Source organism: Callorhinchus milii, unplaced genomic scaffold (genome assembly GCF_018977255.1).
Source record: "Callorhinchus milii isolate IMCB2004 unplaced genomic scaffold, IMCB_Cmil_1.0 Scaffold2, whole genome shotgun sequence".
In the NCBI taxonomy this organism is placed as follows: Eukaryota; Metazoa; Chordata; class Chondrichthyes; order Chimaeriformes; family Callorhinchidae; genus Callorhinchus; species Callorhinchus milii.
Genome location: NW_024704743.1, coordinates 18,658,889 through 18,712,615, shown reverse-complemented (window position 1 = coordinate 18,712,615; position 53,727 = coordinate 18,658,889). Strand labels below are relative to the sequence as shown.

General features: G+C 41.3%; 2 protein-coding genes across 4 annotated transcripts; both read right to left on the bottom strand.

The window, feature by feature from the left end:
• Positions 1 to 530: 530 nt before the first annotated feature.
• LOC103176299 (transmembrane protein 236) lies at positions 531 to 7,315 on the bottom strand. Its single transcript, XM_007889759.2, has 4 exons — positions 6,917 to 7,315; positions 5,045 to 5,117; positions 4,579 to 4,705; positions 531 to 1,865 (listed from the first exon to the last, which is right to left on the bottom strand). Exons 1-4 carry the CDS (start codon positions 7,150 to 7,152, stop codon positions 1,243 to 1,245), a joined length of 1,059 nt encoding a protein of 352 aa, XP_007887950.1. The 5' UTR covers positions 7,153 to 7,315; the 3' UTR covers positions 531 to 1,242.
• Positions 7,316 to 16,397: 9,082 nt separating this feature from the next.
• Positions 16,398 to 52,654, bottom strand: stam (signal transducing adaptor molecule (SH3 domain and ITAM motif) 1). 3 transcript variants are annotated; one of them, XM_007889761.2, is made up of 15 exons: positions 52,547 to 52,614; positions 51,818 to 51,876; positions 33,460 to 33,544; positions 30,751 to 30,826; positions 29,496 to 29,591; positions 26,353 to 26,499; positions 25,352 to 25,442; positions 22,912 to 23,101; positions 22,556 to 22,650; positions 22,115 to 22,203; positions 21,428 to 21,515; positions 19,728 to 19,782; positions 19,455 to 19,608; positions 18,363 to 18,538; positions 16,398 to 16,666 (listed from the first exon to the last, which is right to left on the bottom strand). In XM_007889761.2, the coding sequence occupies exons 3-15, from the start codon at positions 33,525 to 33,527 to the stop codon at positions 16,468 to 16,470; spliced, it is 1,524 nt and encodes a 507-aa protein (XP_007887952.1). In that variant the 5' UTR covers positions 33,528 to 33,544; positions 51,818 to 51,876; positions 52,547 to 52,614; the 3' UTR covers positions 16,398 to 16,467. The 3 variants fall into 3 exon arrangements, with proteins under 3 accessions (XP_007887952.1, XP_007887951.1, XP_042187706.1); XM_007889760.1 differs by lacking the exon at positions 51,818 to 51,876 and adding an exon at positions 42,997 to 43,142 and having other exon boundaries at positions 52,547 to 52,607; XM_042331772.1 differs by lacking the exon at positions 51,818 to 51,876 and having other exon boundaries at positions 52,547 to 52,654.
• Between the last annotated feature and the right edge of the window lie 1,073 nt (positions 52,655 to 53,727).

Genomic DNA, 53,727 nt, shown 5'->3' with positions numbered 1-53,727 from the left:
TGGGGAGGGGGTTTCTCAAGGGTAAATTGAGAAATGGAAAGGTCACGCAGTTCTAGTATGACACTGAAATGTACAGGGAATGTGGGGCATGAGGTTTGGGGGCAGCTGATGATTTTGGTGGGAAAGTGTGGAAAGAATCCAAGATTTAAGAAAATTATCTATTTCCCATCACTAGGATGATATATTAAAATTATATATTTAGTGTTTAAATCCCTCCATTCCTTGGCAACCCCTATCTCTCTGACCTTCTCTCTCTCCACAGCAGAACTCACTGCCTCCGCTCTACTGGGTCCGGCCTCCTCGCGTGTCCCCCGAATCCTCCACTCCACCATTGGTAACCGTGCCCTCAGCCACTACACCCTGAAACTTTGGAACTCCCTCCCTCAACCCCTTCACCTCGCCCCCTCCTTATCCATCTTCAAGTTGCACCTGAAGACCTTACTCTTCGACCACGCCTATAGTCACCTTCCCCCTTCCCCGGCTCGGCCTCAGGCTCGCCATTGTTAAGCGCTCTGAGACGTCACCCGGCGTGGAGGGCGCTATATAAATGCAAGTTGTTGTTGATAATAGGAAGTCAGAAAAAGTGACTGTTGAGCTGCAAATAGTGGAGCAGGCTGGTAGCTAGAATTCGTCACATAAACCTGTGGGAACTCTACTCCAGAAGTAGACAGAAGTAGAATTCCTGTCCGTTGGTAAGCATGACAGGTTTCGATTTACTGGCATGAAAAATCTACATAACTTCCCACTTACATACAAATGCCATGTTTCGGACCCTCAATATTTTCATGTGGTTAAGTAGACATTGTACTTATATATTCGCTATCATCACCATTATGAAAATCTTTCTGTTCATCCCCAATCACTGTGATTTCCTTTGCTACCTGCTGCTGAGAAAGTGAACAGGCATCCATTCACTGACTGTTGTACTGAGTCAATCGGCATAGTCCAATTGGGCCAAGTGGCCTGTTTCTGTGCTGCGTATTTTAATGTATTCTAATCCATCTAGATGTGCGAGAAAGGCCTAGGGATTTTCATTCTTGCTGTGCGGAGGTGTGTGTTGCAAAGTAACTGTCCCACCGGAATGCAGCTTTTACTGGGAACTCAACCAAATATATCATTCACTCCATGGTTCTCCAACAGGCAGTCTCATCCCAATGCCAAAGAAATATATATATGTTTATATATTAAGTGCCTTCAATATGGGGAGGGGGAGTAAACAGTTCAAATAATTGGGCCCCACTATTAGAAGTCCTGCTGGCTGTGATCAAAAATTCTTAGCTTTCTCAAGAAGTTGAAGTAGAGATAAGTTGTGACGACAATAATATTTTTCAATAGATATAGAACAGGAGTCACAAATCCGTACACTGCAATTAAACTGATCCGAATAAAAATGAATGGAAAGTCCTGTGCGATTACCCCCAGAGTATCGCATAAGGGATTTTCTGAATTTATAATTATTCTTAAAAGTGATATGAAGCCGAAAATATAAATGGGGTAAATCCATCCTGTTTTGTTCACAGCTGGAACGTCTGCAACTCTTAGTAACTCTATGGTATCCATCCAGGTCATGAATGCGGTCACAAATATTTCAGCTCTGCAGTCCTTCACAGCTAGGATTTTAAGAGACTTGGGCAGTTTACATTCTGAGCTATCGTTCATGATGGCATTTGGATGTGAACTTGTTACAGATTCACGTTGAGGTCTTGAAGTTATTTCTTCAGCAGGTGGTACAGATCCATTCTCAACCACTCCTGCAGCTGTTGCAATTTGTTCCGGTGATCTGGCCATTTCCCCGGACACATTTGACACCCCTCCTATGTTTGTGAGCACAGGTCCATTGGCGAAAATCACATTCACATGATTAGCTGTGGAATATATCAATAGCATTAGTAAATCCGGAATACAATAATCGTTGCATTTGATGTTGCTCTGTGTCAACAAAACATTTCAAAGAGCTTCACAGGATTTTATTAGAGGGTAGAGATTAATTTGTAGGTGAACACAGCAGCCAAAATGCATGCAGCGATGTCCTGTAGCAAGTGCTGAAGTGAATGTTGGTGTTGGGAAGATCTTTCAAAGTGCTTCATAAGATTTATTCAAAAGTGATACTGCATCTATCCTGGTAAAAAGTCACAGATGATATTCTCTAATATGTGATCAGGGCTCTCTCAGCCTCCTTGTCCTTCTTGACCTAATTTCTGCCTTCGACATTGGCAACCATTGTATTCTTTGCCACATCCTTTCCTCACTTTCATTCTTACTTATCCCATTGTCTCCAATTCATATCTGCCAACGGCTTCTCCTCCCGTCCTCAAGCCATTCCTCGGGGATCTATCCTCGGTGCTCTCTTTAATATTTACATGTTCCCACATGGCAATGGTATCTGCATTAACTTTCATATGTATAAGGAAAACACCCAACTCTATCTCTTTGCCCCTCGATTCCAGGACCATTGCTGTCCTGCTCGACTTGGAGGCAAACCCTCAATTGTCCCTCTCATTGTTTCACTTATGGTTACTTAGCACTCCTCTCAGAGGCATTTATAGAAACTAATAGGAAGGAGGGATCAAAAGCAAACCCACAACCATATTATGCTCAACTGATAACACTTTGGTGAAAATCTCTTCTCCCTGCCCGTCTTGTGCTTTAAGTCGGCCATATATGCAGTGTAACACAAAATAAAATTAGTCATTGGGCTCTGCGCAAATTGGCTGCCGCGTTTGCCTACAAAACACACAGTTACTAAACTTTATGCTCCAAAACTCTGGAACACTCTCCCTCTATCTATGCCTACGTCTTGCCCCCCTCCTTCCCTATCTTCAGGTTGCGCCTGAAGAGCATCCTCTTCGATGTGCTTACAACAACAAAAACTTACACTTATATAGTGCCTCCACGCAGGGTAAGATCTCATAACGCTTAGCAGTGGCGGAGCCTGACTCCAAGCCAGGGGGGTGGGGGAAGGTGACCGTAAGCACAGTTGAAGAGGAAGTTTTTCAGGCAGGACTTGAAAAACAGGAGAGATGTGGCAAGGCGGAGGGATTGGAGAGTGAGGGAGCTTACAGACACCTACCCAGTGGCTCGGCATCATGCTCCGCCACTGTCGAATACTCTGGGACACTATCCTGCATGAGCAGTGTTTTATCAATGCAAGTTGTTGTTTACAGTATGCTCTGTGAAGCTGTTTCAGACGTTCAACTGAGATGAATGGTGCTATATCAAATGTAAGGATTATTAGTATTGTAACGTGACATCGAATCAAAGCAACAAGATTAATATCCATTTCCATAACAAATATGACAGTGAATTAAACAGCAAATTCTAATGTGTAAAATCATAAAGGAAATGCACTATATTCTAGTAAATGATATGCAGCATCATGAAGGTTACACTTCATGAAGACTGATTCAGCTCAATTACGTCAGTTGCATAAGAGATGTTCAAAGATGCCATATACAGAAAAGCAAGGCAGCTAATAAAGATAATACATTAATATATTTATATTAGGAAAACATAATAAATTGTGCTGCACATTTGAAACAATTTAAGTAAAATTTTAAGCTGTAGTTTGGCCAAAGTTTTTTTCTTTTTATTTCACGTTACTTTAATATGTTGAAACACAATTTGTCTATTCTAACACTGAGGATCAGCCGGATAATCTCTTTATTTTTATGTACAGGTTGGCAAGAGCCAAGGATTGGGGACTCCAGAGTGTGCATTTGAGTACTGCTGGAATTAACCAGTTAAATCCACATAGCTTGCCATTGAAAATGCTGTCTGGCCAGTTTTCCCACTGCTTGTCCACCCTACCCTTAAGGGCTTTGGTTTGAAGAATTAACAGGGTCTGAATGGGAAGAAACCCAGCCCCTGCCCCTCGAAGTCCTGCGAATGAGTCAGGCCGTTCACCTGTCCTCAGCAGTGCCCTGGACTACTACAGACCCAACAGACGATCGAGTCCGTCACAGAGCATTGACTCAATTCTATCATTCCTTACCAAACATATCACATTCGAGGCAGTTTAGCTCCAAGGAGACCCAGCTTACTTTCCCTCCAAGGAGGATAGCCACTAGTTAATCATTTGACATCCAACAAGCACAGGTTTGTGCCTTTACTAGGTGGATGGCAAGTACCAGGAACTTTCTGTGAGCTTCCTGGGGGGCAACACAACTCAGGATAAAATGTGTGAGAGTTGACACCATCTTCCTGCCCACAGCTTGAACCCACGTCCCTTCCCTTTGAGTGATGGTTCCGCCAGATGGAGGTGAGAAGCTTGAACAGCAGCTCCTTGCCTCTCTGCAAACCAATCAAGGTAGATTTCAAGCCCTGAATAAATTAAGTGCATTTACAAAGCTGGACCTGGAGTTATTTTTAAATTCCATGGTGCATACTCAATTGAAGAGGTACAACGTTATACTGTGATTGATACTGCATTCTAACACATAGAGAAATATTTTGCTATTTTAATTAGTTGTATGTTCACAATAGTCATTAGCTATGTTGGTTAATTCATAATGCAGTGTTGTTAGCTGCTGTTTCAAACAAGATCAATCATGCATGTGAGACTTCAATTACTGTACCTACATATTAGTGTTCCAGTGAGTGGCCATTTGCAAAGCTTTTCAATGATGCTCACAAGAATCAGGCTTGTTATGACAACGGATATGGGGATATCAAAGTAGTTTTTGTGTGGTTCGGTGGTTCCTTGTACCTGTTGAGAAGACAAGAGACAAATCAGCAGAAAACACTAAGATAGTCAAATTTTAACAACTCATCTGACGGGTGGCACATCTGACATTGCAGGGTACAACCAGCATTGTACTGGAGCCAGGAGTGTTGGGACAGAGGAGGGGAATATTAAAACACACTTTAACAATGCTCCTTAATTAAAGAATAAACCGTGTTGAAGAAATTAATTTTGACCATCCCCTCTCGAACGATCTGAACACTGGTTGTCATTTACCAGTGAGAGTGAAGAACATTCTAGTTCCTAACGTTGTCTGATTTCTGGATACAGAGATGTAAACAACAAATAATTATGCAGCATTACCTGTGAACCTGCGATTATAAACCCAAAGCAAGGCAGTGTTGTGAGAACCAAATGCAGGAGTAAAACTGGCTGCCTAAAACACAAAGACAGAGAGTCATTGGACTACAGGAGTTCAGCATTTCCAGGATTATTGCCATTACTACTGTATCAAGTGCCTTACATATTAAACTATTTCAACGAGTAGAAGATCGTGGAATGGTAATTTTGCCAATAGTGCTCCCCATTCAACTTCCTTCAGTTGAATGTCACAAGACCGAGGCCCTCCTGATTTCCTCCCGTCAGCGCCTCCTCACCTCAGGCGCTGACAGTATCACCATCCATGGATGCACACTCCACCTTGCTAAGCCAGTCCAGAACCTTGGGGTCTTGTTCGACCCTCAACTATCCTTTCTACCCCACATTTGAGCCATGACGCGCTCTGCCTTCCCTCACCTCCTCACCGTCGCCCGGCTCCGACACTGTCTCACACCACAGGCCGCCAAAACCCTCAAACATGCTTTCATTACATGGAGGCTCGACTATGCAAACTCACTGCTTGTCGGCCTCCCCAACTCCTCCCTCCACAGACTGCAGATCATCCAGAACACTGCAGCCCGTGTCCTCTCCCGCACCAGGCTTCGTGAACCTATCACCCCTATCCTCGCCCAACTCCACCGGTTTCCCATCACTCAGAGGATACAGTTCAAGATCCTGGTCCTCACCTTCAAAGCCCTCCACGGTCTTGCTCCCCCCTACCTCTCCGACCTCCTAACTCCCTACCATCCTGTTTGCTCCCTCCGCTCAGCGGGCTCCGGCCTGCTTCACGTCCCCCGCCTCGCTCGCCTCACTATCGGCGTGCGGGCCTTCCACCACTCTGCACCCACCCTCTGGAACTCCATCCCACAGTCTCTCCGTCACGCCCCCTCCCTCGCCCACTTCAAGACCCACCTCAAGACTCTCCTCTTGCGATCTCCCTGCTTCCCCCCTCCACCCTCCACCCTCCCCCACCCCCAGCTCGGGTCCGAAACTCTGACTGTCCAGCGCCTTGGGATGTCCTCCTGACGTGAAAGGCGCCACACAAATGTAATTTTGTTGTTGTTGTATTCATTCTCAAGGTTTACATTATACCAAAGCCAATTTCAAACACATTTGAAAATTCAACAAATATTCAGTTTAAAGTTTTTGAGTAAGATCCTCAGCACCTTTTAATGTTATTAAAGAGCAGTTGTACTTAAAAAAAATGACAGGTATTCTGTATTAGTTAGTGAAACTTTGTACCACAAGTAGCTACACGTACATAGCTGCCTCCTTAGCAAAACACAAAATACTGCAGATGCTGGAAATCTGAAAACAAAAACAGAAGTTGCTGGCAACACTGTCGAAGAGAAGAGCAATACGTCTTTAGAAGTCTGCTGAGTGTTCCCAGCGACTTCTGTTTTTGCCTTCGTAGCACCCCGTCCTTCCTCTCTTGGACTGACCTAATACCCAAATCACATTAGGACCTGGGTTCATTTTTAGTTAGCATTCTGGCAAATGAAAGTATTAAATATATTTAATCTGAAAGTATATTAACCTGGATTCAACACAGGTATTTCTAACTCATTCAACTGTGTGGTACTTTGTAGACAAAAACATTTCCACTTATGAGACAAACATACCAAGCAATTTAAAAAGAAGAGCCATCACCACTTCTACAGGAAAACTAGGAATACATTCATTATCACCCATATCCTGAGAATCAGTCAATTAAATCTCATCCAGGATTTTTGTCTTATCCCCCGAGTTGTTCATTCAGTCTTATTTTTACAGGATTTCAATTGAATTTGTTGGAGCGGAGAATGCCCAGACATACTAAGCCTGTGAGTTATTACACATGTATTCGTAAACACCTACCATTCTTTCACATTGGATAGAATGCGCTTCTTGAACATCAGAAACTTCACTGGAACCCAGACGAACAAAGCTGCGCATGCAACATACGCAACTGAACAGGCCAAGACAACCTGGTATGGTCTCTGTTTATCCAAAATGGAGGCAAGTCGCTCTGCAATAACAATTGTGGGAATACACAAAGCAAGAAACTCCAGGACTTCAAACACTGCAAACTTGATTTTCTTCCCCCAACCCATTTTCTTTTTTGAAGGTGAACAGCACTTCTAAATAAATCCTTCAACTGTTAAAAAAAAATCTAATTGTCACTGTGCTTGTGCCTCTTTGTATCCCACCTTGGGTGTGGACACGATTCACACTTTACCTCAGCACTAGATTAAACGTCAGCCTTTATTGCCCTGTTGACGTAAGCGCATTGCGTTCAGAACCGTGGAATTTTTTTTTATTGATTTCCGAAAGCTGGCAACTATTCTTCCAAATTTCCAATGCCAAGATCATTTAAATTCAATTTGAATTTTTATTAAAAAAAGAGGGTTTAGCATGTTTTGCTGCAGAATCAAAGCAATTTATTGTCAGAAACAGGAATTTTTAATTGAAAAGACCACTGCACATTACTAGAGCTCTGGAGATTAAATATAAACACGTTGCCAATGGTGATGCTTTGTTTACCTAACTCTGTCTTATACAACTACCAATGTGATTGCAGTTTTGTGTGTACTTTGTTCTCTGATAAAAATAGAATACCTAAAATGGATGCTGTCAGATTGTACAATGTATATGTAAATAGCCCTGACAGCTCAACAAAGTATAAAGTTACAAACGTAATCCAAAAGGGTCAAAGTATACCGAGAAGCTTTCAAGCAACATAAAGAACATTTCATTTTGTTATTTCTTCATATCTGCTGATCTTTGATCCATTAATTAAGGAATAATGATTGAAACCTCCCAAAAATGTTTTTTTTAAATCAATCTATTAATTATCTATTCTATCTATTAAAATGGATTGAACCCTAAGAATATGTTTAACATGGCAAAAAGATCTTTAGTAACAAGCTCTCAAACTTCGAAGAGGGAAGATGAGCATTATTTAAAATACTTGGCAAAACTTTATCTACAGTGGTAAATATATGAAGTTGACTATCCAGAAAGTTGGTTGATGCTGTCACTAAATTGAAGAGGGAATTAAACAGCTGTTTAGTGAAGAAATTGAATTGTAGAATCTTAGAGTACAGAGCTGATTTGAGCCATTGTGCCTGTGCTGTCTCTCTTAAGATGCTATCCATTTACTCGCTTGACTTTTCCCCCATAGCCTTTTAACCAATCTTAATATCTTGATTCTGAACATTTATTTTAACTATGCTGGTCTACGTTTCGGTCACCTTCCACAACCCCATTTGGGCTCCCAGACAGCCGTGTGAAGCTCTTTGAAATGTCCTCTTCAAAGGCATGATATAAATGCAAATCGTTATTGCAATTTAAAATGAATGTTCATATTATTAATGCTATTTTGAAGCTTGCTACATTCAATTCAGATTATTGAGTTGTTATCATCATAGTTAGAAAATGACTAACCAAGGTTTCTGAGTCAACTTATAATAAAAATCATCCTTGGATGTGATATAGCACCTGATCACGTCTTTGAGACGTCTTAAAGCACTTCACAATATACTGAAAGTGAAAGTATATTTTGTGGATGAAACGCGGCAGCCAATTGGGCACAGCAGTGTCCCACATGGATTGAGTGACCAATTTACTTTATTTTGTTGAAGAAATTATTAACCAGGAAAAGCGATCCGCCAATCGACTACCAACTGGGATCCTACTTACTGCTAGGTAAAGAGAGGCGTGTGGAGTAAGGAAACATTCTGCCCTGCCTGGAATCGAACTCAGGACTCTCACTTGCGAGACAAGTCCTCTCACCATTGAGCTACAGGACTTAGTTAATTATTGAAGATAAATACCAGGAAGATTATAATCTTATTTGAATCATAGGCTATTTTTAGCAATGAATAAGGCTGTAAAACAACAGCACTAGCTCCCAACAGATCATCTTAAAACTTCTCACCCTCTTATAAATCAGTTCACACTCAAGAACCTCCTTTCTCCGTGATCTTCTCCTATCTCACTCTTTTATTAACCCCTTCTGCAAGGCTAACACAGCCTGCTACATGTCCCTACCCTCTGGATCACCAGTGGTGACTTAGCCTTTAGCAACTGAGGCAGGGCGAAACCTTGGGCAAGTTTCCTTACTCCACACGCCTAATAATAATCCCTCCAAAAAAACAGTAATAAAGTGGTCATTTTCAATCCACAACTGTTTGTGGGACACTGCTGCATTTTGCCCACAAATCTACGGTCAATTCACTTTACAGCATATTCTGTGAAGTGCTTTGATACATCTAGAAGATGTGAAAAACGCTATAACAAATGCAAGGATTACAACTATGCTTCTAACTTTTGCATTTCCCTCTATCTTCCCCTCCATCTCACACCTTCTCTCCATCTTTAAATGCTGCCAAAAAAACTCTGCCTCTTCAATAAAACTTGCTCCTTGCTCGGGATTCCGAACCCACCCTTGTCAAGCATTCCAAGTCAATATCCCCCATAAAGGATGCAATATAAAATGGTTGTTGTTATTTCCCTCTGGTCCTTTTTAAGAAAGTTTAAGAAAGTTGTGGCACAAATTTTATTATAAAATTTAACCCTCAATTTATCGTGTCCTTGGTCTCTCTAGCTTTTAAGGTTCAAGAAAACACGACAATGCTAAATATATCTGTTGCATTTACACCCAATGCATCAACAAGTAGACCATCACATTGGAGGGCAGTAACGGTTGGAACCAAATGGCAGATTTGCAGCTGCCTCTGATGTTGAAAACACAGATCATTGAACACACACCAGCAAAATAGTGAGAATTTTCTTCACTTGCACATTAATAAAACTATAGTCCCATTTCAGAAACCATTATCTGCCATCAAATGGGGTTCTTTACATAAGCCTGGGAGGGGAGGTGACAGATGTAATGCCCCATGGGCTATTGCTACACTGGTGGGAAACACAGAAATGAAATAGTGGTGATGTTTTAAAACTATTCAATTCCAAGACATCTATATTTTTTTGAAATACTGTTTAGACTATCAAACTTAAAGTTAAAGTATTGTATGCTGATAGTACTAATGCATTCTAAGTCACAGCTCAACACAATATTCACTGGTGTTACTAAAATATTTATTGGCTGAAATTTTATACACAAGCCATGCCAGGACAAATGCTATTACAGCCGTTTCCATTTGATTAAGAACATTCTCATACCAAACAGGTTACAAAGCCGTTTTCACAAAGTTTGGAATTCTACTTTACCAATGCTGTTGTCGTCACGTAGCAAAGTTCCACAGTATTAAGTGAATGGATGTCAAAGTTAAACATTTGGTCTCTAGAACGACGTAATCCTGTAGATCTTCCAGTTTGTAGGTTTCATATAATGCCGTCTTGCTGGATCCAACCACAATGTGGTTTCAATTAAGTTTAAAAGCAGCATTAACTTTTTACGCAGCTTCAAATGTTCTCCAAAAAATGTACATTTCAAATAATATAATTATCTACATTATTAATTGTATATTATAAAATCAGGGCCCACTTCTATTACCATTATACTCAAAGTCCATATAACATACAACCATAATCTCAAACAGAAGATTGCACATTTTCAGAACAATTTAATTAGCTCAAGAAAGTGTTGGCAGTCAACAACAGGACTATAACTTTATATGTGTGTTCTAAAGTTAATCCCAATAAAATTGTGTATTTTTAGGAGGAAATAATGTCTAAAAGCAGTACCAAGGTAATTACTGTCAAATGCAGACTGTTTTTGTAGGCAAACTTGGAGACCATCTGTGCCAACAAAATTCCATGAGCAATCACAAAATTAATGAACAATTAATCAGGAAGTTTGTTGGCCTGGAGAAAAGCATTCATCTTTTATAAAAACAATATTCCTTGCTTTGGGAAGATGTTCCAAAGTACTTCACAGGATTTACTGTGGAGTGATTGTGTATTTGTTGGCAAATGTGGCAACCCAATTGTGTACAGCAATGTCCCGCAAACAGAGAAACTTGATCAATTTGATTTTGGAGCATTGTTAACCAGCAGCATCGAGGAACTCTTCTTTTCAATCCAAATAACCATTTTTAAATGCCTACTTGAACAGGCAGATGGGCCTCGGTTTAATGTTTCATCAAAGGACGGCATGTCAGAAAATGCATCACCCCCCTCAGTCCGATATTGCAGTGTCACCTTAGATTTGTGGAGTCCTGTAGCTTAGTGGTTAGAGAACATAAGAATTTGCTATGTGAAAGAAGACCAAGGTCCATCCAGTTCACCTTCCACCATCCTGGCAGTCGCTTGACATGCGGTGTCCCAAACTATTTACTGTATCCCATGATATTATTTTCTAGCAGAAATCTATCTAATTTGTTCTTGAAAAACATTTTCTCCCTTAGGAGCCTGTTCCGTAAGTTTATTACTCATTCATAGTGTTTTCACAGATTGGCTCTGAATTGCAGGCCTGTCCTCTGGTTCTACTGCTCAGTACAAGCTAAAACAGGTTATCGTAGTCTATATTATCTATTCCTTCAGAATTTTAAAGCGAGAGGACTTTGGTTCGATTCCTGGACAGGGCGAAAAGTTGAGCAAGTTTCCTTACTCCACAAGCCTGTTTAACCAAGCAGTAAGTAGGAACCCAGTTGTTAGTCAATTGGCAGTTCGCTTTTCTGGGGGTAATAATCCCTTCAAAAAGTGGTCACTCAATCCACGACTGTGTGTGGGACACTGCTGTGCGCAATTGGCTGCCAGGTTTCGCCTATATAGTCAATTCACTTTACAGTATTTGGTGAACTGCTTTGAGACATCTCGAAGACATGATAAGGCACTATATCAAATGCAAGGATTATTATTATTACATGGGGTTTGAATCGACAATCATCTGACTTGGAGATGGGAGATTGAGCCAGATTGACACATATTATCTGATGTCTCATTGGATCTTTGATGTTGACGAAATAATGAATGACAATTTCTCAGACTCGGTTTGCATTCCTGCTACTGAAAGATGACATGGTAGCATCTGACATGCTAATGATAAACCTTTCATGCGCATTAGATGCTCTAGTCGTTTTGGGGGGGGTCAGACAGATTTCTGACACCATGCTTAAGAGTAATCAAATTACAGTTCTACATATGTATGCAATCTACACATGGAAATTTGTGTCTAGAATGAAATGCTCATCCTCTCCATGGAAGACGTACCATGGTTACCCAATTCTGGAAAGCATTAGGTGCATGCTGGTAAGAGCTAACACTTTGAGGTATGGACTGGAATACTGCTGGAGTTTAACTAGCTAAAACCAAATAACTTGCTATTAAGAGCACATTCCGGTAAGTTTCCTGCTGCTTGTCCAGCTCAAACGACCATACCATTTGGGTTGCGGTGTTTCATAGGAGCTGAGTGGGTACAATTCCTCCACAGCCATAGATGGGCTAGACTGACAGATTGCCTGTAACTAGCAGTGCCACTTGGCTCAGGAACTTGGATTACTGAGACCATCACAAAGAGTTGACTTAATTCCAACATTACATTGCCAAGAACGTTCAAGAATGTGGAGCCAGCTCATCCCAAGGTTCACTCTGCACCACCCAAGATAAAACTTTCTGGTATCAGTTTTAAAATTGTCCTTTGGAATCACCTTGAGCTTGTTCTGTCTGGGAGTTTCTGAATAATGTTCTGCTGCCCTGGGATACGTGAAAGTACCTCCATACTTTGTATAGTTCAACAACGTAAGCCCATCCAATTCCTGATTTGAGTTTGAAGCATTTCAATGTGTAACACTTACTTTTTAATTTATTAGTACACTCCATTTCTGTGGTGTATCAACATTTACTAATGATTTATATCACTTTATAATTTTGTACGTGAACTCTAACTTGCATTTAGTTCACAATAGAANTTTTTTTTAAACAAAATTTCTCTCCTCAGAATCTCTGGAAGGCCAGCTATGGGGATAGCTGGATGCCTATGTCTTTCTATTTTGTTAGAAAGTTTAGCGCAGAAACAAGGCCAGTTTAGCCTAAACTGATATCAAGGCTAAACTGGTATTTTCATCCCATTTGTTAACTACAGCACTAAACTTTCACCTGTATAACCCTCCAAAAGGACCGTTCAAATAACGATAGATTAAGGATTTGTCCAGGTTCAAACTTGTTACATTAACTCTTAATAAGGAAATGCACGAAAAGATTTTGACCAAATCCACCTACTGTTATAGTTGCTGTTTATTATTAAGTGGCAACTTTAACACATCAGTAACAATGAAGTCCACCTTTCCTGTCCTGACATCCAAAACACATACAAACAATTTTGGCAATGATCAAAGAATGATTTAGGAGACCAATCTTTGCTCCATTATGCAGTTTGTGACTTTATTTTATTAGCTTCCTTGTAAAGTTAAAATAAATATCATGTAAAGCAGTAGACTGCATGCAAGTTTCAAAAATCACTTGTTTTACCCGGTCTTGTTGACAGAAACAATGGCAACTGTATGAAAACTAAACCTATTTGCAATAGAAGCCAATTAATTGCCTGCCCTCAAACGAACTCCAAGAGACAAAACATACAAGATTTCAGTTTTCAAGCAAACACAAACCACTTTGTCATTGATATATTGAAACCCAAAATCAGGGTAAGAACGACAAGTTACAGGACTTGACACAGAAAACAATTTGAATTGTTTTTTTGACAAGAGAACAGCATCTGATACACTGTGATCATTTATTTCAACCATTCTTAATTCACAGATCAACTGTGAAGTTACTTCTCATGAAGACAAAGCAGTATTTTCTTCCTCATCTCCAAAACACGACATGCAGTGGCATATGAAATCTAATTTGCAGATTCATAACTTGTGGTATCCAATTCAGCCATTCTGCTTACAAGTGATTTCAAAGCTAACAAAAATCAAATCTACAGAAATATTCTTGTAGCTTTTACTTTGTTCATTTTAGGATTTTGTATATTGGAATAAACAAGTAGTTAGTGTTCAATGGCAATACAATTTTGTTCCCTAACATTTCATACAGAATTACTGCTTGTAGTGTACTCTTAATAGACCTCTTTGAAATGTATTATATAAATGGAAAACTGAACATAATAAAAACAGCAGCACAATTAGTGTTCTGCAAACTTTCAACTATACTTGTAAAATCAAGAGGTATCACTGTATAGTTATTTACATCTTCCAAGATACATGTAGCTGTCACACATACAGTATTTCCAGTTGAATTCACTTGACCTCAGTTGCATGGAGAAAAATAAATGTGATAATTTTAAAAACACTTACCAAAATATTTAAGACATTTAAAAGCTTAAATACAACATACTGCAAATTTCATACCTCCAGTTACAGCAGTTACATGCAGATGAAAAGGATCACCATCTTCATGAAGTGGGTTCATTAAACCATTTATGGACAGAATAACAAAATAACCATTTGTAAATACTAAGTCAGATGTACACATGTAAACAGTTACAGACAATGCATGGCTCTTTTCTCTTCCATAGGAGAAATATATTGGCAAACTTTTTTTTCATGAATATAGTGCTTTTTTAAAGGAGAAATTCTTGGGGTAAGTACCTGTACTATGGCAGTAAAGTACTTATAACAAAGCTCAGTCTCCAAATTGATTGACCCTTTTGACCCAATACACAGAATAATCACAATTCTTGTATTTGATATAGCTCATCACGTCATTGAGATGTCTCAAAGTGTTTCACAGAATATATTGTAAAGCAGATTTACTGTATTTTGTGGGAGATACTCAGCAGCTAATTGAGCACTGCAGTGTCCCACAAACAGTCGTGGATTGAATGATTTATTTTGGAGGGATTATTACCCCCCAGAAAGCGATCCACCAATCAACTGGGTTCCTACTTACTGCAAGGTAAACAGAGGCGTAAGGAAACTTGCGTAAGGTTTCACTCTGCCCAGGAATCAAACCAGATCCTCACGCTTGTGAGGCAAGCGTACTAACCATTAGACTACGGGACTCCAAAGAAAAGCTGTGAATGAGAACTGCACTGTACTTCAACAAAAATATATACAACTGTTGAAATATGAACTGCCTCAAACACACAGTCTGTTCTCACGTTTAGCAAACTCCATGCCTTTATTAGAAGATTCTTTAAAAATTTTGCAAAAAAAAAAATCACAGGGCTCAGGTTTTGCTACTCAGCATAAAAAGCCAGAGGTGAGACATTCCTCATTCTGCTATATGCAACGACTCTTACTGCATAAGTCAACGCAAGCTGATGGGATTTAACTTGCACTCACCTTTTCAACCACTATGTTTCCACAGCAATCAGATCATTCCAGTTTCAACCTGTGGAACTTTCCCATCCCATAGATTTGTCCAATTGTGACTAGTTTGCTGCAGCTTTTATTTGAAAGATGAACCCTTCGTGGTTATGGAAGTGGTACTCAGAGCTGGGCTGTGAAATGCTAACGCTATAATGTAATGAAGACATTTTGATAATGTGGTTCAAACTTAAGGGATTCTGTAGTATTTTAGTTTTCAATCTGGACAACTTCCTGGTTAACATTGTAAGATTGCTTTTCCCTTGTAGAAAACAATGAGGCTAGTAACAGAACTGCTTGTTATTATGGGGTGGTGGTGTGTGGAAATTCAAAATTTAAGGAAACAAAGTAATGAAGAGATGGAACTAGAATTGTAGGATGTGCTTAACTTTCATTACATTTAGTCATAAAAATTGTTTATAAACAGCCCCTTCATTCAAAAATCTAATGTGCCAAATTTGATTAATTATGAGGAGTATGCCTACTGGATAATACTGCTGCGGTCTCATCTTTTCAGGCCACCAAACTAAAAAGCAGCAAATAAATATACACAAATGGTACAGCAACAATCTGTTTACATAAGAAGCCACTTGTTCTGGTCCCAGGGAGGCAGGTCAAGCCTTCATGGTTGATCTGGGAATTTAGTTTTGACGAAGTGCAAATGAAGTTATGTTGAGTTTTCACATCAAAGGGATGCTGCAATTTAATATAAATTAAAATTTCTACAAAGCTGATGATCTTACTTTAAAACCACCATGAATTTGTTTCTGTACCACTCAAATGTTTAGGTTCACATGATCACTAAATGGCTGTCAAAACCATTACTAATGGAATAAATCAATGTTATGTACACAACCATAGCTTATCAGTTCAGTTTCCCTTTCCCTCCCTCACCCACTCTACACCACAACGTGGGAGCAGATTATGCTCAGGATAAATGATTGTGGTCATTGGGAGCTCAGGATGCTTATTAGGAGTAAACTTCCATTTTCCATTCCTCTGTTGTGAGGTGGTTCTGCTACAAAAAAAAAAAAATCAGAAGAGTCTGCAAATGGCCAACTTTTTTTTAAAATTGATGTAAATTGCACTAATGTTTTTTTAATTGAATAACTAGGACCAGGAAAAATGAAGGAATGAATGTCACATCTCCTATAGAAGTGCTTTCTGAGAATATGGGGATTGCTGTTGACTGTTGGACTGTTGACCGTGAGATGTGGGCCCAATGCTGTAGTTTGCCATCTGATGTCCATTTGGGCCAGCAGCCTGGTAGCTAGAGATATCAATGTTTGAAGGGGCAGGTTGACTGTAGACAGATGCCTGGTGTAAGTATGCACTTCCAGGTATAGAACTAGAAAGCAAGAAAGAAAGTATCCAGTTAAGCATCTACCACTGTGTCATGCAAAATATTCTTCAGTTACTGTGTTCTCTTTAACACTGTAAGGTGGTTACATTGAAACAGTCTTTTAAGAGCATGCAGATCAAGTGACAGAACAACAACATGCTTAACAGCATCACTATGACTGCATCCACCTCCAAAGGACATCAGCATGTATATGGAATCGCGACGACGACAATTTTACATTTATATAGCACCTTTAGCATTGGGGGGGGGGTCGTCTCAAGAGTTGCAAAAGAGCACTAACCAGTCTAGAACTGAAATGTTTTAAGATGTAAACTTGCATGGGCAGCTGTGGATATTGAACAGAAAAACTGCCTTTCGGGTTTTCGGAAACTTTCATCCACTCTTTCATTCCATTGAGGTTTGACTACGCTAATGCTTTACTCGCTGAACTTCCCAACTCTTCCCTCCGCAAGCTTCAGCACTCTCTCTGCAGCTCATGTCTTCTCCCACTCTAATCTCCATCAACCGAACACCCCATCCTCGCCTGGCTTCACTGGTTCCTCATCCCCTTCAAGATCCTCGTCCTCCCCTGAAAGCCCTGGACAGTCTTGCTGCTACCTCTGCATTCTACCAAAACTTTATCAATCTGTCTGCTCCCTCCACTCAGTGGGCACTGGCCTGCCAGCTCCACCATCAGAGGACGGAAGGATTCAGCCTTTCTGCACCCACCCTCTGGAACCCTTCTACCTCACTCCGTCCCTTCAAAGCCTGTCACACGACCTTCCTTTCCAACCGCGCCTTCGGTCATCTTCCTACTCCACTCCATTACATTCTACCCCTCTCAACCTCCAGCCCTTAGCTCAGGTGCAAACCCTTCACTGTCCAGCACCTTGGGACATCCTCCCAACATGAAAGATACTATATAAATGCAATTTGTTATGTGAAAAATAATATCATGTACACAATATCCAGAGAAATCAGATTTAGTAATAACTGCAAGTGGATCACAAAATTTACGAAAAGTATTTTTTTTAATTTCATGAGATGGCTATCATGTTATTGAGCGTGATATGTCACCTTCATTTTTGATAATGAAAAGCTTGGCAGAACAGCTGCTCGCAGATGCCAGAAATGGTACAGTCACTTATTCTTTCTTTTTCCCTGGAGTTCTTTTACGTCAAATGAAAACTATAGGGCATCTTCTTTTTTTACATAATTATATTGATTAACGACTATTCAACTCAAATGTTTTGGTGTTACCCAATCTTTTCTCTTCCAATGCGATCCTGATATATAATAATAATAATCCTCATTTGTTAAACTGAATGTGTTTGAAACAGCAGAATTGGGAGGTGAGGTGAAGAAAGCAACATCTTTCTCCATGATCTTGGAGAATAAGAGCATCTTGGAGTAAGCAGAACTCAGACCATCTTTGGTTGAAAATGTTTTAGTTACATCAATGGTTTATTCTTACTTCACCCAGTGCTTTGCATTTCTTTCCCTCACCAGCACCGAGTTTTCTGGAGATCACAAAGGTCAACTAACTATAAACTCTCTCACTGCACAGCAGTTTCAAATTGGGAGATGACACGTGACTGCTGAAAGTGTCCCACAGCTGATCTAGGAAATTGTGTAAAGGATATTTTAAAAGATTACAGATGAAAAAGGGTCACAACAAGTGGTGTACCATATCATTCCTTACCTAGTATAAGATGTCTGAACTTGCTGGGTGGTCAGGGCTGTGCTTCCTGTTGGTGGCAGACTAGCTTGACTGAGTGAGGGAATCTGATCTGATGGAATACTGTATCCCTGGACTGAGGCCATGTGAGGAGCACCAGATACTACGTATGTGCCAGTGGGAGGCTGACCTGAATATACCTAAAATGGGAAGAGTTTAAGTGCAATTAAAAATGGTGCCATGATTTCAAGTGATGATTTAAAAATGGTGCCATGATTTCAAGTGGCGATTTAAAAATGGTGCCATGATGATGACTGCATTTCTGAAGGTTCCTGCCCTTACGTCATCCCCTGCTGAAAGTGGATATCAAATGATTTACAGCTGAAGCTATCATGGGAGGGTACACACCAACACAATTCTTTCTCCATCCAACTCACACTCCCAGAAACAGCTCACAGAGTACACAGTTTATACAGCGCATTTGGAACCGTGGGACCTATTCAGGGCTTATAATCATAATATAAATTATTTAATTATGTGCACTAAATTAAATGATTGTAAATTAAGGAACAAGGGCCCTAATGATTTGACTGGATTGATAAGCAACCTTTTCAATTACATAATAAATATAAAATTTGCAAGATATAGCCCATACCATAACCTCTGAAAGGGTATTACGCAAGTTATTTTTGTATATTTTTGACATACGTAGACAACACAAAATAAGGTATGTGTTGTAACAAGTGTAATAAATGTCATATTTATATGTACAGCAAGTTTCAAAAACTCAGCAAGATGTTTACACTGACTATACTGCAATCATTAGATTGGTAGTTGAGGTACAGTATAAGCTGAAATAGAAACTTAAACTCTACTAATTTATGTTATGCACCAATTACATGACATTTCCATGTCTGTCAAAACTGCGTGCACTAATGCTTTAATCGGACAGTATAAAGCTTTAATTACCAGCTTCGTTGTTTCCTCAATTGTTCTAAAATTAAAAAGATAAAATTGGACACGGAAAGGCCTTTTCAGNAAAAAATGACGAACTACATCCATGATACAGGTTTTCATCTGTCGAAAAGTTTCATGAAGAATACATAAGAAACCAACCTGGGAGGCCGCTGCAGGAGGTTGTTGCATATAATACTGCTGGCTCGGGAGTTTAGCATACATTGAATACATAGGATCCTCATTCATTAACTTAGCATATAGGGACAAGGCCTCCATTACTTTCACATTCAGCTCCGATAGTTCAGAATGTTTCCTGAAACAACAGGGAAATGAACAGCTGTAAGAATCTTGTTAACAGATCACAAGGACAGACACTAAAGAATAAACAAAAAACAAGTAATTCTAAACAACGTGTGTCAGACATATATTTACCTGTCAATTTCCTCTAGCTTCTGATCTATGAGTGGTCCCATTTGGTCACAGCTCCCTGAGAACATTTTAGAAGCAACAAGAGAGATTTGAATATTTTTATGGTTACCTGGAAGTATTAGATTTTACTGGCTGTAAAACTAAACATTAATTTCTAGGTGCAGCTCTCTTGATATAGAGTATGCAAACATTGAACTCTTCCTCTTATCTGGATATGAATCGTTGAGCTAAATTATCACTATGCTGTCTGTAACTTTTTTTAAATAGTAGATTATTGATGGTGCCTGTCTGCAGCACAATGTTCAAGCTCTCAAACATAAAAAGGGAAAAAAGCCAGGAAAATACCTGCAGGAAACTCGATCACACACCTATCTAGTTTGTTGTCAACAAGGACTCCACATTCTGCATTCAGTTAGCATTCTTAGCATCAAGAAGAATTTTCACCAATTCATGAGAATTAATAGTGTTCAAAATTATGAGGGGACTCGATACGATGAACAGGGAAAACCTGTTTCCACTGGCGGGCGAGTGGGTCAGTAACCAGAGGACACAGATTTAAAATAGTTGCCAAAAAAAACAGAGGGGAGGTGAGGAGAAATGTTTTCACACAGCGAGATGTTCAGATCTGGAATGCATTGCCTGAAAGGGTGGCGAAGCCGATTCAATAACAACAACAACAACAACAAGAAGATTTCCATTTCACGACAGGAGGACGTCCCAAGGCGCTGCACAGTTGGGTCATGACCCGAGCAGGGGGGAAATGGTCAGGGTGAGGGGAGGGGAGGGAGCGAGGAGGTGGGGAAATGGTCAGGGTGAGGGGAGGGATGGGAGGGAGCGAGAAGGGGGAAGAGAGTCGAGAGGGGAGCTGAAGGCTCGGTCAAAGAGAACTTTCAAGAGGGAAGTAGATAGATATTTGGGAAGGACAAATTTGCAGAGAGGACTATGGGGAGAGATCGGGGGAGTGGGATTAATTTGGACAGCTTTTTCAAAGAGCTGGCACGGACACGATGGGCCGAATGGCCTCCTTCTACGTTGTATAATTCTATGATTCTATGAAATCTGGGGGATGTCACACAGTTCACAACTAAACAGGCAGACAAAACGTTTGCCGAATAATAATTCTCACTTTTGATATAGTGCCTTATCACGTCTTCAAGATGTCTCAAAGCGATTCACAGAGTATACTGTAAAGTGAATTGACTATATTTTGTGGGCAAAATTGAATGAAAGGTGCTTGGGATTTAATTAGCACTGGAGGAAGCACCATTCATCTGAATCCAAAGAAATCATGGGATCAATAAATGACTGGGAAAGACCTGTAACTGACTGCCACCTGAAATCCTTAATCTGTTCAAAATTAACCCACGCCATGCTCCTCTCCCATCCACTTGAATCCCAGAAGCTGGAAGCATAGGACAGAAGTGTCTTCAGGTGGGGACCTATTGAGATCTCCTGGGTAAATTTAAATATATCGTACTATCAATAGGTGCAAACCTTCGTAAACCCTCCCAATGTAGATATTTACAGAATCAAACAAGCCAAAAACATGTGTGATGTTTCCTGAATTCAATAAATGAACAACTGAAACATAAGATACATTATTACACCATTTTTGTGCTAGTTTGTGTATGAATGAACTAATCAAATTTCAGCCAGATATGAGCAATCCACGGAATTGGATATTTAACAACAGGAAATATGACCTTCTAGATGGAGCAGCTCTGGGGAGTCTGGCTGGCCATCGGTGGGATTTGCGCTCTGCAATAGCTGTAACAGCTGATCCATTTTTTCCTACAGAAATCAAACAGAAACCTATTAAGTACAGAATGCCTCTTACTACAGTAACAACAATTTTTATAGTATTCACCAATCAGATCAACAATAACTGTATATATTTGAAATTCAAACAGTGCAAATCTTCCAATCACTATCTTTGCTTGAGCTGCGCAGAACCATGATTCCACATTTAGAGGCATCCACCATCAATTCCTATCGGGTGGCCCAATGTTCAAGATGGTGAGTGCAGTATAAAAGGTCCCCAGGTGAGTCCACCAACAACATAATATTATCCACAAACAGAAGCGCCGCAATCCTGTTAGAAAGGCCAGGAATAGATATAACAAGTCTGTCGCCCTGGATGAACATAACGTAGGTGAGTTTCCCATTGGGTTTCTAAAGTTCTTCAATCTCTTATAAAGCAATGGGCGATATGAAGCAAGGCAACTGGGGAGCAGGGATGCAGGAGATCCTGGAGATGGAATGGGGCAAGGTTGTGACCAAAGATGAACAATTAGCGAGCCAGGGGGGGTGGTTAAAGCCAGGTAAGGATGCGGGTCATAGCCTGGGTTCAAAGAGCCAAAATATTTAGTAACATAAATGCTTGTACTTACTTCATCAATATAAACTGGTTCAGGTTCTGGCTCCAATGTCTCAATCTGCACCTCATCACTAAACTGAACAGTTTTCTTTTCAGTTTTCACTGTAAATATACCACACTGTAGTAAGTGAATATATCGTAGTATTGTGCAGAAAGACAACTTTTCAACACGTTTCTCAAATTAAAAACTCATCTTTCAAACTTCTCTAATCAAATCTGGATATTATCAGTCATCTATAACAAAGTTCTTCATTTAAAACTCTCAACTCATTATAAAACAGTAGAAATTCGCTATTAGGGGAACTCAATAAACTGGTCTCTTTTATTCTTATTGGCAAATTTGGAATTTTGGTCACAATCACTTGAATTTGTTTTCTAGACTGAAAAAGAGACCTAACGAGTGAGTTGTCCCCATTACTGACATGCCCATTCAATGAGGTTCAACTGTACTTACACATCTCAGGCTCTGCAGTTAGGTCTGCAGTCACAAAGTTTGATGGAAACAGCCCAATGCCTTGATAAGTTTCACCTTTCCACCAGTTTGGATCACTGTGGAATGCAAATATGGATTTTCTAATCATTTCAATACTGTCACGTTCAGAAACAGAATTATTCAAAATTGTGTGTGATAGATTCCATTCTCCCAAAAAACAAATCATTTTCAGTACAAATCATTTTACTTACTTACTTACATCTTACTGCTGTACACTCTAAATTTGATCTAACCTTTGTTCCATTTGTTTTGTACAAACCCTTATTACAAACGTTTCTTGAGCAATGAATTCCCCATCCATAATGGCTTTCAGATACCTGTCATCCAGCACAGCGATGATCTCTCCAGCCTTAAAAGTGAGTTCATTATCTTCTGCAGCTTCAAAGTCGTAGATGGCTCGCACCTTTCGTCCTTCTGGTTTGCTGGTCACAAGATTAGACGTGCTCGGATACAGACTAGAGACAGTTGGCTGCTGGTGCCTTTGTTCTTTCAATGACAATTCAATTGCTATAAAATATCAGATACTAAAATATACCTTATTCAATTGAAAAAAAGATTCATTGAAAACCTACTTGCTTCACATTTTCTGTCAAAATTGAGTGGTGCACCAACAAAATTATTATTGGTTCCCATTTAAAAAGCATAATCCAAGATTGTTGAACTATCAGGATTAAATTCAATGACAGTAAACAAAGATGCTTGTGGGGCTCGATGATCTAAAAAAACCTAGTGAATTTTAACCTCCACTTGAGCAGGCAGACGGGAGGAACTTGTTTTACAATTCTTCAAAAGAACGTCATGTTCAAAAATGGAGATCTGTAATTCTAATTCTTGTATTTGATATAGTGCCTTATCACCTTGATGAGACATTTCAAATGAATATAATATACATTAGCTGGAAGTAAGCACTATCTGACATTCATGGACTACAGATATCACACAATGGGTGGGGAGGGTGAATATATATTCATAGAATATATTGCAAAGTGGATTGACAATATTTTGTGGATGAAACACATCAGCCAATTGTGCACAGCAATGTTCCACAAACAGCCATGGATTTTCTTCCTCCAGACTTCGCCCAATATTGTATTGGATTGTCAGTCTAGACCAGGGGCTTTCAAACTGTGTGGGAGGGCACAAGGTTACTGGGAAATATATTTTTTATTGGCATTTTGCCAAGTCGGGGAGAGAATGAGCCGAGTGTGAGGAGAGTATGGTCCTCGGAAAAGGAAGGGGAAAAAAAGAAAAACGGAAAAAAACACTGGCGCAACGAGAAATACAATAAAGATGCATTGTGGTACGTAACACATTTACACACAGAGCACAACAGACCCCACTGCAGTTGAGTTGCAGCATTTGTAATGAACCGATCTCTTGCCAAGCACCCCCTTTGATTGCAAATTGGCTTCATGGAAGTCAGAGTTTGAGTGGAAGGGCAGCAGGTTGCTAATACACTCATTCAGATACCTGCAAGATCCAATTTTTCCAAATCTGGCAAACTAAACACCACTTAACACACATTAAGCAAATGCTTACTTATATGCCTCCGGCAACGCAAGCAGATGCACAGCATCTAATGCTGAGTCAAACAATCATCTGCTTATAATTCACCCTCCCCACTCAGCGCGTGATGTCTGGAGTCCATGAATGTCACAGTGCTTACTGCCAGCTAATGTATATTATTACCATTCTTATGCAAATAATGTATTTTTTTTAAAAAATGGTCTTTGCCCACCGCTTTTCAAAATATATCCTATATCACAATAAGATTGATAGACCAATGTAAATTTAGCAAACTCTGTATTCCAAAAAGGAACTCAATTGGGAAGTGATACACTGAAAAGGTTCAGCAAATCTAATGCCAAATTAATTCTCGTTTAACCAATCGCCATGGATTAGAATAATACGTAGAAGAGTATGTAGCAGAATCCACTTAACAGCAACACCTGTGAAGCACTTTGAGGCATTCTGATATTGTAAGAGCTGCACGAAATGCAAGGATGAATTATTTTTATAAAGCTAGTGGGAGATGAGGGGGAAGGGGCATCTTAAGCTCCTTAGTCATTCAGTTATTAGTCTGGTATGACTCTACTCTCTTACAATACCATTCCCTCAACATCTAGGCAGATGTTTATAGATGTTCCTCCAGCTAATCCACCTTCCAGTAGATTGTGGAGAAAATAAATGTCCAGTGACAGGAGTGACAGTACACTTTAGCCAAATATACTATCTATGTTGAAAAGCTATAATTTACCCTATTATTATGTCCTGGGAGTACAGGCCTACAACATACAACACTACTTTTAACGCAAATATGCATCTGTATACTGATAGAAGAATAACAGCAAAATCTCAGTGACTGCAGTACATCCTAAAGTGATGCTTACATTGAAAAAATACAATATTGTTAGATTACAACATCCAGGTTCACCAATGCTCAGAAACATCATTCAGAGCAATTTCAAAACAGTATTTTTATACATGACTGAATGAAGTTCTTGATCATTTGCTACACCTGAATTTTGTAGGCTTGTGATTCTGTATTAACTGAAAAATAACCTTTGTATTTGGTATAGCGTCTTTTACATCAGGAGGATATCACAAAGCACTTCACAGGATTTACTGGATAGTGACTGGGTATTTTGCAGGAATCACTGCAATCCTACCAAATTCTACCAATGCAAGTCACAGCGTTTTCAAGACATTTCCATTATTGTTCATTTGCTGTTGAATTCACATTGCACATCAACCCACCTTTTGCCAAGTCCTCCTCCTCTTTTTTGCTTGCTGCTACATTTGGATCCTTAGTCACCAAAGCAGGGCTTGCTTTTGCCTGTTCTGCTGCCTGTCTCAACCAAGTAGTTACAAAGAGTACTGTTAATCAGCATCCAATTTAAATCCAACAACTCAACATTTCACAAACTGCAGCTCTACCGATGGCTCTGCGGGTTTATCTAGCAACTGTAGGAAGACCCCTTTATCCGTGACAAGTAAGCTCATCTCAGGCTGGATGACAATGGAGATGCTAGAATTGGTTAATAATAATCCTTGCATTTGATAAAGCGCCTTATGAGACGTCTGAAAGCGCTTCAAAGAATATACTGTAGAGTGGTGTAAGGAAACTTGCCCAACATTTTGCCCTGCTGGGAATCAAACCTAGGTCTCTCGCTTGCAAGGCAAATGCTCTAACCACTGAGCTGCAGGACTCCACAGAGTTCTGATCTCCAACTAGTGGTCCTTGCTGGACATGGGCGTGTGGAAATATGAGATAATACTTTGTTGAGATGCTGCCATCCCATCCTTGACAAGTCCTCCAACATTCACTGTCAAAGGCTCATATGTGGTCACTTAGTGAGGTACCACGTGTTGGAAACACAATCAGAACGAAAAAGGAGTCAAACAATAACTTGCATTTTTATAGCGCCCTTCACATGCCTTGGAGCACTTCACAATGACACCGGTCGTACGCTGAGCAAGGCAGAGGGGTGAGGAAAGGGGAAAATGACCATAGGCATGATCAAAGGGTTTAAAAACTGATAGTGTGGGACCAAGGCAGTGGTGGGGGAGGGGGGGGAAAGAGAATTCCAGAGGCTAGGAATGTGCATAGTATCTGAAGGGAAAATGTTGGGGAGATTTTTTTTTAATTAATTTTTTTTTTAGAAATCACAGGAGGGGCTGGCTAAAAGAGCACAAGTACAAAATCTTAGTATGTGATTCATCTAGACAAATTCAAACACAGAGAAAGGTATTATTACCTGGGAACCTGCCGCAGGGAATGCAACTCCTTGTTCCTTCAAGTTTTTGATCATAGCAGATATAAGGCTAAGCTGGGGGTCATTTTTAAACTCCTCACTCCATTCCACCATGAGGGCTTTCAGCTTTTCACAGACTTTTGGGTGACCCTGAAAGGATATTCTATTATTATTTTTTATTATTTAAACACACCAAACCATTTTTTAATCATACTATGACACTTTACCAATAGAACGAAATTACTAATAAAACAACCAAATCCATTTCCAAACATTTGTAATTAGTTTTCTAAAAAGTGCAGTTCAGACTGTATGCTCCAAAATTTCACTGACAGCAGTCATACCATGAGCACAACCTTCACAATTCTTTTGATTTAATTCAACTTCTGTATACGATCAGATCACACCTTAAGCCTTCTCAGCGCCAGGCAAAGTAACTTGGATTTGCTCAATCTCTAATTTTAGGCAAGTCAATCAACCCACATAATTAGCTAGGCGAGTCTCAATGAAATATTTTTACCCAAAAGGCAGTATATCTTTCTAAAGGTGGAGTCTCCAAGTCTGAACGGAACACCCTAGATCAGCAGTTTGTGTAATTACTGCAACACTTACCTTTATATTCTAGTATACGCGGCGCCTCCTTGAAGCTGAACTAGCTCCAAGGTGACATGCCTGGCAATGGAATGCCGGAATCGAGCCAGCCTTCTGTGGCGGTCTCGGTAGTCCGGTTCCTGAGCCAGGCAGGTCCGCACTATTACAGGGCACTGCTGATGACAGCACAGCCAGCCTGGCTCATCAGCAGGACCTGGAAGGGCAGACCAGTCACTGGGGGCAAATAGTCATTTCACTGAGCTCCTGTTAACCTTGGTAGGGTGCGAGACAAGCTGCGGGAAAACTTGTCGGACAGCAATATCAATGGCAATGCTCTGCGGTTTTAGCTGGTTAGACTCCAGCAGTATCCTAGTGCACACTCTGGGGTCCCCAAGCCTTGACCCTTGCCAAACTTGCCTAATACTTTCCGGAATCAGGTAAGCAGGATGCTTCCCTCCAAAAAGAAAGTATGCATTCCATTCAGACAATCTATCTCTGGGATTTCCATGTGTAGGTGGGATGTGTGGAAATCTCACATTGTCATAAGCAAACCCTGCAGGCCAAAGCCCTAACGGGTAGGATAGTCTTAACTGAACATGCAGCGGTAAAGCTTGCCAGACAGCGATATCAATGGCAAGCGATGCGATTTTAGCTAGTTAGACTCCAGCAGTACCCCAAATCACACTCTGGAGTCCCCAAGGCTTAGCTCTTGCCAACCTGCACTAATACTTTCTGCAATTAGGTAAACAGGAAGTGTCCCTCCAGGGAGAGAGTGCGCATTTCATTCCAACAATCTATCTCTGGGATTTCCATGTGTAGGTGGGATGTGTGGAAATCTCAGCTTGGTTTGGATACTCTTAAGCATGGTGATGGGTTTCCACGTGTGTCAAGACACTCAGCTAACCACCCCAAAAATGAGTCTGTTAAGTCAACATTATATTCTAGAATTGTATTAACCTCTAATGCCTTTTCTCACTTGCAATCTGATGGTTTATATACCCAACTCCTAAACCCATTTATTCATCAAGTACGTCCCCATTCAAAAAGTATGCACACCGACCATTCGTACATGTGCTGCTATCTTGTGGTTTGCTACATTGATTTGCATCTTCCATTGTGCTGCACACTTCCTATTAATCTGTCTATATCCTTTTGAAATGCTCAAATCTCTTCTCCACAATTTCATAGCTTCCAATTATCTATTAACTTGAAAATAGTCCCCTTTATTCCTGACTCAAGTTTATTTACATAGAAAGTGAAATGCTGTAGCCCGTTTGTCCCTGTGGAATTATTATTCATAGCTAACTGCCTACCAAATAGAGAACAACTCTTTTGTCCTAGTTCTCTGCTCCCACCTCCCTAATAATTTATGATCCACGCCATAAGGTTGCCACAATTTAATGCAGCTCAGTTTTAAATTGAGATCTCTTGTATAGAACTTTTATCAAATGCCTTCTGAAAACCCATGTGGGATGGCATTTATCAATCTTTTCTGTTAATAATAATATTTATCTATTATTCAAAATATGGGTCTTCCTTAACAAAATAAGCCAATTTGCATTTGATTTACAAATAATACAATAATTTAAAGTTAAACTTCAAACCATCTAGATACTTACAAGTAGATTTGCCTGTATTAAATATATATTAAATAAAATGGTAAATACTCAATTTCTTTTTTTTGCAATATTCTACAATCCAACTAAATAACTTGTCATTAATAAAAAAAAGCTTGTTTTCCAAAAAAATGCTATTAGGCCAAGAATTGTGAAAAAACGGAATTAAAATAAGTTGAATTCTTAGAAACAGTGCGTAATGGTGGTCAAGTATGAGCATGGTGGCAGGAAGAAGGAAGAGGACCCTAAACCACAGCAGACTCGTTTCAATAGCAACTCACCAATGAGTGTCCAAAACACAAGCTACTAATGGGGCAGCAGAAGAAGTTTGGTCTGTGATGGATTGTTGGCTTGCAAAACCATCAAGTGTCCAATGAATAATGAGCTTGGACTGCTGATTCCAAGGAGGATCGATAACTGAGCAATTGATAAAGTTCCAGGTGTTTGATACAAACACGAGCCTGGGGGGGATTCAGAGCACGAGGAACGGTGTGTGATTGATTCAGTAGAGGAACCACGTGTGAATCAGCACAAGAACCAAAGAGAGTCCTTTTTCAGTGGATGAGCTCAGAGTGTGTTTGAGGTCAGTGGAAAGACCTGGTTTGTTTTTTATTTGAGCCATGAGTCACAAAAAAAAAAAAAACTCCTCAGAAGAATATCCTGACCTTGAAATTAAAATTATTTTATGTGAAAATCATCGATATTAACCGATAAAAAGAAAACTAACAGAGTAAATCAACTATACTTACAAAAAAAGTGACCAAATAATAAGAAACGGCCAAAGCTGTGAAAATGAATGTGTGGAAGACACACACCACAGTTCATTGTTTTACTTTAGTGCAAATGAAGTTACGCTTATTGCACTAGAGGACAAATCAATTATGTGAGCCAACAATGTCTGAGATCAACACAAATCACAAAAATGCCTCAAGTATTTACCTTATTCAAAACGTTGCTCACTTCACTTGCAAAGTCTCTGGAGCAGACTTCAAGGTGAAAGATTTTACCACAGTTTGACACACATGCTCCGAGCAGCTTTAAAGAAAAAAAGTGGGTTAATACAGATTGCAACTGTGGTGTGGCCATATGCAGCATAAGCGAGGACTTGTTCTATAGTTACTGCACGTGTAACAAAAATATTTTACATGTACATTACATTATGATTGTTACTCATAAAAGCTAAGCGTTTCGTAAATGCTTTTTAATACTCTGCTGATGCAACAAACAAACACACTCCTTTTACAGCTCCCTTCCAGGTTTGATATGCTTGCATCCATGATCTGAACGGGCCAACCATCATCTTGGCTTTAGATAAGCTCATTTTTTTTTTTAAAATGTGAAATAGATTTGCAGTCAATGAAAACCCAGACTTGTATCAATCTCCTTAACACAGCATCTAAAAGTCTGGTTGAAATATCACAGTAAGTGGAAGTTTCTAAACTCAATTTCAATGAGGGAAAAGATAAAAGTAGTGGTAACAGATAAAATGAATTGATGAAAAATGGGCAAAGAATGGAATTAGAGAATAGGATTGGAAAAGAGCAATGATGAGGTCTGCAGAATTAGAATTTTTAAAAAAATGCTTTTATTAAATCAGCTTTATAAATTTATAGTTAAAACATTAATTCCACTTCACATTTATTCACAACATTTGAGAAATTTTATTTCTGCATTTCTCTGTTTCACTGTAGGAGTTGTAATTTTAACTTGCTTTTATATAGCACTATTCATGTAGATAGGGGTAGGCAGAGGGATTCAAGCAAAGAGTTCCAAAATTTCAGGGCAAAGTAGATCAGCCACTATTCCCCATAGTGGTACTCAACCACTCCTGAGAAACTGGATTTTTTTCTGCACCTGTTGACGTCTAAACTGAGTTGCAGTCTTAAAATGGTGTTCAAGTTGCAGAGAGCAAATGCTATCAAATCTCACTAGCCCTACAGTAAATAAAATTTTACATTTGATACAGTACCTTTCACATCGGGAGAACATCTCAAAATGCTTCACAGGATCCACTGTAAAACGCAGTGACTGCGTATTTTATAAGCAATCATGGACAGCTAATGTGTGCACAACGATGACCCACAAACAGGAACACAAAGAAAGCATTGCAAAGTCAACTTGAAGGTTGGTACATCTTTTTCATGAACAATGGACTGTACCTTAGAAGTAGTGTAATAAGTGCTGCCGTACTTACTGTCAGCGCCTGCATCGCAACGTGCGGATCCTTGTGATTCACTCTTTTCATAATAGATCTCAAGCAATCTTTGGGCCTATTAATAAACAGCACATCCAAATTATTCCACAAATGTTTACATCTTAAAAAAAATCTCTTCAGGAATCTTCCGTTTAGCAAATACAATAGAAGTTACATTTATAATCGCACCTTTCAAGTCAGGAGGCCATTTCAAAGCGCTTGACGAAACTGTATGGATACCCGAGCTGGGTGTGGGTCCCCCTAACCAACTCCGGATTTTCAATTACTGATTCACTTACACATTTCAGTTGTGTTTATTGATGTCTTTCAATTATAATAATCCTTGCATTTGATATATCACATGATCAAGTCGTCAAAATGTCTTAAAGCTCTTCACAGAACTTGCTGTAAAGTGTAGTGAAGGTACTTATAGGCAAGTGCAATTCTGCATGGTCTGATGTTGGCTCATGCCAGAGAGTGATTCCAGCTTCCTGATATTGCAGCTCCTGCAGCCAGTATAGCAAGAGGGCCCCCAAAACATAAATTGTGCTAACCAAGCATGCAAGGGCAATGGTTCTTTGCAGGAGCTCATTTAGGTAAGCCAGTTTCTTTTACAGTCAAAAGGGCTGCAAAGATACCTCTTCCAAGAATCAGAAATTACAGCATAGGAGAGGACATAGGGTCCAATAAGCATATGTTGGTGCTACAAAGAAAAAAATGTGCATTTTTATAGCACCTCATTAAGTTGAAATGTCTCAGAAGTTTGCACCAACTACGTTGCACAAGCAGTCATGAGGTGTATTTATCCAGAGGATTGTTGGCCAGTACACTTGGAGAAACTCCTTTCTCATTCGAAGAGTATCATAGTGGAATTTCTTTAATATCTATCCGAAGAATACTAATAGCCAACTACTATATTGCCAATTCACATCACTACCCTGGTCTGACAGACAGATTTGTAGCCCTCAGATTCTGTTTCTCTCATCCCTTGTCTACTAGTCTGAACAAAACTGAAGAAGTTTTGCAATATAAAATATGTAAAATAAAAAGCTACCATCAATAGTCAACAACAACAACTTGGATTTATATAGCGCCTTCCACGCTAAACGATGTCTCATAGTGCTTCACGGTAATGGATCCCGGGGCTGAGCTAGGGGGAGGGGGAGGAAGGTGACCAAAGGCATGGTCGAAAAGAAAGGTCTTCAGCCGAGACCTGAAAATAGGAAGAGAGGGGGTGAGGCGAAGGGAGTGAGGAAGGCAGTTCCAGAGCCTCGGGGCATAGTGGCTGAAAGCACGGCCACTGAGAGTGAAGCGGAGGAATCAGGGGACCAGGAGGAGGCAAGACCCAGTAGAACAAAGGCAACGGGCACTCTTTGAGGAGAGAGTAGGTCAGAGAGATGGGGAGGGGGTGCAGAGGAGTGGAGGGATTTAAAGACAAAGGGTGAGGATTTTGAAGTCGATCCTCTCTGGGACAGGCAGCCAGTGCAGTCTGGCAAGGACTGGGGTAATCGGGGAGCGGAGTTTGGTGCAGGTAAGAATGCGGGCAGAAGAGTTTTGTATGACCTGGATTTTATGGATGGTAGTGGAGGGGAGACCGGCGAAGAAGGCATTTGAATAGTCCAGTCGAGAGGTGACAAAGGCATGGACCAGGGTTTCAGCGGGTTTTGGAGTGAAGTATTGGCGGAGACGGGCAATGCGTCGGAGGTGGAAGAAAGCGGTGCTGGTGAGGGACCGGATGTAGGGTAGGAAGGATAATTGTGGGTCAAACCTGATGCCAAGGTTGCGTACGGGTTCGGAGAGTTTTAGGGGGAGATCAAGTAGGTGGAGGAGGTGAGAACCGTGTAATTTTAGATGCTGACGAGAGCCAAAGAGTATGGCTTCTGTCTTGTCAACGTTCAGCTGAAGGAAATTTGCGCTCATCCAGCTCCTGAGATTCGACAGGCAGCTGACAGAACATCAAGGGACTGGGGGTCGCAAAGTGAGGTGGAAAAATAGAGATGGGTGTCATCCGCACACATGTGGAAGTGTACCCCATGTCTGCGGATGACATCCCCAAGGGGGAGCATGTAGATCAGAAAGAGGAGGATGGATCCTTGGGGTACCCACAGGTAACCGGGTGAGAGTGGGAGGAGAAGCCGTTTGTGCAGATGTACTGCTGGCGGCTCATGAGGTAGGACTCGAACCAGGCGAGTGCGGTCCCACTGAGGTGGATGACGGAGGAAAGGCGGTGAAGGAGGATGGCATGATCGACTGTGTCCGCAGCGGAGAGGTCTAGGAGGACAAGGAGGCAGAGGAAGCCCTGGTCACAGATAGAGAGGATGTCATTTGTGACTTTCACAAGCGCAGTCTCTGTACCGTGCGTGTTTACAAGTTTCAATGTTAGCTAAAGATGGTTTCTAAAGAAAATTAGACACATACGATCAGCAGTACAAATAACCATTTGAATCTTACAGAATAAGGAGGTGCAACATGAGCATAATTGCACTGTGCTGCTTGCTGCTGAACTATATTTGGCTGTGGCCTTGATTTATACAAACCCTTACTTCACACAGCTTGGAAGCTAATTATGGAAACAGCTGCTGCACACACTGCTTATGCAGCTATTTCTCATTGAACTCTTCAGGTTCACACGTTGGCGATTGAATGCGTTTCCCTGAACATTTAGTTACTGTTATAGAGTTACCAGAGAAAGTTGTTTTAAAACCTTACCCAGTACGTGACTGCCCCACTTTGTCGCAGATATCCAGTATTAGGCCCCAGTCCTCTGCAGTGTTCATCTCGCTCGTTGCCTTCTCTATCAAAGAATTCAAGAAGAGAAATTTGTGTGAATTCACAGAGGGAGAAGGAGAAAAAAAACACATGCAAGCAGAGAATATAAGTGACTTAAACCTGAAAAAGGGGTGAAAAAGCCCAAATGATCTGTACGTAACTTGCACCTTCATTTAGCCATTATGAGATGCTCTCCCAAAGCTTTGAGATGTCCTCTCAATGTGAAAAGCACTATGTCAAATATAAGATTATTATGAACAATAAACAGCAATAGTCAGCAGTGGATACCAGATTGATCAAAATCTAAAAGAAAAGCAAAGGTTATATAATTTCAAATCTGAGGAAAGGTCACACCCACAATTGTTTTTTTTATTTCAGGCACTGATCATCCTAGTGTGCATTTTCAACATTTTCTAGTATTTGTAAGAGAAGTAAAAAAATATTTTGAGCACTTTTTGGAGCAGCTTTATTCTTTAGAGTTTTCTAATGCATTGACTAAATCTAGGCTAAACTTGGCATGAAAAACCTTCATGACAAATTCCTCTTAAATTACTTACAAGCTCAATGGTGTCCTGGATAGGGCTGCAGTTTACAGACTGGTTTGAATCCTAGCCTGTGCTAAATTTCCTGATCTCATGTGAAAGCTAAATTGGCCCTAGCTTTCCCCGAGTTACAGAAGTGAAAACAGTCAGGTTTCCTGGCTCAAAGTTTCTCTAGCACACCTCTGCTGGTTATGTGCATGTGTGGTAGTCAGGCAGCCGTGGGATATCAAGCTCAGCTATGGTACTTTCTACAATTAGTGGTCCTCCAATACTCAGTTATGCATTAATCTGCAAAACCGGACGGCAATAATCCACAACTGTTTGTGGGACACTGCTGTGCGCATTTGGCTGCCGCTTTTTGCCGCAAAATATACAACAACAACAAATTACACACAAACAAACAAAATTACATTTGTATAGCGCCTTTCATGTCAGGAGGACTTCCCAAGACACTCGACAGTCAGTGTTTCGGACCTGAGTTGGGGGTCAGGACTGGGGAGGGTGGAGGAGGGGAAGGAGGGTGATCGAAAGCACGGTCAAAGAGGAGGGTCTTGAGATGGGTCTTGAAGGAAGCAAGGGAGGGGCGAGGCAGAGCGATGCGGACTAGAGTTCCAGAGGGTGGGGGCCAATGGTGGGGCTTGTGAGGCGGGGGACGTGAAGCAGGCTGGAGCCCGCAGGTTGGTACGGGGTAAGGAGGTGGCAGAGGTAGGGGCGAGGAAAGCCATGGAGGGCTTTGAAGGTGAGGACCAGGATCTTGAACCGCATCCTCTGTGTGATGGGAAGCCAGTGGAGTCGGGCGAGGATGGGGTGATAGGATCACGGCAAGGACACAGAGTTCTGGATGATCTGCAGCCTATGGAGGGAGGAGTTTAGGAGGCCAACAAGCAGGGAGTTTGCATAGTCAACCCTGGATGTTATGAATGTGTGTATGAGGGTTACACTTGTATAGCACCCTTCACGTCAGAAAGAAGTCCTAGAAAGCTGGACGATCAGGGGTTTTGGAACCAAGCTGGCAGTTGGGGTCGGCGGGGGGGGGGGGGGCAGGAGGGTTGAGGGTGGCCGAAGGCATGGTCGAAGAGGAAGGTCTACTTCAAGCTCCATCTAAAGACAAGAGAGGGGGTGAGGCGGAGGGATGTGCGGGATACAGTTCCAGAGTGTGGGGCCAGATGCTGAATGCCTGACCACCAATGGTGGGGCGGGAAGTGCGAGGGACCCGAAATTCCCTGTACATATAAACATGTAGGAGTAGTCAGTCTTTGGTCTCATGTTCCTGAGTCACACGCTCACAACGTGAACTCCGTCCACATTGGCCACTTCTCCTGCCGATGACAGTAGCACAAAGGAATTTTCCTGTCAGCACTATATAAAAACTGTAAACTTAATTGTGCGTGATCGAGCAAGATTTAAGATTCTGATTGTCTGGCCAGCAGTCATTAATTCTTATCAGACACTTGGACCAAAAAATAAAAAATAAAGCCTAAATTCTTAAACAGATAATGTACACAAAAAAAGGAAACAAAAAGTATGCTTGTCAAAAGATAAAATGTAAAAGCAGATCACCCAGCCAAAGCAACAGTAGACCACTTTAAGGCACAGAATGTGTCCCAGAGACCTCTCATACCATTCCCAATCTCAGTGGAGGCATGGTGTGGAATTATGGAACCAACGAGAAGTAACCAATGACATATTCTGACCCATTTGCTAAAAGGTGACCACATTACGTTCTAAATTTGTGAATGAACGATGCTACCTATATTCATTTTATAATAATCATCATCATCCTTGCATTAGATGTAGCTTCTTTCAAGTCAGGAGGACATTTCAAAGTGCTTCACAGGATTAGACTGTGACGTGTGGTAACAGGGCAACCAATTCGCACTCAGCAATATTATAAGTATATATCTATATACCAATAAAATGGCAATTTCTGTCTGTGCTTCAAGAAGGATCTCAGTAACCAATTGATTTAGAGACATGATTTATACCTCGTGGGAAAGGTCTTGTATCTGGGAGTGAGATGGGCATATTTGTTTTGGGGTATCTCCTATCATTCACAAGTTATTTTCATTTTGTGTTTTTTTGCTGCAATTACCCCTGGTGGCCACCAAGTCAAAGTGGCGCTGTGACATCATACATCACAGAGCACCTACGTATGTACCCACTTACTGCAGTTGCACCTGGTGGCCGGCCAGATGACCGTGGCGCTGTGGCATCCTGTGGCAGAGCAGGCACGTAGCTAAGTGGCGGGAACAAAACGAAGAACACAGACAAGGCTAAGCCGCGGCGACAACAAAATTACATTTTTAAGCGCTGCGTCTTCCCAAAAGGAGTCCTCCCAAAAGGGAGGATAGACAAAGATGAAATGTCTGTCTGTCAATCTACATTCCATATTGGATCCTTTGGTTGCAAGCGTAGCTGCAACGGGTAAAGCTAGTTCTATATATTCCTAATATTCCTCTTCCTGAAACACTGATCTTATAAGAGCCACACTAGGCTACAACAACAACAGTTACATTTGTATAGCGCCTTTCACGTTGGGAGGACGTCCCAAGGTGCTGGACAGTCAGTGTTTCAGACCCAAGCTGGGGGTCAGGATCGGGGAGGGTAGAGGACAGGGGGAAAAGGAGGGTGATCAAAGGCACGGTCAAAGAGGAGGGTCTTGAGATGGGTCGAGGAAGGGGGTGAGGCAGAGGGACTGAGGGATGGAGTTCCAGAGGGTGGGGGCAGAGTGGGTGAAGGCTCACCCACCAATGGTGGGGCAGGCAGGCGGGGGACGTGATGGAGATCAGAGCGGCAGGTTGGTAGGGGGTTAGGAGGTCGCAGAGGTGGGGAGAGCAAGCCCATGGAGGGCTTTGAAGGTGAGGACCAGGAGCTTGAACTTGTTCCTCTGTGTGATGGGAAGCCAGAGAGGTCGGGCGAGGATGGAAGTGATAGGATCACGGAACCTAGTGCTGGAGAGGACACTGGCTGTAGAATTCTGCATGACCTGGAGCCTATGGAGGGAGAGTTGGGTGGAGCCTAAAAGGCATGTCAAATACAATAAAATCTGGTGTGCAGAAGATTTTATGTATGCATGAATATCTTGCATACATGGCTACATTACTTGTATAACTCCTATCCTTTCCATGCTTTCCCTAGATAGATTCCTTCGTACAAAATAGGCACTATAAAATTTGATGTTTGCTTTAATAAAACTAGAAGTTTTAGCTTTCTAATGTAAATGATCTCTGCATTTTATAGGCTCTGATTACATTAAATCATCACAAATCTCACAGGTAATTGCTTTCAAACCATCGTGCATTTGCACTCAAAAGCAACAGCTAAAGTGCACACAGCAAGATGCCACAAAAAGCTATCAGGTAAACTACCAATTAACCAACTGAAAAAGCACTGAGTACCTCGGTTGAACATCTCATCTAAAGGACAATGAAGCTCTCCTCCAGTATTGCACGGAATATCAAACTGAATTTTGAGCTCAAAGTCCTTTAAGCTCTGATCCAGAAGTAAAAGTACTACCGATTGAGTTAAGCTGATACTTTGTGATTCAGGTGGTAGCAAGATACATACTATTCGGTGTGTCCCAAATTTGCTCAGCAATTCTTGCCGTGCACCAGAGCTGAAGGGCAGGGAGGAAGGAGCCAGTTGAGCTGAGCAGGGATGGAGATGATAGGCTCTCGGAGCAAGGTTCTGGATAGTCTGCAGCCTGTGCAGGAAAGAACTGGGGAGTCGGCAATCAGAGCATAGGCGTATGTGAGATGTAATAAGGATATGGATGGCTCCAAGTGGAAAAAATAGAGCAATGAAAATGAAAAAGAGCAAACATAACATGTGTTGTTTGGAAGAGATAGTAAACAGAGGTCCCATCTGCCGTTTGAGGTGAATGTTAAAGATTCCATGGCAATACTCGAAAAGAGAAGGGAGTTTCTCCAGGTATACTGGCCAACAATTCTCCAAATAAAATTGGTCATTCATTTTATGTCCATTTGTGAGACAATGTTGTGCTGTCGCATTCACCAACAAACTGCATAGTGAATCCAGTGAAGCGCTTTGAGACATGTTGACGTGAAAGGTCCTAATGTAAAGATTATTTAATTTAAATAGGAATTGGCTCCAGGGACTCCTTGGCTCTCCATATTTTGACATTATTTTAAGCCTTTGTTGCCTTTTGCAGGGGAATAAATAATAAGCTTTGTATTTGATGTAGCATCTATAGCATTGAAAAGTCTCAAAGCTCTTTTAAAAAAAATGCAACAAGCACCACCTTCCTAATTTGGACTTAACTTAAAATACTTCAAAATTTTGCATGATCTTAAATTTTAAGTTAATAGCTTAAGTACGATCATGAGAAATGTTAGACCTCTAGCTGTTTGCGCCTTCTAAAATAATTGGGTTATTTTCAGTTGACTGAAGTTTGGCCCAACAAATAAGTACAGTACAGTAGCTCAGTTCCACCTAGAGTTCATCAATGAAAATGTCTCGACAACTGCATGTTTCGTAACAGTAAATTCAACACCACTGAATCCAAAACAGTTTGTAAGCACAATTTCTCAATCTTCAAGTGTCTGCCACAACAGATAAATAACTAGTTATTTAACAGAAAGCCCATTACTTTAATAGACTACAATCACATTTTAATTTTGAATTCATCTTTGATTTGTTAATATAAGTAGATTGGAATCTATTTATTCATCCGTGGATAAAGTCCTCAGCTTGTGCTTGTTGCCCATTGCTGCCATCCTTGGTCCTAACCATCAATTATTTAATCTTAAGCTGCTAATGATATATGCTTCCAATTCAAAGATAGTACACCGATGTTTGAGTTTAGTCTCTAACATTATGTAAATGTTAATCTGAATGATTTCATGAACCCAAATGCTAAAGGATGACTGTAAAGTGAGTTTAGGTTAAATCAAAATTACTATAAAACAGATAACTGAAAATAAAATAAAGTGAAATTCATGTTCTTTTACAGACTTATAAATAACACTATGACACATGCAGAAGCAGACAGCATAAAGTCAGTTTAAGAAAATGAATAAGCTTTCAAATACTCTGCACACACCAAACACTAACGCTCAACTCAAAGGTGTTTTCATGTGATGTATTTGGTATTCATCAGCTTCCTACAGAAGGTTACAAGTTTGTAATTATTTGCCATAAAAACTCACACCAAATCCACTTGCAACTAATGCATGACCCAGTTTGTTTAATTTCACACCAAGGCTATTTATGATAACAGTTTACACCAACAGATATGTGTGTCCATATCATTCATATGCAATGCTCAAGTTTTCTGGAATGTCAAAGGCAAGCATATGGCAACTCAGCCAAGAGGAGAAAGGGCAGGCTTCACAAGTACCAGCCAGTTGTCTTCAAGGATTCCTTTATCCTGTAGTGATACAAGGCGCAAGAATAGCTGACGTATTGATTCCTGCAAATTATGAATGTACCATTTTAATAGTAGCAGTGAATACTTCAAGGCACAACCCAACAACAATTTAGTCAGACAGACAATACAGTAGGTCAAATTGCGTTAGATCACTCTGGTGACAAAAGAATGAGACTGACCAGTGTCTTGCCCCACCCTACCTCTGACAAAGTGGAAGACACACCAACCTTCCTTCTCTAATTGGCAAAATGGCAAGCAGCACACACTGCTGGAAAATGAATACAAAACTCATGTCCATCTCAAATCAGTGCCCTCCACAGAATATTTCTTCAATGCACTACGTTATTGTAGTTTGATATGTCTTTCTTTCCTGAAAAATGCCCATTGCCTGACTTATTGGGAACTGAATCACAACGCTACTGAATCCTTTATCGATGTCTTCATCGCCTCGAGAATAGATTCTTCCAATTGGCATTACTGGCATATGGAGCTTTGCTCTCCAGAGATTCACAATGAATTCAGAACTCAGCAATTCGATTTCTCACAGTTGAGCTTTGCATTCTGCTTTTAATCCATGTGTCCTGTAGGTCTCGACAATGCACTAATTAATTTAAAAGGGAAGCATACTCTCAAATTATACCTGCTCCGTCAACAGGAGTTATCACAATCATAAGATAGCACCAGAAAAGTATGATAGCAAAGGTCTTTCAGTTCAGTTGACTTCATTCTTTCACAATCCCTACCCTATCCTCTTTCCATTACGACATCCAGTTATGACAGCTGAGGGTGAGACACTTGCGTGAATATGAAAAAATCTAGTTATGAAAGACAAACCAAAGTGGCACTCCTAGTTCTCCCGCAATGAAGTATGATGTAACATCAGGAAACAAAGCAAAGTGGCTGAAGGTGGGGTATTGAAAAAGGCTGAATAAGCAGATGGGACTTCAATGCAATCCCACCCCCACCCCAGTGCTGCCGGGAGCGTTATCTTACACTATGTAAATTCCAAGTCCTATCGTGGGATTTGAACCAAAGCTTTCCGGCTCAAGAGGTGAAAATGCTACTGCTGAGCCAAGCTGACTCCCAAAGGCATTCTCTTTCACAACACTGTGGAAAGCAGACTATTTTGTGGAGTGCTATAGCACTCCGGCTGGTCGAAACCTTGGGCAAGTTTCCTTACTTCACATGCGTGATAACAATCCCTCAAGAAAAAAAAACAATTGGTCACTTCAACCCACGACTGTTTGTGGGACACTGCTGTGCGCAATTGGCTGCTGCGTTTCGCTCACAAATATACATTCAATTCACTTCACAGTATATTGTGTGAAGCACTTTGAGATGTCTAAAGACGTAAAAAGCGCAAGATGAAATGCAAGGATTATTATTATTATTTTATTTAATTTAAAAAAGATTTAGCCTAACCACTGAAAACACAATTCTATTCAGAGAATATTGTGAATTAATGTGCAAGCTATCTCTTTAAATGCTCACAAAAATTCTGAAGGAGTGAGCTTGGCAGGATTACGGCAGAACCCCCATTATAAGGCGGTAGGGGAGGTGGCTGAAGCACCATCGAAGAGGAAGGCTTTCAGGTGGGTCTTGAAAAAGGGGAGAAAGGGAGCAAAGTGGAAGGATTGAGCGAGAGTGTACCAGAGTTTCGAGCAGAGGAGCCGGGTGGTGGATTGGGGAGTGAGGAGGTCAGAAAGATAGGCAGGTGCCAGAGAGTTAAGGGATTTGAACACAAGCGTGAGGATCTTGAAGTCGATCCGTTTGGTGATAGGGAGTCAGTGGACCCTGGCCAGAACTGGTAAGATGCAGGTACAGAGTTTGATCCAGGTCAGTATGTGGGCGGCAGAGCTCTGAATGAGCTGGATCTTTTGAATAGTGGAACTGGGGAGACTTGGTGAGTCTGCGTTTGAGTAATCCAGGCGGGAGGTGACAAACGCATACACGAGAGTTTCAGCTGCATTTGGGGTAAGGTACTGTCGGAGGCGGGCAATGCGGTGGAGGTGGAAGAAGGCGGTGCTGCTCAGGGATCGGATGTGGGGAGGAAGTACAGCTGGGGGCTGGACCGGATGCCTAGATTGTGCACTGGTTCGGTGAGTCTGAGGGAGAGCCCAGGGAGGTTGACAAGTTCAGATCCGCAGGAGTGAAGACGTTGACGGGAACCAAGGAGTGTTCAGCTGCAGGAAGTTTGCAGGACCTGATGTCTACCAGACAAGCTCATAGAACATCGACAGACTTGGAGTTGGTACTGGAGGATTCAAAGTAGATTTGTGTGTTATCCGCATACATGTGGAAGTTTACCCCGTGTTTACGGATGACATCGCCCAGAGGGCGCATATGGATAAGGAAGAGGGTCAAGGATGGAGCCCTGGAGTACCTCATAGGTGACCGGACAGGAGCGGAAGGAGAAACCATTTGCCAAAATGAAATCGAGGCGGTTGGTTGTTAAGTAGGACTCGAACCATGCAAGTGCGGTCCCACTAAGGTGGATGAGGGAGGAGGCGGTGGAGGAGGATGCCGTGGTCAACTGTATCGAATGCAGCAGAGAGATCAGGAGGACGAGGAGGCAGAGGGGAGCCCTGGTCACAGATAGAGAGGGCGTTGTTTGTGATTTTGATAAGTGCTGTCTCTGTGCTGCGGGCAGGGCAAAAAACAAACTGCAGGGACTCGAGGAGAAAGTGGAGGGAAAGGTGTGATCAAAGTTGACCTGCAACAATGGGTTCCAGGACTTTGGCAAGGAAGCATAGGTTGGAAATGAGACAGTAGTGTGAAGAGATTAGAGGGATCGAGGGTGGGTTTTTTTTTTTTGAGGAGGGGTGTGATAACAGCGGAGGAAAATGATGCAGCCAAGCGGATGTTTTCAATCTTTGAAGTGAAGAAGTCTAGGACCTCATCGCACTTGGTGTTTGATGTGAGGATAAAAGGGACTTGAGGGGGTGCACAAAGGTGATGGACGGTGGAAAACAGCGTCTTTGGATTGTTGTTTGCCTCCAGGATGACTTTGGAGTAAGTCAAAGTGGCCAGTTATGTCACTGCATACTCATCCAAAATACCATCTGGCTCCATCACACTTCAAATCATGATGTAGCTTCAAAACCCACCATCAAGCAGACTCGTGTGAACCACAGCCACAGCTTGAAGCGCGACAGTGCAATATGAAGTGATCTGGCTGGCTTTTTATTAACATTTTGAATTCTTTAGCAAGTAAATGTCAGCATCCACAAGTCAATCCTGCTAAAAGCAACTCCCACACTATAACGAAGTACGTTATAACAAGGTTCTACTGTAGTAAGGAAGTGCAGATTATTTTTATTTAGTTTGGGGTATTTCATTAATAATAGCACAGTGGAGTTCAGTGGGACAATACCAAGGATGAAGCTTCAAAAAACTTTCTTCCAATTTACTCATGCTATATAAGCTCAAAGTCCTTCTCACCTGGGCATTCTTCATTTGTCTGGGATTGGCCCAAGACAAATGAAGAATGCCTAAGTGGGAAGGACTTCTGACCGCCCAGGAGTACTATCTCCTTTACTAACTCACCTTCTAATTTGGGGAATAAATTAGGATTCTCCTGGATAGTCTGTCGCAAATCCCAAATGTTGTCTTGGCCCATTTCTTGTTGAAGATTTCATACAGTCTGCTACTTCCAAAATAAACGTTTGTAGGCTGCAAAGTAAGCTAAAATCCTGTTGGTGGGTAGGGGTGTTAAAACAGATAGAAGAGCAAAACGAGAAAAAAGAAAATAAAAATGGGCAATTGAGAATAAGTGAAGGATTTTATTCACTTTAAAATACAAATGTACCAATTGTTTGAATTAGAATATTGCAAGTGTTTCAAACTATAAGTAGTGAAAATACCCATCCTGCAAAAAAGACAATTATATAAAAATATATTGTACAGGAACAGCTTGGCTTAGTTGAGCACTCATCTCTCATCTCTGCATCAGAACGCTTCAAGCCCTAAGTCGTGACTTGACCTCATAGCACCGGGGGATTGTCATCCAGGGCATTCGTCCACCTGAAAACAGGCATTGGAAATCTTGGTTAACAACTAGTGTTGCCTTTCAGATGAAACATTAAACTGAGGTCACCCTCTGCTTATATAGGTGGACTTTAAGGATCACATGACACTGCTTAAAAAGTTAAAGGCATTTCGCCTGATGACTTAGTCAACAATCATCCAGAGGAATGAATCATTCACCTCAAGGCTGTTTATGGGACGCATTGACTGGCCCACAAGAACAGGCACTGCACTTGACTGAAATTAACTTGAACTGTGAAGCCCTTTGATATGAGGTGGTGCTATAAAAATGCAAGTTTGTTCTTGTCGTTAAAATATTGACTTGAAAAGGCAATATTCGTTACTTAAGGTTCAATATTCCATTTACAAAGTGCAATAGATGGGGGCGAGCTAAGCACTTCTGTGGTTTCGGCCCAGTCATCCTGTTAACTTCTGCAACAGTCAATTTGCCATTAAAAGAAAAAAATTCGCAGACATTACATTCTTCCTAAGGACAACCAGTTTTCATCTCCCACAACAGAGCCCATTTCAAACTCACTATCAAATGTCGTCACAATAACACAACACACCAATGGTCCTTGGATTCTTCCTCTTTTCTTACCAGCTTCTGGAAATCCACTTTATTCATTTGAAAATACAAGTGTACCAACTGTTTGAACTGGAATATTGCAAGCGTTTCAAACTATAAACTAGCGCCAAGGTCACCACCTCCGCATCATGAAACTCCATTTTCTCCTCCAGAAAATGTCTGCCTGCTTTCAATTGAGGACATTTTAAGAACATTCTACAGTTAAGACTCAATCTAATAGTTTGTGATGTGCTACATAACGTATCTATACCTGAATGAATTTTCCACTGCTGATCTGCACAACACTCCTGCTTTAAGCTGGAATGGCAAGCTAGTTGTCATCTTGGATAGTATGGTAGCCTATTTGCTTTCGGTCAGATTGTGGTTTCATACCCCATATCGGGTCTAGACTTCAGTCCAGGTTGATACCCAATGCAGTCCTGGGAGACTGCTACATTGGTGAAGGTGCTGTCATTTGAATGAAATGTTCAACTGAAACATCTGTCTGTTTTCAATTCGACATGGCAAAAGAAAGGAATTTTTCCCAGTGTCCTGAGTTATGTCGTTCAACTCATGGCTACTTGGTGCTGTATGCAAAAATGGCTGCCCCATGGGTGTCTACAAAAACAATAATTGGATTCAACTCTAATTACCATAAAACATTTTGAAATATTCTAATACTCTAAAAATGCTATAAAAAGTTGTTTCTTCTTTCTTGTTTACCGTCCCCATTGTTCATAAACCTCTCTTAACTAACTCCATTGATTCTCCACTGGTATGAAGAAAGTTCCAATCACAAATGCTAGAAGGAAATAATATGGTCCAATTGGTGCGGTCAGTGCCTGGAATGAAATAGGACACACAGACTTAGTTGACCTCTACCAGTGTGGCTGTAGGAGCAGCACAATTGGCTTCATCGCTATTGGGCAAGAGAGGGATCAAACTTTTCCTGGTCTGAGCCTCAAGTCCGCTGTCTTAAAATTTGAGATCATTCAAAGATCATGCTGAATTCTAGAAAATTCTTTAATTTGGATGGCATTTTCACATTCTTTTTAAGACCAGGAGTAATTTGGGGCCTGTGATTGCTGCTCCTGATCGCAACCCACTAACTCCTGTCCTTACCAACCATCTGTTAGCTCTTTCTTTTTTCCTTCTAGCATTAGTCTTTCTTAATACCAGTGTAGAATCTATGGAATAAGTGTGAATATGTAAACAAAGGGCGAGGACAAGATTCCTTTTACAGTCAATATTCTGAACGCTCAATATCTCAGATCACAAATACCTGTATAGAGAATGACCATTTGAGTATGGACGCATCAACAGTACACACACAAATCAGCATATTCAGGAAAGAAATGAAAACCAACGATAAAAGTAAAAATAATGTGAATGTTACAGTACAGAAGATTGGAACTACACACAAAGGATGGAGGAAAACAAGATTAAAAGAATGAAGATCAGGTAAAGTGTATTTAAGACTTCTTGCATACATTATAATCCTTGCATTTGATATAACGCTTTTCACGTCTTCTAGACATCTCAAAGCGCTTCACAGAATAGACTGTTAAGTGAATTGACTGTATATATTTGTGGGCGAAATGCGGCAGCCAATTACGCACAGCAGTGTCCCACAAACAGTCATAGATTGAAATGACCAATTTATTATTCTTTTTTTTTGAGGGATTATCATCAGGCGTGTGGAGTAAGGAAACTTGCCCAAGGTTTCACCCTGCTGGGAATTGAACCCAGGTCTCTCGCTTGCAAAGTGAGTGCTCTAACCATTGAGCTACAGAACTCCACATCAGGAAGAAGGGAAGAGATGAGGGGAATAGGGGGTGGTAGACCTTCACGTGGAGTTATAAATGGCGGCAGAGGCTATTTGGACCGAATGGTCTGTTTCTGCGACTTGTCAAATGCCATGAATCCAGAGGTATTATTCCCTTGTCTAGCTGTTTTGTTTCAGTGCATTGGTACACTGTGGTGTGTAAATGTAATTTTGTTGCTGTAGTTAGATGAAATGAAAAACAGGGAAGTTATGGTAAATTGCTATAGAACCGTGGTTAGACCACACTTAGAATACTGTGTGCAGTTCTGGTCCCCACATTATAGAAGGGATATAGAGGCACTGGAGAGGGTGCAAAGGAGATTCAAAAGGATGATCCCAGAACTGACAGGTTATACCTATCAGGAAAGGCTGAACATAGTTGAACTCTTCGCTCTTGAAAAGAGAAGGGTAAGGGGTGACCTGATAGAGGTCTTTAAAATTATGAAAGGTTTTGATAGGGTAGACATGGGGAAGATAATAATAATAATCCTGCATTTGATACAGCGTTTTTCACACCTTCTGGACGTCTCAAAGCACTTCACAGAATATGCGGTAAAGTGAATTGACCGTATATTAAGATGTTTCCACTTGTGGGGGAGACCAAAACCAGAGGCCATCAATATAAAACAGTCACAAATAGATCAAATAGGGAAGTTAGAAGAAATTTCTTCACACCAAGAGGAGTGGAAATGTGGAACATGCCACCACAAGGAGTGTTGAGGCAAATAGCATAGATGTATTTAAGGGAAAGCTAAATAGTTACATGAGGGAGAAAGGAATAGAAGGTTATGCTTGAAGGCTTAGTTGAGGAAGGGCAGGAGGAGGCTCATATGGAGCATAAACACCGGCATAGACCAGTTGGGCCAAATGGCTTGTTTCTGTGCTGTATATTCTAATGTAAGATGAGCACTAACTAAATTCATCGCTCCAACAGCCTTTACATTGTGTGGTCAGCCTGGCTCAACTGGTAGCACATCTCACCTCTGAGTCAGAAGGTTGTGTATTCAAGCCCAACATCAGGTCTTGGAACTCATATAGTCATGGCTGACATCAATTAAATCAATGTTCTGTTTGGCTGTTCTGGCAGACGTTAAAGATCCCATGAGGGCTATTCAAATAGAGAGCAGAGTTTTCTCCTGATTTTATAGCCAACAAACCTCTAACAAAATTGGTCATTCGCCTCGTGGCTGTTTGTGGGATGTTGCTGTACACAAATTGACTGACATGTTCACCCACAACCAGTTACTCTACAATATTTCCTATGAAGCACTTTGAGACATCCTCCCAACATAAAAGATGTTATACCAAACGTAAGGTTTTTCTAAAAAAATGTTGTGTTGAAATGTTTCCACGAGCTTCACAAGCAATTACTGTCCCGTGTACGAATCATTCCAGTAGGATCCTTCTGATGAGCATCTAAGATAAATAATTTAAGGAATTCAACTTTTGGAATAAAAATTGTGCCCATAACTTAGTTAAAAAATCTATATCAAACAGGAATCTTCTATCAAAACCATGATGGGTACTTGCCATCAAATGATCATTTTTTTCCAAAGACATGGTTCATGGGACCTGGATTCACATCGCTATGATGAACCTGCACTGCTGAGGTTCTGATATCAACCACACTGGGAGAAGATGCCAAGTGGAGTCTGATGTTTATAATAATAATAATTCTTACATTTGATATAGGGTCTTTCACATCAGAAGTACGCCTCAATGCGCTTCACAGGATTCACTGTAAAGTTAGTGACTATTTTTTTGCAGGAAAGCACAGGAGACAATCGGCCACAGCAATGACCGACAAAGCCATTAAATGAATTACTATTTTTTCTTGGGGGGGGGGGGTGGTAGGGGAGAAGAGATCTTGGCCAGGACACAAGAAGAAGCTCCCTTTTCTTTTCGAACAGTGGGATGGAACCTTTAATATCCATCAGGCATGGGAGGGTCTCACTTTAACATTTTAAGCTTCTCCATTAAAAAGAGAGCCAGCGAGAGAAACACCACCAGGCCAGCATCAAATCTCCTGATTCCTGCTTCTTGGCTACATGAGCTGAGGAAAACTCCAGAAATGATTTCAAAGCAAACAAAATGAAAGCAAAAAAAGTATTCATGTATAACCTCACAAAAATGCGAAAACAAATTGAAGGCATTCAATAGAGGGTTTTCAAAACTGAATAAATGAAAACACCTATGTTTCTGGAGAACTTGAGAAGTTAATTGTAATTTTGGGGGAAAAAAATACAGTAAACACCTAATAACTCAACCCTGGCTTAATTTGTCACTACCACTTAAGTGAACATGCTGTCAATATCCCAGCCACATTTATATATGTATTTATACATATGCCTAACTCACCACACCAGATAACTTGACACTAAGCCCTTTTCTCTTGGAGTGATGAGTCATCAGGAGTTTACTGTACATAATGACACTGAAATTAATTCAAACCTTGTAAGAAACTGTGGGAAATCAGCTGGTTAGAGAGAACGTTACCTTTGCACATGCTGCATTGTGCCAGGTGTTATCTTGTCCAATGCTGTCCAATAGAGTCCAAAGTATTAGTTAGGCAAACAACAGATTTTTAAGGAAGGTGTGCGATGCAAGGATTTTTGATATCATTACAAGACCCTTTGAAGACAATCTGTGCATACTGGCAATATCTCTCAAATATTGATCCTGTATACAAAGTACTGAAACACTCATTGCTTAGCAACTTAATTGGAAAATACTTAATTCATATGAACAGCTCATGCATTTTGTGCCAGAATCCCACCCCTAAACAATGTAGCACCTCACATATTAACAGTAATAATACAAGTATCCTTGAATCCAATCATATCAAGCATATACCTCTCCGACCTCCTAAACCCTACCATCCTGTTCACTCCCTCCACTCAGCGGGCTCCGGCCTTCTTCACCTCCCCCGCCTCGCTCACCCCACTATTGGCGGGTGGGCCTTCCGACACTCTGCCCCCACCCTCTGGAACTCCATCCCTCAGTCCCTCCGTTTCGCCCTCTCTTTTGCCACCTTCAAGACCCATCTCAAGACTCTCCTCTTCGACCGTGCTTTCGATCTCTCTGCCTCCCTCCGGCCCTCCACCCTCCCCCACCCCAGGACCGTAACTCTGTCTGTCCAGGGCCTTGGGACATCCTCTCGCCGTGAAAGGCGCTTTACAAATGTAATTTTATTGTTGTTGTTAAAACAAGTTCTGATTATAACTTTTGCACAATTATTTAACATGAAAAAATAGTTCACTTATTTAATCTTTGATCAATATCCAATCAGTTTCTGTGGTATAAAAAAACACCTTGCACTTTATAACATAACAGCACATACGGAAGAGGTAAGATAATTGGAGGAGCAACATTAATTCCCTTTTGATAAGGCACTATATCAGGCAGGGAGAAACCTTGGGCAAGTTTCCTTACTCCACACAGAGCCTAATAATAATCCCTCCAAAACCAAAAACAATAATAAAATTGGTCATTTTTAATCTACGACTGTTTGTGGGACATTGCTGTGCGCAATTGGCTGCCGCGTTCGCCCACAAATATACAGTCAATTCACTTTACAGTGTGTTCTGTGAAGCGCTTTGGGACGTCCTCCCGACGTGAAAAGCGCTATATCAAATGCAAGGATTATTATTATTATTATTAATAAAATCCTTGCATTTGGTATCCCGTCTTTTACATCAGGAGGACGTCCCAAGGTGCTTCACAGGATTTAAGGTAAAATTAAGTGACTAGGGGGAATGTGGCAGCCAATTTTCGTACAGCAATGTCCCACAAACAGCCATGAAGTGAATGACCAATTTTATTTGAGGGATTGTTTGTTGGCCAGGAAACCGGGAGAAACTCCCTTCTGCTTTCGAACAGTGCCGTAGAATCTTTAACGTTCACCTGAAAAGGCAGACGGGACCTCGGTTTAATGTGTCATCCGAAGGACAACACCTCCAACAACACAACACACCCCAGCACTGCTTTGTAGTGTCAGGTTGGACTATGTGATTCCAAGTCCGACATGGGGCTCGAGCCCACCACCTTCTGCTAATACTCAGCCAGGCTGGAGGTGGGCAGGCGAGAGAGTGAGGTGAGATAATGTCACAGAGTTGGGAAAGAGTGAGGGCATGTCGTTCAAGAACAGTAACTGAAATGCTCATTCAGGTACTCTATTAAAAAAACTACTATTGATAACATAATTTGAAATTCACTGCATGAAAATATTAACTGCAGAACTCAAGTCCAAATTTCACCCATCCTAGAGAGCCAGCAGATGACATTGTCTATCTGAAGTAATTTACACATCCCAGATTGGTGCACACAGCAGCAATCTCAACCTTTACTCTCACAAGAATAATAATTGATGCTCATTTCTCAAACTAGGTCACAAATTCTCAGATGCTGGGACAACAGAGGGGTTGACGCCAACAAAGTGACAGGTGTTACTATTGATGACATGATTGGGATTTTTTTTTAAAACCACCAATACATTTGCACAACATTCCAGGTGAAAGTTAAGGCCATGAGCCCTGAATTGGGGATGAGGGGAAAGTATTTTCATAATCTGAGATTCCAGAATAACATCTACTTTGTTCTATAGTGACAAACAAAGGTTAGAAATGTGCAAAATACTCTGTATTCTGAAACATTCTTATATATAAAAAGTCATCATCTCCTAAAAATTAAAAATGAATTCCTTCTTCCAAAGCCAATTCCAACAAAATAATAATATTGCCTTATCACACTGTCGATATGTCTCAAACAATGTAACAAAATATGGAAAATACACTGAATCCATCATTACTAAAGACCTCCTGTAGAATTTGGTCCATCAAAGCTGCCCCAAACTTACCCTGAGTTGTGGAGTAGTAGGAAAACGCAATCAAGAATATTTGGGGTCACAGGAATCAAATTTGCAACATGAATAGGCACAGATGGTACCCTGGGGTTGACACTCCCTTCATCCATGAACTCATACAATATGTATCATTAGTAAGCAAAATGATTTTTGAATATAATTGATGCTCATCCCAAGGAGCATCACCTAGGAGGTTAGAAGACTTTAAAAAATATATAATATATTGTGAGAATATGGAATATCTCACTACAAAAGAGTGTTGAATCCGAGTCTGTACCTAACTAAAAAAGGAATTAGATAAATACCTTTTGGAAAAATAATATTAAAGGGTATGGGGAAACAGTGTAAAAGGATTGGAGAGGATAGCTCCAATTGAAAGCGAATCATGATTGACCAAATGGTCTCCTCCTGTGCTATAAAATATTTACAGAAAACAAAATTCACATCCCACAACTACTATTAAAATCTCATTTGTAGATGAGCAGAATACTGTACACCACAATTAGATGGATGTTCAATTCACAAAGAAGCTGGCATTTTGTATGCCAGATCTTCATTGCAAAGAAATGCCGCTTTGCATTGTTTACATCTTCCACGATGAACAAGGCATCTCCGAGACACTGGGGGTTTTCAACACAAATGATTTCAATTTGCATTAAATCAATGAAATGCTGTCTGTTTTCGTTTAAATTGGGATTTAGCTGAAACCCATTAAATAAAAAGTTTACTTATTCAGATGAGAAGCACAAACGGTTAATCGACTTTGCCGCACAGTATATTCTGTGAAGCGCTTCGAGACATCTCGAAGACATGATAAGGCGCGATATTAAATGCAAGGATTATTATTATGATGATTATAACTGGATCTAATTAGATAGATTAGATCTAATCCTAAACTATTGATGATTAGGTCTCTGTTTGAAAAGGGTTTACAATTAAAGTTTAGACGCTGTCTTGTGTGTGTATGTATATATGTATATATTATTAAAAAGACCTATTACAGCAGTCGGTATGTAAACAGACAGCAACCCAAACCGTGTGATTCGTAACCCTTAACCCCTTCACCAACAAAAGGCCCAGATCTCACCGTCAGTGCTCGCTGCCGGACTCCCTGCTCTGACAACAACAACAACCACCACAAACAGCCTGAAGGACGAAAACCAACATAAGTCGCGCACACACACAGACACCACAGACACACACAGACACTACAGATACACACACACACACAGACAGACACTACAGACACACACACACACAGACAGACACTACAGACAGACACAGACACTACAGACACACACAGACAGACACTACAGACAGACACAACAGACACACACAGACAGACACTACAGACAGACACACAGACACTACAGACACACACAGACAGACACTACAGACACACACAGACTACAGTCACACACAAATACTACAGACACACATACACTACAGACACACACAGACACTACAGACACACACAGACACACAGACACTACAGACACACAAATACTACAGACACACATACACTACAGACACTACACAGACAGACACTACAGACACACACAGACAGACACTACAGACACACACAGACAGACACTGGACACAGACACAGCTACAATGCCGACTTCAAATAAGGATAAACAGCGGCTTTCTCTATCCCACATTACAAACCACAACACAGAGCGGAGCCGCCCCCCCACACACACACACACACACACAGCTCAGCTGATTAAACCCTTCCCCAACCACCACCATCACCACCACCACCACCGACCTCAACCGCCGCCGCCTCCCTCCCGCACTCCCCCAACTCACTCACCGACATCTTGGTCGAACGGATTGGCTGCGAAGAGCGGCATCTCCGACCCCCTTTGTGCCGTGTGTGTGTGTGTGTCACGTTCTCCGGTGTTCCTCAGCCCTCCCCTCCCCCCCTCCAACCCTCCCCTCCGCTCCCGCCGCGTGACGCCCCGATCTCGCGCGTTTCCCAACAACCCCCACGAACGGACGTACGTACGTGCGCGCGTACGTACTGACGTCTCTCCCCCCCCCCACGCCGCCGCGTGGCCCGGCTTCAACCACACACGTGCGCACTGCGCATGCTCCCCCCCCACACCAGCCCGCGCTGCTGCGGCTCCCGCGCGCCCAGAGCTGGTGTCCGCGCTGGCGCGGTGGCGGGCAGGTTGGGCGGTTTCACGCCCCAAATTGGGCGGGTTTTTTTGTGGTGCTGGGCTGGGTATGGGGGGGTTGGGGGGGGTTGGGGGAAACACTGCTTTGAGAGGTTGCCTGGATATTTTACACGAAAAAAAAACAATTTAAACCTGCAAACACCTCCCCCACCCCCCACCACCACCACCACCCAACCCCACCCGGCACGCACAGACCTTTCAAAAACAACAACAACAACAACAACAACAAATTACATTTGCAAAGAGCCTTTCGGGTCTGGAGGACGCCCCAAGGCGCTGACACTTCTGATCGGCCAGTCTGCTAGCCGCAGCAGCCTCGGCGCAGGTCTTGGGCTACTCTGGGGCTAGTACTTTGGCCGGCTATTAATTTCCGACAACCCCCGGCTGCAGGCTGCCAGCTCCTTCGTCTGGCGCTCAATGGGTCCGATGTAGGGACACGGCTCCTTAATAATGATAATAATCCTTGCATTTGATATAGCGCTTTTCACGTCGGGAGGACGTCCCAAAGCGCTTCACGGAATATACTGTAAAGTGAATTGACTGTATATTTGTGGGCGAACGCGGCAGCCAATTGCGCACAGCAATGTCCCACAAACAGTCGTAGATTGAAAATGACCAATTTATTATTGTTTTTGGTTTTGGAGGGATTATTATTAGGCTCTGTGTGGAGTAAGGAAACTTGCCCAAGATTTCGCCCTCTGCCTGGAATTGAACTCAGGTCTCTCGCTTGCAAAGCGAGTGCTCTAACCACTGAGCTACAGGACTCCACTTGTTGAGGCAAAAAAAAATCTCTCGTCCAGAGCGAGGGAATGAA

Coding starts and splice junctions, on each gene's coding strand:
- LOC103176299 (XM_007889759.2), bottom strand. CDS start 7,152: ATGGGTTGGGGGAAGAAAATCAAGTTTGCAGTGTTTGAAGTCCTGGAG. Junction 5,118..6,916: donor CTATCCAATGTGAAAGAATG/GTAGGTGTTTAC, acceptor TTTGTGTTTTAG/GCAGCCAGTTTTACTCCTGC. Junction 1,866..4,578: donor ACTCACTGGAACACTAATAT/GTAGGTACAGTA, acceptor TATATTCCACAG/CTAATCATGTGAATGTGATT.
- stam (XM_007889760.1), bottom strand. CDS start 43,069: ATGGGCCAAGACAACATTTGGGATTTGCGACAGACTATCCAGGAGAAT. Junction 33,545..42,996: donor TTTATTCCCCAAATTAGAAG/GTGAGTTAGTAA, acceptor ATTCTTTGATAG/AGAAGGCAACGAGCGAGATG. Junction 19,609..19,727: donor AAGCTAGAGGAAATTGACAG/GTAAATATATGT, acceptor CTGTTGTTTCAG/GAAACATTCTGAACTATCGG.